The sequence below is a fragment of the Eulemur rufifrons genome, chromosome 18, assembly GCF_041146395.1.
Source record: "Eulemur rufifrons isolate Redbay chromosome 18, OSU_ERuf_1, whole genome shotgun sequence".
In the NCBI taxonomy this organism is placed as follows: domain Eukaryota; kingdom Metazoa; phylum Chordata; class Mammalia; order Primates; family Lemuridae; genus Eulemur; species Eulemur rufifrons.
Genome location: NC_091000.1, coordinates 27,977,439 through 28,049,527, shown reverse-complemented (window position 1 = coordinate 28,049,527; position 72,089 = coordinate 27,977,439). Strand labels below are relative to the sequence as shown.

The 72,089-nt window shown below is 42.9% G+C and overlaps 1 protein-coding gene and 1 non-coding gene across 2 annotated transcripts; one reads left to right on the top strand and one right to left on the bottom strand.

Annotated features, from left to right (window-relative positions):
• The first annotated feature begins 13,648 nt into the window (after positions 1-13,648).
• On the top strand, positions 13,649-52,299 carry SETD7 (SET domain containing 7, histone lysine methyltransferase). The gene is made up of 8 exons (XM_069493321.1): positions 13,649-13,719; positions 22,594-22,723; positions 34,553-34,754; positions 38,700-38,889; positions 42,286-42,367; positions 44,716-44,833; positions 47,347-47,504; positions 51,773-52,299. Exons 1-8 carry the CDS (start codon positions 13,680-13,682, stop codon positions 51,951-51,953), a joined length of 1,101 nt encoding a protein of 366 aa, XP_069349422.1. The 5' UTR covers positions 13,649-13,679; the 3' UTR covers positions 51,954-52,299.
• On the bottom strand, positions 46,956-47,061 carry LOC138399205 (U6 spliceosomal RNA). The gene has a single exon (XR_011236104.1). It is a non-coding gene; the product is annotated as a U6 spliceosomal RNA (small nuclear RNA).
• Positions 52,300-72,089: the final 19,790 nt, after the last annotated feature.

Here is a 72,089-nt window from a genome sequence, read left to right as displayed (position 1 = left end):
TTAAGATCCCTTAGGTCATACACATGTGTAACATGAGCTATTAAGCCAGCACCAATGTCACCATCAAGGCCAATTGGACCACTTCAGCCCTTGGCTTGTTCCTCTGACTTTGGGGGCGTAGAGGGAGGTAGGGGGTGGATTTTCCTGATTCTCTCTTACCCGATGGTTAGCCTGATCAAAATTTTGAACACAAAATAGAGGCACAAAGGCTAACAAATGAAGGGTGCCTATGGAGAAACTAGGCAGGATTTTATTTAATCAAAGGGCACAGGTTGCAATTCTGTCACCTCCTGGACAGTCTCTCTCCCAGCACTAGCCCTTCCAAGAGGTCTTGTGGTCTGCGCCCACCTTGACAGCCCTTTCAGAACCAAGTCCTTTCTTCGTTATGATATTCCTTCCTGCATTCTGGGTGCTCAAAGGTGTTTGTTGAATGAATGATAAAAGAGACTAGATTAATTCTTTCCCTTTGAGGGAGTGCTCAATGCACATTTTAGCCTACTTTCACCTGCTTTCACAGCTGAGTGAACACTGCCCTGTGCTAATCCCCACCTTGGACGCCTGGGGCCATTTCTTCTTATAAGGTGCCTTAGTTCTTTCCTTACAACCTTCTTTTACACAGCAAACCAAAGCTCAGAGAGAAGGAATGATCTGGATCCATACTTGCCTAGAAAATTCATTGTTAATATATTAAGTCATTGAGTAGTAATAACTATATCAAAGAACTTAGAAACCTTCAGAAGCAAATAATGGATTTGGGATATAGATAGCACCTGGGCATTGTCTTGGAGGGATGAAGAGCATACTCGAGCACAATTCAGCATTTACCCCTCTGTTACTATAACTCAACCAATTCAACTGCACTCACAAAGGGGAAAAGAGAAAACTTTTGAAAGTAGGGCTGCTGCAATGTGGCTCCCACAGACCTGCCTAAGACCCTTCCAGGGTTGCAGACCACCCCTTCCACAGCTTCAGGCGAGAGGGAATGTGCCCTCAAGGGTCTCTTAATATGTCCCTCGAGGAGTACAACCAGGACTTTTCTGGTTGCTCTTGAGCCATTGCTTACTTGTTCCATCAATTTATAAGGGTGGCTTTGGGTTTTGCCCATCTTAGAGATGAAAAAGCTGGTGCTTGGAGGGGAGCATCCTGCCTGCGTGGACCAGTCATAATTAGGGAAGAAATTCAAAGCTAAAATTAAGTCCACCCAGCTAGGTGGGCCTGGGCAGAATTCCAGGACGCAGGAGGCTGTCCTGTCTACATCTGCCCTTCCTCTGTCCTACTCGCCCTGCTTCCTTTGCAGAGGCTGTCTCCTCACCCTCATGCCTGCCCCAGCACCCCGGTGTCTAGGGCTTCCCTCTCCAGCCTGACACCAGGGTCCTCTCCAGACCCGTCTCTGCCTTTGCACCCCAGGCCCTCCACTCGACCTTCTCTCCCAACTGACACTTGCTCCTCCTGCATTGATCTTGTTTGTGGGGGGAAAAAAAGGCTTGCTATTTCAGATCCACCAATGGTAGATCTGAAAGAGGGTTAGCTGGCCAGAGACAACACCTCCCTCTTTGATAGTAAAGTGACATTTCTGGCTGTTCAAGCTTTGGAGCGACATTTAAGTCATACCTGTTACTCTGCTAGCATGGGTGCAGACCCATTGTTCTATCCTTGGAAGGATATATACAGGCCTCAAATACGTGAAAGATAACAGTCTCCAAAACCCCCAAAACATTATTCTTTCATGATAAAAGCACCACCATTTGAAGACTAACTGCCAGGCATTATGCACTCCAAGTCTCACCACAAGCCCTTGAATGTTACAGATGCCTCAGCACAGAGATATTAGTGACTGGCTGTTGGTGATAGAGCTTGACTCTGAATCCGGGTCTGCTTGACTTCAACACATGAAGCAGGGACATTGCTCTCTATTGCACGCTAGAAACCATGAGGATGAATGCTGATGACCAGTTGAAATCAAGACCCAGTGAGGGGCTTGGCTGCCTGCAAGAGGAGATTGAGGGTTTGGCTCATGCTTGTTTGGATAGAAGGCATTGAACAGTTCACTGGAAACAGACAATTTGTAACATGTTCTTGATAGAGTCTTACTGGAAAAAATGCCTCCCTATTTAAACAAAGCAAATTCCTTGCTTTCGAATTTATCGACAAGCAAAACCAACTTGAGTTTACATTTTTATATCTGAATATTCTCGATAGCAACAAACTCTGTGATGATAGCATCTTGCAGGAAAGAGACTTTTTTTTTTTATTGTTTTTGAGACGGAGTCTCACTCTGTTGCCCTGAGTAGAGTGCCATGGGGTCAGCCCAGCTCACAGCAACCTCAAACTCCTGGGCTCAAGTGATCCTCCTGCCTCAGCCTCCCGAGTAGCTGGGACTATAGGCACAGACCACGACGCCTGGCTAATTTTTATATTTTCAGTAGAGACAGGGTCTCAAACTCCTGTCTCAAGCAATCCTCCTGCCGCGGCCTCCCAGAGTGCTAGGATTACAGGCCTGAGTCACCACGCCTAGCCAAGAGTCTCTGGGATTATCCAGACCCTGCTTCTGACTATTAGTATAATAATACAAAATGTAAGTACCAAAGCATATTACTAAGTAAAATGTAAAATGGTTTTAAATTAATAGTCTTTTTTTTTTTAAGACAGAGTCTGGCTCTGTCGCCTGGGCTACAGTGCCATGGCGTCAGCCTGACCATTAGTATAATAGTACAAAATGTAAGTACCAAAGTATATTACTAAGTAGAATGTAAATTGTACTTAATCAATATTATTAATCAATAATTGAGTCTGTATATTTACAATAGATAAAAAAGTTATGTAAGAAGTATAACTGTATATGTAAGAAGTATTCCATTGTTTACAGTTGATGAAACTGAGACCACAAAGAGAAAATTGACTTGCCCAGAGAACATGACTACAACAGTAAATCCAGAACAAGAGCCTGAATCTTATCTTTTTGCTCTTAGTCCAGTATGCTCTGCCTCCATTAGAAGCAAACTTGTATGAATGTATTCCACAGATGACTGAATACAAAGAGAGGACATATAAAATGTGATCTCTATTTTTCCAGTGAGACTGCCAGCCCCTAATTAGCCTAATTGGACATAGAAAGTATTAGGGATATAGAGTCAAATATCTGCAATATTTAATATATTAATTTAGTTGTACATATTTATATTATTTTTAATTGATGCATAATTGTACATATTTATGGGGTACAGAGTGATATTTCAATATATGTACACAATGTGGAATGATCAATGCAGTGTAGTTAGCACATCCATCACTCAAACATTTATCATTTTTTTGTGTTGGGAACATTCAAAGTCTGCTTTTCTAGCTATTTGAAAATATATAATCAATTGTTGTTAACTGTAGTCACTCTATAGTGCTACAGAACCCTAGAACTTAGTCCTCCTATTTAGCTGTAATTTTGTATCTGTTAACCAACTTCTATCTTCCCCTCCCCCTACCATTCCCACTGTATTAATAGTAACCACTATTCTACTCTCAACTTCTATGAGATCAACTTTTTTAGCTCCCACATAGTAGTAAGAATATGCAGTATTTATTTTTCTGTGGCCGCACATATATTTAAATCACATGTTAGATAAAATAATATCTTAATATAAAATGTAGCTGTTTTCAATCTCACATCTCATGAAATAATCTTATTCAAACTCTTCACATATGTCTTTGACATTAATGTCTTCATCATCTCTGGAGACCTTTTGGGACTCATCTAACACAGTTTTCCATAGCATATTCTTTTTCCTGCCTAAGCACTTAAAATTCCTTATAAGACACTATTGCTGGAAATGTTACCCCATTTTTGTATTTGTCCTCTAAATTTAGATTCATCATTACAACAAGTATGACTATTTACCACTATTGCTTTTAGGTGATCTTTAAGAGTTCGTTTACATCAACAGGAAACACTTAACAATTGTGAGGTGCTCTTTGCAGGAACACTTCTATGTTCAAGTTCTTTGCTTCCTTTTTTACCAGTTCTACTGGGGGACCCTGTCTACAAACATTCGCAATTAGAGTTGATTTCAGGTTAATGGGTCTTTCCCAAATAGAACACTTTCTTGCTCAAAATATGAGAGACTTTGAAATCTAAAAAAAAACATGGGAAATTTTATAAGATCTCCCACAGTGGAAGATCCCCCTCCTTCCTGAGGGCTATCCCCGGCAATAAAAGCTTTTGCCTCAAAGTCCCAGCACAAAGATCAGATATAAGGGGGAAAAAATGCCTAAAATGACCTTGTGCTAAATGTTGATGAAATCAAAACTGAATCTGTTATTTTTTAAGGTGTGTTATCATGTTTATCCTCAGGCAGAAATTCCCTGAGGAAGCTGATGAACCACCTGTATTACATGCTCAAATCTCCCTTTTCCGGAAGAATTCTCACATGTTGATTCTACCCTCTAGAATTCAATGGGTGGAAGTGTTGGTGTCAGCCCTGGCCTGCCCTCTGTTGCATGTGGATCTGCGGGAACGTTCCCTCCCAGAGGCTCAGACCTGCCCAGGCCCCAGCTCCTCCACACAAGGCACAGCTTTTGCCCCCGCAGCCTGGGCCGGACCTACACGGGATCTTGGCTTGACTGTGCCAGCTGGGCTTCCTTCCATTCCATTCTCTGAATCCTCCACACCTCCATCCTTCCTGCCTCACTCGCCTGTGCTGGAAGCTGCTTTTCCTCAAGCACTAGTATCAAGGCGGACATTTAAATTATACTTCTTATTCATTTTCCCCGTTGTGTTTCCTAGAATTTCAACGTGGTTTTTTTCTACTTAACATTGTGGGTTAAATAGGCTTTTGTGGGCTAGTCTGGGAACATTGTTTCCAGTGAAAAATGCATTCTGTGCTGGAAACAAACAACATACACAAAGAAACTTTGGGAACACGACTTCTTTGTAGAGTGGGGACTGCCCTTCCAGCCTCATGTATCGAGGTTAAAGCCTGCAACGGTTCTCTTTTTCTCTTTTCAAATCTGGACAGGTTTAAAAAGCCATAAATATGCTTTTGTGGTTTTGTCACCTTGTATGGCACCATGAAAACTGATGTTGAGCTTCTTCAAGAACTCCTTTACTTGACTATCTTCTAGAATTATTTTTCTATAATTGTCCTATTATTTCCCTTTCTTGTGTATGTGTCTCTTCATGGTTTAGACAGCTATGGCTCCAATCCCACTCTTAAGAGTTATGTGACTCTAGACAAGTTATTTAAACTTGGAGTCTCAGGTTTCCTCATCTATAAATGCAGATGTACTCTGTAAGTTCATTGTCAGGATTAAATGAAATCACATGAATTAAGCTCCTGTCTCTAAATGCCATTCTCTTCTCCCTTCTTTCCTGCCCTCCTATGCCCACCCTCTGTAGGGTCTCATTGCTCTGCATGAGGTGTGAGGTGAGGCTGAAGACCCAGTGGGTCTTGATTAGAGCCTCATTTGGCCACATTTTAGTTGTGGAATCCCCAGTAAGTCTTTAAACCCCTCTGGTCTTGGGGATTGATTACTGTGATGTGCAAATGAGAACAAAGAGGCCAAATTACTTTCTATGCAGGATAAACCTCTCCAAATACTTGAAAAGAGTATGGAAGCAATAAAAATTGTCCTTTGGATGCAAATGAGCCTATAAATAAAATGAATCCACTGTATGACCCACAAATTCTCAATACACGTTTTCATAAGGACTATTTTGAAATATTAAGGAAAGTTAGTTGCAGATAACCCAAATCTTACAGGATTGGCAGGAGGGGAAAGATAATTGACTTTCCCCTTCTCTTATCTACAACTAAGAATTAACTTAGCCTGGTTCAAATCACAACCTTTGCCACGCCTGCATAGGTAAAGAATCCTCAGGTGAGAGCACCAAGGGGGAAACACAGGCGACGTGGAAGAGGTGCCCGGACTTCGCAGCCAAGCAATAACTAGGCTTTTACACTGGGCTTGCGCCTTTCCACAGATGCCAGGTTGGGAAGAGCTGTCTTGGTTTGCAGAAGACCGAATCCCACAGCAGGGTTGCTCAGCTGGCATTTTTCTTTAAGGAGACAGTGCAGGGCCTGCCACAGGGCTGCTTTCTTTGTGTTCCTCTGTCTTGAGCACAGGAGCATTTGAACTGGGCCCTTTAAATTTGTCTGAAAGACATTCCAAAAGGCTGGCCACGGCATCTTTTCCTGGGAATTGATCTATGGACTCAGCAAGGAGGATCAATAGGACCTTAAATGACCTGGAAGAGCCGGGTGGGCAATTTTGTTCTGGGTTCTTGGTGTGCTCTTGGCGGAAGAATGACCAGACACACCAAGAGCAAGGTAAGCATGAAACAAAGTTTGTTGAGGAAGGGCAAGACAGGTTTACACAGCAAGAGCAAGATATGTTTGCCACAATGAATGGGACCTGTCATAACAAGAGGCTCTGGTTGTGGTCTGGGGTCCTGCTTTATACTGTCCTGATTGGGCCCTCCACGGGGGTTCAGATGTCACCATGGAACCACTTTGATGGACAGTTAATGACATGATAAATATAATTAGCCTTAGGTTACTCTAAGTCACTTTCCAGATCCTACCATGCCAGGGCTGCCTGGCCCAGGGGGCGAGGGAATTCCCTGCATTATTTTGTGTATCAGCAGGGCATTCCTCCTTCTGACAGTTGCTTGGGGCAAGATCAAGGTGGGGCAGCACCAAGCAGGGCTGGGGAAGGGGGGACAGACCAAGGGGAGGAGCCCCCCTTTGTCCCTAGGATAGCTGTAGGTCCCTTGCTATCTGCCTAACAGAAGGACACCCCAGATTCAAAGAAGCTGCAAGACAGGTCCCCAGTAGAGTACATCTGGGGAAGGGATGCCTTAAGCTGCCTGTGGATTGAGGGTGCCTTTTTAACGGCAAGGGTTTCAGAAACACTTCACCAACCTGTTATTTTTTGTGACTGAGTTAATAAGACCATGTGGATATTTTCATTTCTGAATATTGAGTTCAAAATCAGAGAGTCCCATTTGGACAATGAAGAGGACACTTTGTCCTCCACCTATGCTATAGTAGATGGCATCTGCATCCCCAAAGTGACATTTCACTGCCTAAGTCATCATAGCAAAGGGCCAACATCTACACTCCTGCACAGGAGGCAAAATATCTTTGAGCTGGGTACCCAGGAAAACACAGACAACTCTATCCCAGGACAGTCCACTCGGGTCTTAATATGTCTGGTCTATTTGTCTAAAATCCATGGCAGCCTAAGGAACATTAAGCCACTGTTGGTGGCCCATGAAGCAGGAATGGGGTGCTCCCCCAAGAACTTGGGAACCATGTTCTCCTCAGAAAGAACTAGCAAAATCTGTACACCCAGTGGATTTGGCTAGAATTCAGTGGGAGTAAACCAAGACAGTGACTGAAGAATTTGGAGGATACCTCAAATTCCTGTTAAAGTGATTTGACTGTAATGTCAGCAAGATAGAAAGAGAATGTGATTATGACTTTGAAAGTATAAATCTGCCTAGTTGGCTATATAGGATACTGTGTGGAGAAATTGGTTTGAAGAAACTAAAGCATGGAGAAAAGAAGCTTGTCTCAGAAGATGACAGGGCTACTTAAGAGGGGTGGGCCAGATGGGTAGGTAGCCTCATTCTTTCAGAACATTGTGGCAGGAGTATTTCTCTTGTAAACCACATAACTAATGTCATTTATTCTAACTCCATGCTAACTAAACAAACTTCTAAATGGAATTTGTCTTCTGAAGTGCATTTATCTACAAAGAGAAACTGTGCTTGCCATGATAACGTGAGTATTTTGGTCTGTCTGTCATAATTTAGGTTTGTACATCAGTCACTGAGGTCTGGTTAATGTGAATCCACCTGAAGAAGGTCAGGAGCTGGGCCTTGATGAATGTTGTGACATTTGTGGTAAACATATCACCTGGAGATACCCTTCTATTCATCCTGTGTACACTATTGTCAAAAGAGTATATACTGTACTCACTCTCTGCAGTGTTTGTATTTGCACAGAACCAATCGTAGGACCCAATAATCTTAATTATAGCCCAGTAAAATAATTTTTCAAAAGCAATAAAACAAAATAATATTTAAGACAACACATTTGATTTTGTTGGTGGTTATATTTGTTTTTCAAATTTCTGCATCCTATTGATTTTTCTGAGGTAATTTCTTTTTATTTTTTAAACATGGTCTCACTCAGTCACAGGGGCTAGAGTGCAGTGCTGTGATCATAGCTCACTGCAACCTCCAACTCCTAGGCTCAAGGGATCCTCCTACCTCAGCCTCCTGAGTAGCTGGGACTACAGACGTGCACCAACATGCCCGGCTAATTTTTTCTGTTTTTAGTAGAGATGGGGTTGGGTTTCTTGCTCGGGTTGGTTTCGATCTCCTCACCTCCTCCCGCCTCAGCCTCCCAGCATGCTGGGATTACAGGCGTGAGCCACCTCACCCAGCCTGAAGTAATTTCTAAAGCAGTTAGTTGCCTCTCTGAAAACTGTTTCCAATGTTTCATTTTTTTTTTTCAAGTTATGTTACTCAGCAGCTTCACCACGCTCAAATCCGAGAAGGATTTTTTTCATGTCTCATAATACAAAGAGCAAAAAAAAAAAACCAAAAAACCAAGCACTCTGTGGAGGCAGAATATTGGCCCAGAGTCGACCCAAACAGGGAGATCTGGGTTGCATCTTCCCTTCCCCCATGGCCCAGAAAGTCTAAATTTAGTTTGCTGGATAACTGCAATGACATTAGCATGTTGCAAGAACAAGAATCAAGCAAAAGAGAAAGAAGCAGCTTAATATGGCATGAGGTATTTTAATGCCATGGCAGCAACTGTGGTGTCTTCTCTATTATTTAATTCCCTTCCTCAAGTCGGGTTATTCTGCCCTCTCCCTCCTGCACTTCCTGTTGCTGTAATCAAATCAGGTCACCCTGAATCCGCGAGTCCTCTTCCTGACTGCAGTCATGTCTATTTCCAGCAGAATGAATTTTCTCCATCTTTTTCTTTGCTCCCCAGACCTTTATGTGGTGCCCTTGAAGTCCTTTCTCTTCCCTGTGCTCCCCAGGCTGCAAAGGCTTCCCTTTCATCCCATCTCCCCCCACGTCTCTGTCTCAGGCTTGCCGCTCTCCCGCCCCTCCCGCCAGCTTCCGCAGTTACCACTAACAGTGAGCCACTTGATGCGTGACTCAGTGATTCAGAACCCAAGAACCGTGGTTCTCCTGAAACTTCCACGCCTCCCTCCCTACGGTCAAGATAAAGGTCCTGCCCTCATGCCATAGCTCAGCACCATTAGGTGGGATGACCTGGGACTTGAATATTCAGTTTGCTAGAGTGGCCCTGGCTTCTTCCGCTTCCTTATTCTGTGCCTGTCCCTGGGGCTCTTCATGCTCTATTTAGCTTTTCCCCAGGTAAGGTGGACGGGGCAGGTTTGAGCTTAGAATTTATGTAGCCCAACTCCTCATTTACAGATGGGAAAACTAAGGTCCAGAGAGCTTAATTGCCCAGTTGCCAGGCTGGTTCTTGACGGAACCAAAACAAACAAAGAGAAAACTCAATCAAACTGGTGAATTTGGTCAGAAGAATCTTGTTAAGGATTGAGTAGCGCCAAAATGAGACTTGAGGATTAAGACTTCATTCATTCTATCCATCTCCCTGCCAGCAGCATGAACAAGTGGTGGGAACCAGAGCCAGGGCACCAACCATAAATCCACCGGGGCACCTGGAGGGGCTCTGCAGAGACTCCCTAATGTAGGTCTTCGAGGCACCTGCCCCCTAAGAACATGGAGACCCAGAAGGCTGCTTGGGCCCCCCATGCCCTTCCAGCAGGGCAGGATGAGGAGTCAGTAACAGCCAACAGTAATGATGAATCCCACACACGTTCCACATTCAGTACTTTTTTCACAATTTGCTTAGCATGCATAGCGGCAAATTGACAGAATTGTTTCCCCTAAATGTAGGAAGGTGCGTAAAATACAAGAAGCTTGTAAAAATATATTTATTGCAAAAGTTGTATCAGTCTTGTAAGTAAGCACCAGCCTTCTCCGGGAAAGACATGGGTGGGAAAATGAATAAAATTAACTCAGTATTTTGACTGCTTGCTGCAGTGGAAAAGGCACTTATGTTTCCCAAGCTGAGTATGAAGAGAAGGGACAAATCTTTGGAGGCGATGAAAGCTAAGCCAGAGCAGCTTAGAAAAGTCACTCCTTGGTGGCGTGAGCTTGGAAGCAATTTCCACCCCTGGCCTCGATGTTGGATGTCCTGTGCAGTCCCCGGCTGGGCTTGTTCTGGCGCATTGGGTCTGCCAAGTTAGGAGCTGAGCCACGCTGCTGCTGCTCTTGCAGCTACCACTGCTGCTGCACATCGTTTGTGATTAAGAGCTTTATTGATTTTCTAGCCCACGACCGCATTGGTGGGGATGGAGTATGACAGGGGAAACTGGTGGGAAGCCAAGTGGAAAGGGGCTTTATGAAATAAGCTCTCAATGAAGAGAACTGTGGGAAAGAATGTGATGGAGACAGATTTGGGGCCAGTCAATCTGGGAAAGTAGAACAATTCAAAAGTGCTCTTTAGAATTGAACTGAAACAAAGCACTCTGCCAAAACACAGGAAGAGAATCCAGTCTGTGAGAAAGACTCAGCACTGTTCGCATAAGACAGAATATTCCTATCTGCAGAATCATCATTGACAATGCTTAACCCACATTCTGTACCAGGCACTGTGCTGGGTTCTGGGCCTATAAATAAGAATCGGTCTAGAGAAGGAGACTCAAAATATACACAAACTGGTTTGTAAAGATACAAGTGTATTTTACAGGAGTCATAAAAACATTTTGCCTAAACTCTGGGCCCAGAGCCAGCGGGAATGAAAGTGGGGGGAAGAGACATGGGACCATGTCCCTGCTGCTGCCTGTCTCTTGTGCAGATCTAGGGAAGGTTCTCAGGTATTCACTCCTGTCACTATCGACCCTGCCAGGAAGACCCTGGTGGCTTCCCACCCGCATCCCCTGTAGGTCCAGAGGAGACCTGCCTTTGGGATGGGGGTGTGTGTGCACGGTTTCAGGTGTTTTCAAGGCAGCAGGTGGAAAGGAAGCACCTGACAGTGTGGGTTTGCAGTACAGGCTGGGAAAACCCTGCAGCACCAAGGGGACAGTTGGACATCTTCCTCTGATCCTAAAGATAAGGCAGGACACTTCAGACTTGATTCCTCTCCTGCACCCCACCCACCCACCCACCGTGAATTTGAGTCTCCTATGTGTTTTTTTTTTTTTTATTTTATTTTAGAATATTATGGGGGTACAAATGTTTTGGTTACACAGATGGCTTTTGTACTGCTTGAGTCAAAGTCTCTTATGTTTTGAGGGGAGGTTTCTTCCAACCCACCCTCCCCTTAACCCCTTTGAATAAAGGAATAACTTATCTTTACTGCTTCCTTTAACTTTCAGCATCTTTTTGCCCCTGAAAATAAACTGGAAACTGGGAAAGATGAGTATCTGGTGCATTTTTGTACATCAGGATGATATGTAAGGGAGGAGGTGATATGTAAAAAGGGGAAATAAGAAAAAATATCATTTAAAACCAGTAACTGATCATGCTCAGTAAATGATGGCTTAAAAAAAATCAGAAATAAAATCCTGTTTCTGTGGTTCATATTTGAAAATGATGTAACCTAAAGTGGCTCTTTCATCTTCCACTGCAGGAACGCCTTCTCTGTTTAGCCTTGGGGCCCAGGCATCTGCACTGAAGGACTTTAAGGAGGTCAAACCTAAGCCAGAGACTTCAGAGAGGTTTAGACTAAGCTGGAGGACCTCAGTATGGTCTAGCCTGAGCCAGAGGACCTCAGGGCCGTCTAGCCTAGGCTGCAGGACCTTCCAGCGATCTAGCTTAATCCGCAGGAACCTTGTATCAGTGTAGCCTAAGCCTCTGAACTCCTGGAGGAGGAATTCAGGCCGGTAGGGAAGTTCTCCCAGGACACCTCTGCAGGTGAGCCGCACCAGGACCCAAGTCTCCTAATTCTTGGTCCAGGGCCCTCCCTTGCCTTTCTAAAACAGTCAAAAGGGGCTGAAATTCCTGGAAGCGTATGGGGCTAATATCCCTAGCATTGTTCTCTATTTCACACAGGAAAAACTAAATTTCAAAAGCAAGCTGGCAATACTCGATTAAAAAAAAAAAAATACCTGGCATTTTAAGCAGAGAGTCAAAAGCAAGGAGTAGTCAGTCTCCCGGGTGCTGGAAGTACTTTGAAATCCCCAGCCTCATTCATTGTTCAGAAAACAAAATGGAACAACTTTCTTCGCTCCCCGCCCCACCCTCTCCCCCGGTGCAGTAGCTGTTCTTGGCAGGTGCCCAGAGCGGCACCCGGTGATTCCACGGTACATTGTGTACATTTGCATCTGTTTAAGCGGCTATTTACGGCCGCCCTTTACCGCCACCTGTAAGAGGCAGCGCCATAATGACACGAAGTGTCTGGGCCGGCAGCCGGGTGCCCAGTGGTTTTCTCCACTTGAAGACGCCGGAATCTGTGAAGTGGCTGGCACTCGGAGAAACAGGGAGACAGCTGGGGACACCACACGTAGAGGGCGGGAGGCGCGAGAAGGAGGCGCGCCAGACGGAGGGTCCTTCCTTTCTCGTTAGCTCCGCTCGGTGGCTCCTTTTCCATTCCCACAGCCGCGAGGAGGAACCTGCCGAGCCTTTGGTGCGGCTTGTTTCCTGCCTGATAAAGAGCCCGCTGCCATTTGGATTCGACGGATTTCTGAATCACTCGAGGGCCTGGCGATCCGCAGGAGGGTGGGGACCGGGGGCTCTGGGGTGGGACCCGCAGTCCGGCGACATCCGACCCGCGTAACACCCCCTCGAGTCTGGGAACCCCGCCTGCGGATGTGATGCGGAGCCGCGAAGACACCTGCGCTCCGGTGCGTGCCGCACTCGTGCAGCTCCGGGTGGCGAACGGGGTGAAGTGGGGGCGAGGGCGAGAGGAAGTCGAGGCGCCGGAGCGTCAGGAACGCTTCCTTAGCTTCCCCTGCACTTTGGAGGCTGTCCCGAGGGAGGCCAGCGGGCGGTGCACGGCGGGCTTCCAGTTTCTCCTGGCACAGCTGGAAGTCGGGAGCTCTGCGCCCCCCAAGGGCGGGTACCCGGCGGTCCCAAGTGCCCGCGAGAGGCCCGCGGCGCCCAGGACCGCGTGGCGCACTCGGAGCGCGCCAAGTCGCGCACCGGCAAAGAGAAACGCTGACGGGCCCGGGGGCTGCTCGGCTGGGGCGAAGAGGAAACGCGGCCCCGGAGCGCCTTTCGTTTTAAGGAGGCTTACTTCTGGAAAGGGACAGGGAACTGTCAATCAGCGAGGGAGGGAGCGCACCGGCGCTGGGTGATGTCAGCGGATCAGCTGCTCGATAACAAAGAGGGGGTATTACAGGAGAAAGTTGCAGCGGCGGCAGCGGCCACGGCGGCACCTCGGAGCCTCGGAGGCGAGGGGCAAGTGGGCGAAGGGAGGGGGGACGGCTGTTGCCGCAGCAGCTGAAGGCCAAGGAATTGAAAGGGCTGTAGGGGGAGGCAGTGCGAGCCAACCCCGACTGCTCCTCCTCTTCCTCCTCCTCCTTCAAACTCGCAGGGCTCAGCCCCAGCGCTCGCTCAGCCGCCGGGAGCACCCGGAGGGACGGGAGGTAGCCGCGCGGCCCGGAGCTGGGCAGGGTCCCCAGCCGCCATGGATAGCGACGACGAGATGGTGGAGGAGGCGGTGGAAGGTACAAGCCTTTCTCCAGGGTCGGGGGAGGAGGCGCCGAGGGCCCGGAGCGCGGAAGGAGTGGCGGGCTGCGACCGGCGCGGCGCCGGGCCCCGCGGCCGCTACTGTCCCCTACGTGGGTGGCCGGCTGCCCGGCTCCGGCGGGGGCCGGACAGCCACCGTCACGCCGCCGGGAGAGCGCACTGCGCGGCGGGGCGCAGGCCGGGAGTGGGGTTCCGCCAAGCCCGGGGCCCCGAGAAAGCACGGCTGGCTGCTCCATCCCGCCCGGCCACAGCCTGCATCCGCCCTCGGAGTTGCGAAACCTGCCCCGCACTCTGGCCTTTCCCCTTTCGGGGATGGAGGGTGGGTGTGCTCAGCTGGGCAGCCCCTTGGGGCTGGCGATCTCTGCGGAGCAATCCCCCAGCCCAGAATTGGCAACCCCGACCCCCTCTCCGGCTGCCAGCCCTATCCTTCCGCTCGCCGCCGCTGCGCCCCGCGGCGACCGCCGCTGCGTCCGGGTTGGTCCCCCGGCGCAGCGCTCGGGGCTGAACCAGGCACGTGGCAGCCGCGGCCCGGGCGGCCGCTCCTCCGAAAGGATGAAATCATTGCAGGGCAGTGGACATCGCTGCCGAGCCGGGGCTCGAACGCGCACGGTCCCGGAGGCGGGTGGCCCCCCCACTCCTGCCCCCGAGCCAACTCAGTCAAACCGTCCCCTCCCCCTTCCTGCTCCCGAGCCGGGGTGCCGCCGCCGCCACGCTGTGCAGTCGCGCCGCAAGCCCGCACCGAAATTGCTGGGTGACACTTAACTTTCTGAATTCCATGCAGTTGGCTGTGGGTGATATCACCGCCTTGGTGTCGTGTTTCTCCGCCCCTTCTCTTCTAGCGCCCCTCCCCCGACTTTTCTCGCCACTTTGTTTTGCTGAGTTTCTCCACCTCTTTTTTGCTAGTTCTAAAAAAACGATGCAGGGACGTTATACAATCTCGTTGTTTGTATCATGAGACGTTATGATTTTGTAACAGTGAATATTGAAAAATACTCTTTAGCGTATTTATTTATTTGGTTCTGCCACATACAGTACATCGTGATGTTTTGCAATGCTGTGTGGTATTATTCCAGAATGTTTTAAACCAAGCATGTAAGTAAATAATTTTTAGCCGTTGGTTGAATCTGGTTTCCATCCAATTTGTAAAAACAAGTTCTCACAAACGATAAAGAAAAAGTGGCAACACTATACAAATGCATGAGGATACCTAGTTATTGTTACATCGGGAGAAATCAATTTTAATGTTTTCGTAAACATAACTCCTTTTGCAGTGCTCCTGAAGTCCTAGGGTGAGATTAAACAGAATTAGTTCTGAAATCTCTAAAAGGTATACAATCTAATGTAAATATTAAAATTTATTATTTCTTCATGTATCTTCAAAGCCGATTAAAAAGTGTGTCAGGTGTTTTTTTAACTTCAGAAAATTTTCACAATGTTGTGTACTCACCGAGCTTTTTGTCTCTCTAATAAATAAAGCCAATGTTGGGGCTTATTGGGCCCCAAAGACATTAATCGAGTTGATCCACAGGAAGCCTTAGAATTTAAAAGTAATTAATTTCTTATGCCCCCATGTTATGAAAGATAAAGGAAAAATGCTCTTCCCAAATGGTTAGAGCTTGCTCTCATTCTTCAAAGTTTACTTTTACTTGTAAAAATTTAATATAAACCCTTGATCTCGGGTAGTACTGTCCATGTTGGACCACCTTCCCCTTTGAAGCTGTTTAAAAACATAAGGTCCAATTGTCCATGGTCCACAGGCTCCTTTGCAGAATGTGAACAAGAAATATATCAGTGTTGTTTGTGAGACTGCCCACTGGCTTAGAAACAGGGGAGTTTCTTTATATAAACAGGGAAGGTTTTGTTGTATAGGGTGACCATATACATTATTGTCCAAAATCAGAACCCCCTTGAGGATTAGAGGGGGTACTATTAATAATCATGCTGGGACAACTGGCTTAAGACTTGAAAGTCTGGAGCAATCTGGGACACATGGTCACTCAGTTGTACCTAGCAGTAAACAATTGGAGTCACACAGAATCTTTGAAAGCCCCTGGAAGCATCTCAGGCTCTAACTTGCACAGTGCCTGGAGCATGTTCTGAACATGCAGTAAACTGCACTGAAGCATGGGCTTTTCCCCAGCCATTCTTGGCCTTCTTAGTGCTGTTTGCAACAGTCTTCACTTAACATCTAACACTTCCATGGGGACTGCTATAAACTGCTTACGATCTTTCCCCAAAGGGAAGCAAGTCTGAGTATTGTGGTGTTTCAGTACCAACTAATCTACCTCTCTCCATAAACAGAGCCTCTGTTCTCAGTAGTTTCATTGTCATAGCTATTATTGCCATTGCTGTAATTGCATAGTTCTTATTATGTGCAGGCTCTGTGCTAAGTGTTTCACAGACATTATTCATTGACTTATGAGGCGGGTTACTAATATTATCCTAATTTTACAGAGACAGGAATTTAGGCATAGAGAGGTTAAGAACTAATCCAAGGATTCTCAGTGACGTGGAAAGACAGGCTTGAACTTAGAGAACCTCCCTCCAACATACCAAACTGTCTCCCTGTATATTTCTTTTTAATGAGTCAAGTATGTAACATACTTGGTAACTGAGTTTGGAAGTAACAGTTAAATATTATGTCAATAACATTATCAGTGTAACTCATTAGAAGTTTGTTCTGAAAGAGTTCAGTGACTTTCAGAAACATGAATTTGGGGAAAGAGAATTTAACTTACAGCCTCTGCAACAGACATGCTTTTTCCTCTTTTTCTTCCTCCTTAGAAATTTACTCTGGGGAAGAAATTGTTCTCTTTAGGATTTGAGTTTAAATGTCTTGTACATCGTATACATTTTGGTTCTCTGTCAGGGTGGAACTGGAGCTGGAGTGAAGTTCTGAACTCGGGGTGGATGAATCCCAGAGGGGGAGTGGGTGGTGGAGGGTGTGTCTGCCCGGAGTGTTCTGTGTACAGTGTCTGCCGTGCTCGGAAGGCAGCAGGCCCGGGGCCTCGGAGGGCCTCAGAGCTCCACCTGAGCTCTGCTGTGGCTTTTGAAAAACACTTTGAGGCCCATTGATTCAGTGCAGAGTGATGTTTACCTTTCCGATGTTTTTCTTCAGGGCCTTCGGAAATAGAAACATTTATTACTGTATCTATTTCTTTGTCTACCTGTAGATACAAAGATGAATATGATGTGGTCCCTGATATAATTTCAAATAAATACATCATATATACACAGATGGATTGTGGTGCTTGAGAGGAAGTAAAAATTACTTCCAGCTTGGAGAAGTCCACGGGGAAAGATTTCCCAGAAGAGGTGGCATCGAGTTGAGTGGAGTTGAGATGGGAGCTTTGTGAGTAGAGACGTAGAGGTGTGCAATTATGCAGGCCCACCCAGGGAATAATCATGCGGTTCTACGGCAACACAGGGTTTGGGAGCAGAAAAGTGGGGGTCAGACAGGGAAAGGCGGCCGGGTCACAGGCTGAGCGCGTGGACTGTATACTGGCAGCCACAGAAGCTGTGGCAGCTCTTTCAAGCAGGAAATGACAGGGGCAGAGCTCTGCTCTGGCCAGATGAACAGGCAGTGGTGAGCAGGGCAGGCAGAGGGGCTGAAAGAGCAGGTGAGGTGGTCACCTCAAAGGCCCTTTGCAATAGTTCAGATGTGCGGATGTGAGGGCATAAAAAAACAGAAAGGCCTGGAAACGTGTAGGAGACACTGAGGAAGAATGCTCGAGAAGGGGAAATATCAGAATCCCCAGAACATGGGCCCAGACTGAAACCAGCAGCTCAGTGTTCCACTCTCTCAACCCCCTCAAAATATTAAAAATACTTTTTTATTAACAGTCCCCCTAATATCATATCCTGCCTAAGTGTCCTGGTAGCACCCTTTCTGTGTGGGCCACACATTAAAATTATGACCCTCACAACTAACAGTTGAGCTCTTGCAAAGAATTAATCTTAAAAATCAAATTATGTTTTTAACAGGCAGTATAAATGCATCATCATGAGGGCATATTCTTTGCATTAAACGGAATAAGCTTGCCTTTTATTATTATTATTATTTTTTGGCAGTGTTCTAGTCTACAAAACCAGCTGCGCGTGTAAGGGTCTCTGGTTTATGAGGGAAACACGCACACCCCACTCTCAGATCTCTTGTGAGTAAGCCCGAGGCAGTTAGCTGCTGAGTGTCTGATCCGGAAGGAATTTACTTTGCTGAGACAGACATCGCTGGCTGCACAGGATACAGGCCTGGCTCTTATCAGGTTAAGGAAAAAGCTAGCTCAGAAGTAACCACAGGGGAAAAATTTAAATTTCTATCTGTTTAGTAAATAATGGTCTTTAGAACAAAGTAAAAAAGTAGACTTGTGAACTGATACTTTTTTTTCCCCCTTTCTCTAACTTGTATAAATATTTTAAATCATGCTGCAGACAGATACATGGTACATTGGCTGGAACAGTATTATAAACACAGAGCAGTCATTCAAGTGAATTTTCCCTGTTGTCTGGGCCTGGTGTTCACCCTCTGTTTAGTGGAGACTCGCCCGGAAGGCTGTTGGCTGACTTGGCGCATCTTACAGATTGACCTCAAGGGAGCAAAGAGGACTGATGTTTCTCTTGGAGTTAGGTAACACTTGGGAGGGGTAGGAATTTGCAACCAGGATATGCTGTTGAAAATCTTGGTGGTTCTATGAGAGTTATCTTAACGACAAAGTTTTCCTCCACTTCTCTACCAGGAGCCTGGGGATTTCTACCTTTTTTAGAGGTTACCTTCTTCCACCATGCACAAGGAAGGAAAGGTGTTCAGCAAGTTTGACCTTATTGAGAAAGGGAATTAAAGGATCGGGGGAAGGGGCTTTGGTTAATGTGTCTCTTGGGCAAATCACTGGCGTCCTCATCTGTAAGATGAGAGTATGGGAGACTGTTTCGAGCTTGAAATTTGATAACAGGAAAGCACATACCCAGTGTCCGATGCATAGTAGGTTGGTAAATGTTTTTTTCTTCTCTATATAGTAGTACCCTCTGCATTGAATTGACTATTACTGACATGACAGAATATTACATGGTTTAATTGTTCAAGTATTGTACGATCTTATTGGCATTTGAAAAAGAGTTGTGCCAGAATCTCTTTTAATGCTAATGTTGAAAGATGTGAGAACCGAGCACCCCAATCTCTCTCTCTCTCCTTCGGTTCTGGTTCTTTGTTTGGAAAGTCTCTTTGTTGTTACTGCTTTGGTTGTGGCTGTTGTTTTACACACAAAGTTCTGCTAGAAGAACTACTCCGGGCTGTGAAATAGGCAGGGTTGAAGTCTTGAATGATCAAAACCCTTAATTTCTGGTTCCTTTAGTTGATCCTAAGGATGCAAAGAAAACAAAAGGAGCCAAGAAGGGGATCCTGAAGCTTTCTGAACTCTCTCTTGACAAACAACCTAAAAACCTTTAGAATGGCAGGGAGGGGTCACATGTCCAAGCACCTCCATCTAACCTCACGAGGTCACCTGAGGAAGGGCATCATTTAGTACCTCTCTTCTGTCTCTGCCTCCCCCAAGTGATTAAGAAGATGCTGGGCCTCCTCTTCGTTGTTGAAAAAGGCATCAAAACAAGTATCCTTTGTGGAGTGGGGTTGACATTTTTGTTGTCATCTCAATTGGGATCAGTACTGTCCTCCTAGTGCTTCTAGTGTATTATGTGACACTTTGAATTTTCTCTCTCTCTCTTTTTTTTTTTTTTTATGAAGTGGTGGGGTTAGTGAGGAGGGGAGTTTAATTTCCTTCTTTTTTTGAGACAAAGTCTCACTCTGTCGCCCCAGGTAGAGCGCAGTGGCATCATGATAGCTCACTGCAACCTCTAATTCCTGGGTTCCAGCAATTTTCCTGCCTCAGCCTCCTGAGTAGCTGGGACGACAGGTGTGCACCACGACACTTGGCTAATTTTTCTATTTTTAGTAGGGGGCGGTGCACTCTTGCTCAGGCTGGTCTTGAACTCCTGAGCTCAAGCAATCCTCTTGCCTCGGCCTTCCAGAGTGCTAGGATTACAGGCCTGAGCCATCTCGCCCAGCCTCAATTTTCTCTAATATCTAAATTCCATTGCTGAGGTTGCACCTTCATGGTTTTATTCAGAAATAGGACAGGGCTGAAGAAGGTGGAAATTAATTTACACTGGAAGTTTTTTTCCTTAGTGTTCAGGTTTGTTGTAATTTCCCTTGATCTAAAGTGGAATAACAAATTTTATCAACATTAATTTTTTAATGTCTGAAGTACGTGAACTGTTTTCTATGAGGAAAGCATTTTCAACAAATTAATAAATACTTTAGTATGAGGCTAAAGTGATTATTCAGATATTTATATCTAAATCAAAAGTAGGACACTAAATTCATAGGAATGTTAATTGCTAATTTTAACTTGAGCTCAACATTTCATAAAAGAAAGCTTTTAACTATACACTGAGTGGTTTTTTAATGAAAATAAAGTAAATTTAATTGATTTCAATGAGAGAAATGTCATCCGATATCTGGAAAATAATTGTCCAAATTATTTCATATTACTTGTGTCATTGAATTATGTCATATACAGTTGGTTTTTGAATGAGAAGAAAGAAATTATGGTCTAGTTCCCTCCTGACCAATAATTTTCTGAACCTAGTAGAAAAAGTTAATGTTAAAAGGAAGGGACCGGCCAGCCACTGGGGCTCACGCCTGTAATCCTGTACTTTGGGAGGCTGAGGAGGGTGGATTGCTTGAAGTCAGGAGTTCTAGACCAGCCTGAGCAAGAGCGAGACCCTGTCTCTACAAAAAGTAGAAAAATTAGCCAGTGTGGTGTCACACACCTATAGTCCAGCTACTAGGGAGGCTGAGGCAGGATCATTTGAGCCCAGGAGTTTGAGGTTGCAGTCAGCCATGAAGACACCACTGCACTCTAGTCAGGGTGACAGAGCGAGACCCTGTCTTACAAAACAAAACAAAACAAAACAAAACACCAAGCAAAAGAGGAAGGGACCTATATTGATTATGATGTACTTAAGTAGCCGTTTTAAGTAACTGTTCCGTGGCCTGTTAGGAATCGGGCTGCACAGGAGGTGATTGGAGGGTTAGCTTCATCTGTATTTATAGCCACACCTCGTTGCTCGCATCACTGCATAAGCTCTGCCTTCTGTCAGATCACGGGGGCATTAGATTCTCATAGGAGTGCGAATCCTACTGTAAACAGAGCTTGCCAGGGATCTAGGTTGTGCACTCCTTATGAAAATCTAATGCCTAATGATCTGAAATGGAGTTGAGGTGGTGATGCTAGTGCTGGGGAGCAGCTGCAAATACAGATTGTCATTAGCAGAGAAGTTTGACTGCACAATAAGTGGAATGGGCTTGAATCATCCAAAAACTATCTCCACCTGTCATTCCCCCAATCCATGGAAAAATTGTCTTCCATGAAACCAGTCGCTGGTGCCAAAAATGTTGGGGATCGCTGTTCTAGGTGACCCATTCTATACAGAGCCAGATGTAGCAATAAAACATTGTATCTGTTTGCTATTCTTTTATGTTTATGTAATTAATAATGCAAATAAAGAGCATATTTATTCTTTATAAGAGTGCTTATCTACCATCTCTTTCAAGGGCTAACATTCTTTTATTTTGCTGGAAGAAATCATTTTAGGAGACTAAAGCTTTCATTGCGGTGGTATGTTTTGTGTTTTCTTTTATGTCTGTGAGCCATCTGGAAGCCACATGTCAGTGTTTAATGTCTCTGCATTGGACACAGTGTTTAGTGTTTTCATACCTTTTCATCCATGACCCAGGTTGTTAACCCAGGAAAAAGCCAGTAGAATAACTACTGCCTTCACTTTCACCCACCTCTGCAAAACCACTTCCCCAGAATGACTGGGGAGACACCAATGAGGTGATTCCGGGGTTTTGTGAAATGTGTAGATAGTAATAAAGAATTTAAACATTGACTATAAACATAGATATTAGAATATACTAGTCTGTGACCCAGGAAGAACCAGTGATTTAAAGATCAGTGTGATAACTGCTACTGGTGTTCAGAATCACTACTTACATGGCCATGTGGATACTTCTGACTCCATTTAAAATACAAGCCTTCTGACACACAGTGGTAGAGGGCATATGATAAGGGGACTGGTAAACATTCAAAGCTGAAAGATTTTTTAAGGTATAGCAGTAAGTTTAAGGTTAAGCTTAAATTTAAGCTAAGAAGGACTCCGAGTTTATGTGTTTGTACAATGAGTTGTATAAATATTAGGACAGTTTTAGAGATATGGCTATGCCTCTCGTTGTTTGAGTGTCACAGATAACTGTGGGGTTTTCAGACTGGCTAGCAGGCTCCCACATCATACCATAGAATGATATACAAAATCATATTGCACACTTAGTGTTCTAGAATTAGACAATTTATGGCAAAGACAGTGTATCTGGCAACAGACTATAAAACAGTGGGATCTCAATAACATTTCAGTTAAGCGTGAGAGATGGGGGCATCCATTCCAAATATGAGAAGGACTGTGTGGGGAAGAACTTGGTAAATTGTCACATGCACTGCAGATGACAATACTGATAATAACTCTCAGTCCTGGGTAAAATGCAAGCTTATTTACAGCTCGTATTCTGAAATGTGCCTAAGTCCCTCTGTTGTGGACTGGTCAGCTCACAAAGTGTACATAGCAGTCAAGCTGATACTGCCGACGCAGGTGAGGTGAGAAACCTGGCATCTTTGCTGTCCTCTCATGCAGGGGACGGGACGCTTGGCAGCTCTGGGGGACTTGCCTGCAAGCATCTGAGAGCTGACGTGTCGGTGGGGAGCCCTGATGATGTTAAGGCTTGCCTTGTGGTCCCCTTTCTCCAGGGCACCTGGATGACGACGGATTGCCGCACGGGCTCTGCACGGTCACCTACTCCTCCACAGACAGATTTGAGGGCAACTTTGTTCATGGAGAAAAGAACGGACGGGGGAAGTTCTTCTTCTTTGATGGCAGGTAGCACTCACAGTTTTGTTTTGTTCTTTGCGGGTCCCAAATTATCTTATGTGAAGGAATGAAACAAGTGAAAGAATTTAAGTGGAAGTTTTTGTACAACTTACATACAAAAGGTAAAATTAACTCCAACCGATGTGCATTGCTTTGGTGACTGGGGAAGTCACCCCATGGCTGTCCCCACAGCCTAAGGCTTAGCTCTCGTCATCACTGTTTCCCAGGGTGTGCCTGTCCGAGAGATACTCTGCCATGCCCCAACTTGCGTAAGGTGACTACATGGTCGCCCAATTGTTTGATGGATTTCACCTGTTCATTCAGTTCATTCGGGTAATGCATCTCAATGAAGTCACACAAGTGGAGATAGATTTTGTCGGTGGCCAGTTTGTGCAGTTTTGGTAGTGACTGATTCACGCTTTTTTCCAAGTGTAACGCATACCCCATCGCATTCAGCCTGCTCTCCCAGTCAGCACGGTCTGCTTTCTTGATATCCTCAAGGAAGATTCAGTCACTTTGTTGGTTCGTCAGTTTCATCAGTTTCTCAGCATGTTCCCTCTCCTCATGAGACTGATGAAGAAAATATTTGGCAAAGTCCTTCAAAGCCACTTTAAATAGTAAGACATGCACAAGTAGACATAGGAGGATAGTGCTCTAGACTCACAGTTTTTTAAATGCTTGTCTTTGGGATAATTGGTCTCTCTCTTTTTTTTTTTTTTTTTTTTTCTTTTGAGACAGAGTCTCACTCTGTCTCCCAGGCTGGAGTGCAGTGGCACAATCGTAGCTCACTGCAGCCCTGAACTCCTGGGCTCAAGCGATCCACCCACCTCAACCTACAGAATAGTTGGGACTACAGGCATGTGTCACCCCACCTGGCTAATTAGAAAAAATTTTTTTATTTGTAGAGATGAGGTCTCCCTATGTTGCCCAGGCTGGTCTCGAACTCCTGGCCTCAAATGATCCTCCCCCCTCAGTCTCCCAAAGTGCTAGGATTACAGGCATGAGCCACTGTGCCTGGGCTTTTTGTGTGGCACCTTAACACTGAGGTCAGGACTAGTATCTTTCGTGATCCACCTCTAGTTAAAATATTTTTCACATCACGGTTCCTTTTACTTTGCTTTCGCCTCCTGTCTGAGAACGATGCTGTGAGGCAGTGACTCCTTGCCCTTGTGATGGGTAGGAATGACTCTAGGGTTGTTTTCTTTCAAGAAGAGATAGGCATGCACTGGCCCAGCTCGCCAACAATGACTTTGAAACCATGTCGGTTTCAGAAGCAAAGAGTGACCATGGGGATTTGTTAAGTCTTTAGAGGAACTCAGAGCCGTGGAAGAACCAGCTGTTTTCAGACCAGTTGATTGGATAATACAGAAACAGACTTCGCTACAGCAGGTTATAGGATTCTGTGGGATATAGCACCCCTTACTAAACCCCTGACATTGGTAATAGGCCAAAGCTTCCTAGACCTGGGAATTCCTTTGGGAAAGGAAAGGTCTAAGCTGGCAGCTGACAGGTGATTGCAGGGACTGGCGTGTGACCCACAATTCCTTTCCTGTAGGCAAAGTTTTTAAAGATGGTAACAGTTCCTCGGGCTCTCAATTATCTGATGTGAAGAGGGCTAAGGAAAGCAATAAAAACTCATCGTAGAATTTTTGTAAATTTGTAAATTTTCATTTTAATTATAATGCTAACTTTCTCTTTCCCACTGGCCCCGACCCCTCACCACAGTAAAGCAGAGCTTTACTTACAAACTGTAAATCTTAAATTGTCAGATATTTGACTTCCTTTCTTTTGCCCTGCTGGGTACTGAGTCCCCGCGTCCCAGCCTCTTCCCGGGTGGTGGAGGTGCTTTTCTCACTCATGGTCCCTTTACCTTTCCAGAGAGAAACTTTTTCTGCCCCATTTCCATGGCAGTTTTTTTATAGCTCTTTTTCTGGAAGCTGTCACTTTTGTCACTTTTTACCTCATGCTGCAATTATTCTTTTATTCATTCAACAAATACCTATTTATGTAAATATCTCGTGTCTCCTTCATCCCCAAGGACAGAGGTTTCCTTGAGGGCAGAATCTGTTTTAATTACTTATTTTATGCCTCATAGCACTTTCCCTTAATTTGATACTTAAAAAAAAAGTCCTTGCTGAGTGGGATTGGGAGCTGCAAGAGAGGGTAGAATTCACCCAGAGCACCCCACTCCCCCACTTGTTCATGCTTTAAACCCTGAAGATGATAGCCAGTAATGGATAGGCTATTTGGGGAAACGGTCCAGCAGATCTGGTTGAGTTTGGTGTTGGGAACCTGCTTGCTTCACAGACCCGATACACAGAATATTGATGGGTAGACTGGGCTTCTGAACCAGAGTGCCAAGGATGAGCTACATGTCAGCCCAGGACACCCATCCCCTCAGGCCTAGCGGTAGGGTAGCCGAGCGGGCTCTGAGACTTCCTCAGCACCTCCCTTCCCATGTCAGGCTAGTCACTTTGAGCCCCAAGCAGCTTCATCCACTTACCCAAGTGTGTCATACAAATGCAGTCATTTGCATGTGTGTCCTGACATGAAAACGCTAAAGCACCAGGTCAGGCTGAAGTACCGGCCTTAGAACTATCTTTAGGCTAGAAATAAATTCATTAACTTTTTTTCCCCCTTTGGAGGCATGAATTCACTAATTTTTATACCTACCACTCAAACACCTGTACAGACATCAGTCAAAGGGTAGGATCAAAGAATGACAATGTTAGTGAGGACCTCAAGAGATCATGTTGGTTAGTCTTCAGATGGGTGGGGGCTAGTACCTCGAGAGGAGAACGTCAGTGTCATTGCTTTAATGCAGTGAGGAAGCAGTATGGTGACAGGATCTCAAAAGTCGTCGTCACCTTTCTTGAGCCCAATAGTCACCATGTTATGAGACATCTGCTAAAGGGATTTGCTGTAAAAATTAGTGAGACAGTCTTAGGACTGAAAAAAGGCTGGAGAATCCATTAAATGTTTCTAAAGGAAGTGTGGGTTTGGTTATGGAGAAGTTGGTTGTTTCCCGGTGAAGCACCCTTTATTTATATTTGTCCATTAATTTTTCTCCCTGTTACCACCCCCCAGTTTTTAGGGTCTGATGTGTTAGGTAAATTAAGTGGGAACGCTTTGCCTTTCCTGCCTGTCAGGAACCTTTGGTCTGGAAAAATTCCACCCCACCCCCCAAGGTTTTGAAATAACAGGTGAGGAAACAAAAACTTTCTGTTAAAGAAAGTTGTTCAAACCTGTACTGCTGGTTTATGTCCCCATGGAAGGGTTCCAGTTCATTTGCAATTAGAGTTTAGAAAGAGAGAAGGAAAATCACAAAGTGTAGTAACAGAAGATTTGGCCTGGTGCATTCTAATCTTATATGAAATCTGAACCCAGGCATATGTTTTATGAGAAGGATTCAAACGAATGTGAACTGCTATCAAGAAAATTCTGGAATCAGTTTTTCTTTTGACATAGAAAATGATAAACCTGAGTAAGAATTTCAAATATCCAGATTACCAGGAGAAATGGCTCTGTTAAATTTTTAACCGATTTCCTAGATAGAAGCAGAATATTTGATTTTATTTTTAAATTGCAAATATAGCAAATGCTTGGTGGAATGAAAAACTTCAAGAAATACAGCAATGTAAAAAGTGAAAGTGCTCCTTTTTTTATAACCCTCACCCCATGTTGTAGAAGTAACCACTGTCGGCAGAGAATTTGAGCATCTTAATTAAATACATTCAAGGTAAAACACAGAGATAGCTATCTATTTCTACATTTTCTTTTGTTTTTAATTGACACATAGTAATTGTACATATTTATGGGGTACAGTGTGATGTTTCTATACATATATACCTTGTGCAATGATCAAATTAGTGTAATTAGCATATTCATCACCTCAAACACTTGATATTTCTTTGGGGTGACAACATTTAAAATCCTCTCTTCTAGCTACTTTGAAATATATAGTATATTATTGTTGACTTTACTCACCCCACTAGGCAATAGAACACCAGGACTTCTTCCTCTTGTATAACTGTAACGTTGTACCCATTGACCAACCTCTCCCATCCTCCCCTCCCCTCCCCTCTCTCCCCAGCCTCTGGTAATTCTACTCTCTACTTCTAGGAGATCAACTTTTAAGATTCCACATATGAGTGAGATCGTGTGGTATTTGTCCTTCTGTGTTTGGCTTCTTTCACTTAACATAATGTCCTCTGGGTCCATTCACGTTGTCACAAACGACAGGATTTTTTTTTTTTATGTTGAATAGTATTCCACTTTGTGTATATATATCACATTTGCTTTATCCATCTGTTAATGGACCCTTAAGTTGATTCCATATCTTGACTATTGTGAATGGTGCTGCAGTAAACGGAGTGCAGATATCTCTTCAATGTACTGAAGAAATAGCTCTGTTTGTAAGTCAGTTTAAATAGTGTTGTTTACCTGTTTTTTTCTCTCTCAGATTTGGAATGTTTGCTAGTTTTGAGATCATAATCAAGACTTAGTCTTTCCTTCAGTATGTGGCAAAATATAGAACAGAAAAGCTAAGTTACTACAACTGGCTCGTTAAGTTGGAAACCTAAAGTCAGACCACTCATCCTTAACCAGACGGTTTATCCCACAAATGAGGAATGAATGGGAAAATTGACTGTTATTTGTTTAAATGATCTTTTCAAACAGCTATTATTTTCCAATTTTCCCCCTTTTTAGGAGGGAGGAAGAAAATTGTCCTAGGATTAAGCAATTGAAACTCCTTACCATCTCCTGTGGTCCTCGGGAATTTATGCAGGGAGGTGAGAGGAATCTTGGGGCTTCGTTCCTGTGGATCTGGAGTCTGTCTGGCACCAGTAGATTTGCTGGAGTACTGTGGAGTATTACAAAAATGTTTAGCATTCAGAATACTTTGATACACACATTTCTAATTTTTGTACTAATCCTCAATTCTAGATGTTATTTTAATGTATCTTTCCTTAATTGTTCACATTTCGATCATGATCTATGAGCCTAAAGGCAGGACTTTTCGAGAGCCTAGAATGGTAATGAGAAAGAGGTATTTCAGTGCAGATTGGCTTTTGGGGGGCTGTGGAGTATTAGGGAATCGTGGTTTTTAGCCTGATTATGAGCTAGAGATGAGGTAATTCATTTGGTTTTTTTTCTTTGTTTTTCATTGCTAATGCTTCTCCTTGACATGCCAGTTAGATTTCAAAGTATTTACTACTCCGTGACTCATTGCTCTGTGCCCAAGTTGTTTTCTGATGTTGATTTGCTACATTAATGTTTCCAGCTAACAGGGCTCTTTGCAGTTTATCACTGGTTAAATAACCTAAGCCAGGCCACCCTCCGATGAACCACCAAGAAAGGCTGATATTTTCCAGGTGTCAGGTCCATGCAGGATTTCTTGTGTTTAGTTTTTAGAAAGTGCTTGGTCACATTTCAGAAAAATTACAGTTGGAATGGACTTCTGTAGTCATGTATTCCAACCTCCCACACAAGGCAAAAGTCCCTTCTATGTCCCTGACAGTCATCCAGCTTTTGTTGGAACCAGGCTCAGCAAATATATTCATCTGTATTCTAACAAACAGTTCTGATTAAGGCAAAAAAAAAAAAAAAAAAAAAAAATTTGTGACATGCAAGAAGAAAGGGGGTGGAAAAGAAATGGGTAATGTTGAGTATCTACCATTTTTTCAACACTGGACCCATTGCCTTCATACCAATCTGTGAAGTAGGTTTTATATTCCATTTACATGTGAGGAAACTAAGGCACAGAATGGCTGAATAACTTGCCCAAGGTCACCCAGTTAATAAGGGTTGGAGCTGAGATTCAAGCCACGGTGAGTTCAATTCTAAATCCACTTACCCTCTTCCAACTAGAAGCAAGGAAATAGCTGTGATCCTGACTGCTTTTTTCCCATGCTTTAACTTTACTTAAGGTCACTCATTAGCTATCATTGTGAAATGTTAAAAGGAGTCCTGGCGTTAATTCAGTTACTTTCTTGCAGAATCTTTAACAATTTGGTAGGAGCTTGGCAGTTTGATGGACGGTTTTCCTGAGGAATCAATTCAGAAGATTTCTGTTCCAGCTTGTTGGCTTCTTTGAACTTCTGTTTTCTTATTTGTAAAATGGAGATAATTATACCTGCTTCTCAGAGTTGTTGTAATTGAACGAGAAAACCTGTAAAGACCTTGTAGCGTGTAGGGCACCTAATAGGCACTCAGGGGAAAGGATGGATCATTATCTTTTGTCATTATTGTTACCATTATTATTAGTTGATAATGACTAAGAGAGTGTCTTGGTCAATTTGGGCTGCTATAACAAATTCCATAGACTGGGTGGCTTAAACAACAAACAGTTATTTCTTATAGTTCTGGAGGCTAGGAAGTCCAAGATTAAGGCACCCGCAGATTTGGTGTATGTTGAGGGCCCACTTCCTAGTGTGCACATGGCTGTCTTTTGTTGTAACCTACATGGCAGTGAGCAGAGGGAGAGAAAGCAAGCTCTTTGATGTCTGAAAGGGCACTAATCCCATTCAAGAGGTCCCATTCAAGAGGGTTCTGCCCTCATGACTGAATTTCCTCCCAAATGCCCCACCTCTTACTACCGTCACATTGGGGGTTAGGATTTCCACATATGAATTTGGGAAGACATAAACATTCAGTCCATAGCAGAGAGTTTTCTTAGGGCTTGTTTTTAAAGAATAAAATTAAATTTTACTAATTGTGCTTCAAATATTTTAGTATTATTTTGAGACTTTCTAATTGGATCCTATAGACTCATAGATCTTCTCTTAACGGATAAAAAAATCAACTTTGAAGATAGCACAATGTATTACATGGAAGCATTACAGTGCTCCACTCAACTTGCTCATCACACCTGGGAAGAAGTTGAAGTTTCAGGTAGGAAATAGCTCTAGCAGATGGGTGGGGTCTTCTTCTTTGCTTAGTTTGCAGTAGTTTAAGACATAATATATATTGTTGTATAAAACAGTTCCTAAAACAATGTTTTAACACTCAAAGTCACAATTTAATTTGGTTAGAGATGGAAATTTAAAGTAGAATTATGATTCATTTTTAAATTTCCCTGTTGCTTCTTATATTGCTATAGCTGACAACAGAAAGGCAACACAGTGGAAGAAGGGAATAGAATTTAGGCCCCATCAGGCCCCCAAAACCTTCTAGACCCTAAATCCATGAAGAAGAGCCAAAACCATTAAATCCCTAAGAATGCTTTTGTGTATTGAGATACTAAAGGGAATTTTTAAATGAAAATGTAGCAACATTTGAATAAAAGGCAGATGTGTCAATCTAAGTGAACAATTGTAAAATTTCTTCATATCTTTATAAGTTAGATTTCCCAATTTAATTGATTACTGGAACTTTAAGTGCAAGAGCTTTGATAAAATGGGTAAAAATGGTCTGTGTATGTGCAGAGAAAGAAATTTAATTAAAACAGATGTTTTAATTTCCTCTACATTTTCCAGTTGTTTGATGCAGATGCTGATGCCAGAAAAATCAAACAATTAAAAGACCACTTTTATAATTTCTTAATGTAAGAATCTGCCAAGATGTTGAAAAGAACTTTAAGAGAATACAAGTTCAGAACACCGTGTAAAGTATTATTCCATTTTTGTTAAAATAATGAAAACAAAAAGTAAGAAAATGCATGATATGTATTAATAAATGAAAAAAGCCTTAAATGCTATATGCCAAATTGGGTAAGAGTACTGGGAGTTTCTACCTTCTGCTTCTTAGTAGTGCTTAATTTGTTTTTTATTTGCTTGTTTTACAATAAACACCTATCACTTTTTTAACTAAAGAGGCATTTATTCCGTCCTTCCCCCATTCATTTGGATTACTCATAAATTTTTGCAAAGAGGAATCATTTTTGCTTGTTTTTTTAAAATAGATTTCAAGCAGTTTTGTAAATTTGTTTGATTATTCCAGTGTCTCATAACTGACGATGATGCTTTGAAACTGTTTCTCAGTAGAAAGCTTGCCATCATATACATGAATGTGCATGCTTAATAATAATAGCTACTATTTATTTAAGCAATCACTATGTCAGACCATGTGCTGTGCATTTGATATATATTCACCCATTTATTCTTATAACAAACCTTAGTAGCTCCAGTTTACAAATAAAGAAATGAAACAGAGTTTAAGAAACTTTCCTAACTCATAGACTGTATGCATAACTAATTCATGTAAAGAATACTCGCAGCACTTGAATAACAGGTTCTCTCTCAATAGGTTCCCTCTCAATCTTATCTTCTCAAAGCAAAATTATCCCAGTTTTCATATTTACTCTTTTGCTTAGGAAATATTGCCGGAAGATATGCTATGTTTCTGTGTTGGGGGAGGGATACATGGATGCGTATTTTTACATTTGTTCCCATGGAGGACTTACAATCTAGTTAGAGAAATAGGACATAAATTTAACATCAAGAAAGACATGCAATGTTCTGTTATAGTACATGACCAGGCTCCAGTGAGACATGTGGGCTGGGGGCTGCAGAGGTCAGGATAGACTTTGCGGAAAGGTAGGGCTCCCCACAGAAGACGACAGGCTCTGTTTGGGACAGTGACAGGCAGACTTGCTCCAAAACACAACTCTCAACCTAGTTTCAGCAAGAAAGATTAGAAAGCTACTTCTATGTACTCACTTTCCCAATATGACCAGACATGAACATTTTAGTGGCTACACAATAATGTCATTTTCTCATAGTTTCTTTCTTTTTTGAATAGAAAAAATGTCAGAGGTTTGAGAATATTTATTATTATCCTAAGGTTATTTTTGTTTTCAATGAAACAGAAGAAAAAGAAGAAAAGAAAGAAAGAAAATATGACCCATAACTTTAAATCTTCAGGGATTTAAAAAGTTTGCTCACATATGTTTTAAGGGAAGCAAGGAAAAATGTAATATGGAAGCCAAGATACGTACAGGTCAGTGAGTAAACTAATGTAGGCAGAGGATTCTAGAGCAGGAGTCAGCGAACTTTTCCTGTACAGGGTGAGATGGTAAAAATTAGGCTTTGTGGGCCACATACAGTGTTTGCTGCAACTATTCAGTTCTTGCATTATAATATGAAAACAACCCTAAAAGATACAGAAAGGAATGTGCATGGCTATGTTCCAATAAAACTTCATTTACCAAAACAGGCATCCGGAGGTTTCCCAGCCTCCTCTGGAAGAAAAAGTTAGAAAGAAAGGTAGCACTTTGAATGCCAGTCTAAGCATCTTATATCTTATCCCCTCAGTGACAGAGGATTTCAAAGACATCATTATTATTGCCCTGGAGAACCCGGTTGTGTGTATAACATGCCCCCTTTGTCATCAGATTCCATCCAAGTTACCATAAAAAGTTGCCAAGAAAAGCTGTGTCCTCACACAGATGCCAATAAAATAATGTGGTCAGATTTGCTCTCCAGTGCCTTAAGAGTTTGCATTTGTATACCTTAAGTCCGTTGGGCTAAGAGGGAATAGCAGTTTGTTCTTAGCGTTCTGATAGAGGTATGTGAAGATGGGCCCCCTTGATAAAAGAGGTTGGGACAAACTACTGAAGTATGTGCAAGCTCATGTGATTTTTTAACGGATTTGCAAGACCTGTGTTTTGTAGATTTGATCATAAACCTGAGAAATTTGGCAGACTGGACTGTCAGGGGATAATTCTACCCAAACACACACAGGAACGTTTTGAATGCTGCTGAGATTCCAAAGTCAATAGGATTGCCAGGATTAGGTAATAAAAATCCAGGACACCCAGTTAAGTTTGAATTTCAGATAAACAACAAATAATTTTTTAGTGTAAGTATGTCCCAAATATTGAGTGGGAAATGATTATACTTAAATTTTTTGTTGTTTGTCTGAAATTCAAACTTAACTGCACATCCTGCATTTTGTCTGGTGATCCTAAAAATGAAGATAAATGAATAGTTTTTTGCACTACATATAGCATCATTGTATCACTTGATTAGTTATCCTTCACCAAGGTTGTTATTTTTTAAATTGTGGGAGTCCAATGACAGTTGAATCTCATTCATTCCGACCTCACTGCTTTAGAATTTTGATTATTTATGCAAGGGCTATGCTAAAGTGCACTTTATTCTCTTCATGAATCTAGTAAGCCTATTTGTCATTGATAGTACAAACAAAACTGAAAGAAAACTATTTATCTCCTTGGAACACAACACATAGTGTAATTACAATGTAATCAGAAGCTGTCGTTACTTCGGCTGTGCGTTTCATTTAATAATTATAGATCATACTCAGTCATTCACTGAAACAAGACAAGACTTTGCCAGGCAGAGTCAGGTGCAGCCACCTAAGTCCCCATTGCCCGATTGGAGTCCTGCCCGCTCCAGTACACTGTGTGTCTTGCCAGCTCTCCTCTGTGACTGCGCTTGTTTTGTTCATCATACCCCCTAGAGCCTTGCGCGATGCTCGCTACTCAGAAGGTGCACTATAAATGTAGACTACTTGAATTAACGGATGAATGCTGTCTACATATCCTAAAATGATTAAGCTGTCTTTGTTTCTAAATTTCTTACATTTTAAATTTTAAAAATAATTTGGAGCCAGGCACAGTAGCTCATGCCTGTAATCCTAGCACTCTGGGAGTGCTAGGGAGGATTGCTAGAGGCCAGGAGTTCGAGCCCAGTCTGAGCAAAAGTCAGATCCCTGTCTCTACAAAAAAATTGAAAAATTAGCCGGGCATGGACTACATCTGTAGTCCCACCTACTGAGGAGGCTGAGGCAGGAGGATCACTTGAGCCCAGGAGTTTGAGGTTGGTGTGAGCTATGATGACACAAGCCACTGCATTCTAGTCCAGGTGACAGAGTGAGATCCTGTCTCAAAATAAACAAACAAAAAAACTTGACTGGTCTTTCTCTTATTCCAAATTTTAGTACATAAAGGTACATAAAGGGAATATTTGGTAAAGTTACTATAGTTTCATTGCATAAGGGCCTTTGAGAGGCTAACACTGAAAACATATTTCTGAACTCCCAAATGTGTTTTATGAGGAGAGAGAAAGAGGGGTGCTGGTAAAATCACCATGAGCATTCCTGTGAGCTTTCTTTGGGCAGGACCATGGGTCTCAAACTATTGGGGTGCTAATAACGTCAGCAGGGTTGAGCTTGCAACCCTGAAGTCTTTCTTACTCGCCCCTACTGGCCATGATCATGATCATGTATGTGTATATGTAGGTATATTTGTACACACACACACACAATTATATACATATACTTAAACAAATCCCTATATATCTTCCAAAGAGATGCAAAGGGATTCTTTTGACTAGATACCAATTATGGCTGTCACTGATAAATAATACATTGGTGACTTGAAACAAATATGTAGACATTTACACATTCTAAACCCCATTCGTGTTATTAGAGATCACGGTTTACAAGCCATCTGACAGATCCTTGAGAACTACCAATGAATTCTGGACCGCTCTTGAGGGAAATTAAACACGAGTGGTTTATATGTGGAGAGGGCAACATCAGAGTTTCTATTGCCTGGAACAGGTTGGCATCTAGCCTTGGAAACATATTCAGGTGAGGCTTGTTCACAATTTCCACCTGTGGCTTTTTTCCTCTCTGCTTCCTCCAGCAGAGAAAAAAGGATTAATAGGAACCAGGAGATTAGGTTTTAAATCTCCCTCTTTCTTCCTAATCTCACCTGTATCTCTGAAGTATTTTTCCTAGCAGTCTGAGAATATGGGAGGACACACTGAACACAGGTCAGGGTTGAGACAGAGCTGAGCGTGCAGTTGTGATCCTTTGAAGAGAGTTGAGTCACGGTCTGACCATTCCTTTTTGTTCTCTCTTCTCTCGCAGCACCCTGGAGGGGTATTACGTGGATGATGCCCTGCAGGGCCAGGGAGTTTACACTTACGAGGACGGAGGAGTTCTCCAGGGCACGTATGTAGATGGAGAGCTGAATGGTCCAGCCCAGGAGTACGACACGGATGGGAGACTGATCTTCAAGGGGCAGTATAAAGATAACATTCGGCATGGAGTGTGCTGGATATACTACCCAGTAAGCCTTATGACTGCTCGCTTGGCTGAAAGTAACATATTTTAAGAAAATGCTTTGACTCTTCACAATGAAGAGGAAAATGTATTCCCTGTGTTAGAACCTGTGAAGCTGTGAAACCTAGAGTCACAATAGCTGCAGCCAAGAGCGCGTGAGGCAGGCCCTCTCACTGTTCTTCACTATTGACTTCGATGGTTGGTCCTTGAATCTACTTTTAGTTATTTCTCAGTTGTTTTGGGAAAGAATGATCCATCATGATTGAAACAAATTGGGACAAATTGGTTTTCTTGTACCACTAATAAAGGCAAAATATATTGCTTTTAATTCTTTTGGCATGTAGAAAAAGATAGTGGAATATTTCATTGTAGCTATTTTATTCTCTGTTTCTCATATGTAAGAACTAATCCAGCAATTTCCAATCTTTTGAGGCATACTACACTGTTGTTGCTTGATTTTACAATTCCACTTACTGCTTTTTAAGGTGCTTTATGGCTTATATTGCGTAAATTAAGGCAATTAAAATTAACTTGCCTTTGAGTATTCAATAGCATTTTATGATATTTCTGAATTTTATTAGAACAAAAAGATATGGCAAAACCCATGGTTGGGAATTAACGCTCTAATTTTTGTTTGCATTTCAAATATCCCATCTGTTGTTAGTGAATTTCCAAAAAATGTTTCAGAAAATAGACCTTAGGAAATATTTCATTTAATATTTTATCTTGTTCAGAACTTAAGTCAAAAGACATTTTTTACTCTGAAACCTATCTTCTTATGATTAAAAAGCATTAATACAATAAATGATTAATTACATGTTTAATAAGAAAAGTTGCCCCACCTAAATCTCCTTACACATTATTGTTCTTAAAAAATAAGCCATACTCTAGGAAAAAAGGGCATAAGAGAAAAATGTTGTAAATAGAACATTTTCCAAGAATTACTAAAGCATTTACCTATCGTCTTAGTAGGGTCTGTGATTGATAGATCAAAAGTTATAGCATTTACTGCTTGGGAGAAGGCAAGCAGAAGGACAGGAAGTGGTAGAGGTACGTCCCAGCCTAGGAAGACTGAGACTTTGCTTCATGAGCTGCCAGGTTGGGTATCTTGCTGCCCAGTGCTGCTGTGACAGTACATCTGCAAGTCAGGGAAGGTGGAACTCCCTACATGGGGAGGGGTATAGGAAAAAGGCGAAGTATGGATTACCGCATTCTCCCACTCCCTGTCATTTCACTTGTGACTATGATCAATTAAAGCCCCTAGATGAGATCAAAGATGCACGAAGATTGGTGAATGGCTTTGCCTCACTCAACACAGTTGCATTTTGAGACCTAGAAATGCAGCTACATGTTAGCCTTTAGCCCTAATTATCTTATTAAATACAAGAGAAGACTGCCTTAGGAAGGAAGGCTTGGTGAGCTAAGTAGCAGCCTTTGTCCTATTAACCCCCACCAATAGGGAGATGGGTGTCCGTAGATGTCAGATCCTGCCTTCTCACCAGTCAAATGAATTGATTCAAATAATTCCTCCTCCCGTGAGGCGGAGCCAGTGAGCAGAGGAGAGGAAGCTGCAGCTTCTTCCCCAGTGTTCTCTGATACCGCAAGGACATGTCTGTGACATGGAGCCAAAGCAGGAGCAAGGGGTGGAAAAAAATAATGATTTTCCCTATAGTACGTATTTATAAGTTCACTCTAAGGACAGTTTGTTGCTTTCAAAAATTTACCTTGGAACCATGATAAAACTTTTTGTTTTGTTTTGTTTGTTTTAGTTTTTGTTTTCTGCCAGTCAAATTTAGCAGTAGGGGGTTGTATACCAACTTTAGTGACACTAATGTTAAGTTCTGATAACCCACTACCATCGGATCAGCCAATGATATAAAGTTGTTAATTAAAAATTTACAACTCCTTTTGGAAATAAAAGAATTTCTCCTTTATCATTCTAGACAAATAAGTCCACTTCCTCCAAAACCAGAAATTCACAGCATTTAAGGGAAAAAGATGTGAGACCCTACAAAGACTTCTGTTTTAAATAAACAGTAATGTTGATGGCCTATATTAGTTACAGCATATAAGAAGTACAAATACTCTAACATGCTTCAGCTCAATAAAAATTAGCCTGAAGGCAGCCTGAAAGCCTGAGGGCAGATATTGAAGAATGTATCATCTTTATTTATGCTTGGTTATTAAGAATTAACTCGGGGAGGAGAAAAGCAATAAATACATTCCTCATGCATTTTCTATCCATGAAAAAATGCTTCTAAGTATTTTTCTTTCTATGGAAGTACAGTGATTCCTTTTAAAACCTTTTTCCTCCAAGAGCCATTAGACTATGGTGAGCTGTAAAAATCATCTACCCAATCTTATTTATCCCTACTGTCTCTCTTTTTTTTGAGACAGTGTCTTACTCTGTCACCCCAGAAGTGTCGTGGCGTCATTGTAGCTCACTGCAACCTAAAACTCCTGGGCTCAAGCGATCCTCCTGCTTCAGCCTCCCTCATAGCTGGGACTACAGGAGTACACCACCATGCATGGCTAATTTTTTCTAATTTTGGTAGAGATGGAGTTTGGCTCTTGCTCAGGCTGGTCTCGAACTCCTGAGCTCAAGCGATCCTCCTGCATCGGCCTCCCAGAGTGCCAGGATTACAGCTGTGAGCCACCACACCCAGCCTCCTACTATCTCTTAATAAGCAGCATTGGAGAGCTCTCAAAACTCATCCTACATCACTGACTTTGAATAGCTGTTTCTAGATTTTTGAGCTGGGGAAATTAACCAAGCTTTTAGAAGATGTCATGACATTACTATTATTATATCAAACCCAAAGGTCTTAGATTTTCCAAGTTATACCACAAGGACCTTCTGGATATGGAAGGAAAAAAAAAACCTCTCTAACACCCTAGATTAAATTATTCATTGCTTTTTGGTCTCCCAGCTCAATTCAAAAAGTATTTAATGAACCACCTATTGTGTCCCTAGCACTTACCAGGGTAAAGAATTATGCAATGGCCTCTGCCCTGAAGTTCTCAATGACTCCTAGGAATAAAATAAATGAAAGAGTTAAGCAAGAAGCTCCTCGGCTGGAGAGCAAGAGGGAACTGTAAATAAAGAGTGGGAAGAAAGAAGTGATGCAGAAGGGAGTAGAATTTAGTTGATCTTTTTTCAGTTTTCCTTCTGACTGCAAAAATGGTGATGGTATAGGATGCTCAGAAAGATGGACAGTGTCCAGAAGTCCTTCTGTTTATCTCTTAGAACATGCAGACAACTCTATCTTTACTCATGTACGCTACATTTATTCTTAAGTACACTTGAACTAACAATTTTCTTAGTAGACTGCAAATCCAAAATTTAACATTAGGAAGTGAAATATGAGTATGGGTAAGATTGTCTCACTATGTATGGATCCTCATCACATTTGATACTGACCAAAAGTAACACTTAGATCTATTTCCTTTGAATGTCTGTAACTAATGTTATGAGTGTAAAATATTTGTTTTTTATATAACAAACCAAGGTAGAGTATCAATAACAAGTTCCGGGTTACAAAGTGCAACTCAGTCTCCCGCTCTCTAAATCAGGCGTGCGTATGTCTTGCTAGCAGTATGTTTGTATGTGGCTGATTGAAGATGTAGGCATATGTTTTTCTCACTCATGTGAAAAGCTCTGGGTTCTTAAACTGTTAATATCCATATTGGTGCTTTTTTTTTTTTTTTTTTTTGAGACAGAGTCTTACTCTGTCACCCTGGCAGAGTGCAGTGGCGTCATCATAGCTCAAACTGCTGGGCTCAAGCGATCCTCCCACCTCGGCCTCCCAGAGTGCTGGGATTACAGGTGTGAGCCACCACGCCCGGCCCATATTGGTGCTTTTAACAATGGCAGTTCAGACGAGACATTTCTTGAACTTGTGTCCTATAAATACTATATATAATATTTCTGGTTTTTGGTTTCTCCCATCAGGATGGAGGCAGCCTTGTAGGAGAAGTAAATGAAGATGGGGAGATGACTGGGGAGAAGATAGCCTATGTGTACCCTGATGAGAGGACTGCGCTGTATGGGAAATTCATTGATGGAGAGATGATAGAAGGAAAGCTGGCCACCCTCATGTCCACCGAAGAAGGGAGGCCTCACTTTGAACTGATGCCTGGAAGTAAGTTGAATCTGCTTCAGATGGGTTGCTCTAATTCCAAAGCAGGTTGTTAGGACTTATTTGAGAAGATTTTCTTTTCTTCTCTGTATAGTAACTTTAATAGTGTATTTGTCATGCTTTGCTGCCTAACAGCAACCAGCCAGCACCCCAGTGGCCCACAACAGCACACACAGGTCCGCTGCCTGGCTACACTCCGGCTGGCTGAGGCTGGGTGTGGTGGGCCAGGCTGGACTTGAGGCTTCTGGTCAGGTTTGAGTCTGTCATATATGTGTTAATTCTGGGCCCAGTCCGAAAGGACAATAGTGACCTTAGGCAAGATTTTCTCACGGGAGATCATAGAAGTCAGAGCCCAGGCAGACACCTATGATGCCTCTTAAAGCTTCACCTTGGAACTGACACAATGTTACTTTCACCCACTTTGCATTGTTCAAAGCAAGTCACATGGCCAAGCCAGACATCAGTGAGGCAGGGAAATTATACCACACACATGAGTGGAGATACTGAGAAGTCACATGACAAAGTACATAGATATGTAGTTCTAATTCAGGGAAGGTGTAAAGAAATGACAGCAGTAATTCAATCAATTTCAAATGGTTTCATCTCCAGAAAAACTCAATTATGGTGTAATGTCATTAAAAAACCCAATCAGGTAGATCTCCAAATTGGTGCAAACGGTAAAGTTGATTCAGCCTGAGGTGACTGGAAAATATAAATGTATATTGGCCTCTCCAACCCTCTTCAGAGCCTAGCACCCCGCATGGAGCACATACTCAATATATGAGTGAATCCAGAGAATCCATATTAGAAAAAATCTTATTTCCTTTTAGAAGTGCAACATGCACCATTTTTTCTGAGTATAAAATTATTTATTGTAGAAAATCTGGAAAATACAGGAAAATACGCAAAGAAAATCAAAGTTTTGCATTTGGGGTGGCACAGCATAAGAAAGCTATCTGAATTGGTCTGAATCTTTGAAAACAATATATGCATGTGTTTCTGATCCAAGTTAGGTTACAAGGAGAAAAAAGTAGAAAAGATAATAAATTTAAGCATTAATGGGCTTAAATAATATTTAGTTATTTGGGATTTGAAGAAGAATCTCCAAAGGAAAGTTGTCCAAAAGTGGGAAATACAGCATTTATATTTAGGTCCAATTTGGGTTGCTTTAAATGTCTTTTTTTGGGCTTTTTTTTTTTTTTTTTTTTAAGTTAAAAATTGAGGCAGTCTAAATGCAATTTTGGATTCTGGATTGGATCCTGGAACAGAAAGAGGACATTAGTGGAAAAACTGTTGAAATCTAAATAAAGTCTACAGTTTAGTTCATAGTAATGTATCTATGTTGGTTTCTTAATTTTGACAAATGTACCCATGTAATGTAAGAAGTTAACATTAGGAGAAACAGTGAAAACTCTGTAGTATCTTTGGGACTTTTCTGTATACAATCATGGGCTACATAATAGTGGTAATCCCATAATATTATACCATATTTTTACTGTACTTTTCCTTTTTTTTTTTTTTTTTTAGTTTCTACACACAGCATTAATACTGTACCTTTTGTATGTGGTACGTTTGCCTAAAGTTTTCAGTACAGTTACGTGCTGTACAGGTTTGTGGCCTAGGAGCAATAGGCTGTACCACAGAGCCTAGGTGTGCTGTAGGCTACACCATCTGTGTTTGGTTTTTTTTGTTTGTTTGTTTTGTTTTTGTTTTTTGAGACAGAGTCTCGCTGTGTTGCCCAGGCTAGAGTGCCACAGCGTCAGCCTAACTCAAAGCAACCTCAAACTCCTGGCTCAAGCCATCCTTCTGCCTCAGCCTCCCAAGTAGCTGGGACTACAGGCATGCGCCACTATGCCCGGCTAATTTTTTTTTATTTTTAGTAGAGATGGGATTCTTGCTCTTGCTCAGGCTGCTCTCGAACTCCTGACCTCAAACTATCCTCCCTGCCTTGGGCTCCCAGAGTGCTAGGATTACAAGTGTGAGCCACAACACCCGGCCAAAAGTGTTTTTTTAAAACTCTTTTCATAGATTATATGGTGGCCCATCACCACTTTGCTCTCAGCTCCAATCCATCCCTTGTTCTTTCACTGCCTGCTTTTATTGCAGAGCGGTCTCCCCCTTGCACACTGCATTTCCAGGCTCCTGTGTACCCGACTTCTGTCTGGGTTTGGCCAAAGGGAGGCGACTGGCTGGGGACAAAGTGGGAGGGAACAGAGCAGGAGGAAGCCCACTCTTGTGTCTAGCAGTGGCCCCATCACCTGATTCCATGTCCCATAGGAAGGCCAACCCTAGTTCCAGCCACCCCAACTCTGAGCTCCAGGAACCACCTTCTCTGTCCTTCTGGCTTAGGGTGGCAGCGTCCTGCTCGTCCAGATTCTGGGCTCCTCACGGCTCCCTGTTTGGCTTGTCAGCTCCTCCATCCCCTCTACAACCAAGTCCCCGAATTAAATCCTCTTTGAAATACTCAAATAATCTGTTTCTGAGTTAGACACAGGCTTATTTGGATTGTTTTCTAACTTTTAGTTTGAGGCATTAATTCAGGTTTTGGTTGTACCAAAAACAACAACAACAATAAAAAGCCGAAAGAAGACCTGGACACCATTGGTAACCACTAAGGAATTGTTTAATGGGATTATGAGTTATACCTTTGTGCATAAAGTAGTTTACTTTGCAGGAGTCAGCCCTGCAGTTCCAATTCTTGTTCCCTTACTCATTAGCCTTCAGAGCATCTTATGTCTTCATTGTGCTCTGTGAGGGTTCTCTAAAGCTTATCCTTGCAGAGAGCCAACGTTAATTCTTCGGCTATTGTGTATCTTAATTTCTGGAATAAATTATTAATTGGCTTCCGAACCACCTTAATAGAAATAAGATGATGTTGTTAATGCTTTGTCAAAAGCACCACTGTTCTGCCTGATTGTGGTGCGGCACAATGTTGATGCTTAGTGAAGGGGATGACTGCCAGGGCTCAGTTGTTGAATTCTGGAGACTGTATCTGATATAAAGAAAGCCAGAAGAAAAATGTAAAACCAGAGAGATCTCAAAATTTCATGGCAAAGCATTTTGCTGAGTAAAAATTTTAAGTCCCCAAGCATCTTTTAAATCATTTGAATAAAGAAAATTCACGATCAAATAGGGATTGTTAAGAGATATATCTGATGGCTGTTCCTGAAGACCTAAAACTAAAACTGAAGAGTAAATCTCAAAACTATCCACTTAAATGGAAGAATGTCATTCTAGTTGGTATAACTTGAATAACATGTTTAGTTATTTAACTCTTCCTTGTCCCACGGGTAGAGAGCAATTTTTTTTAACTTACATGTATTTCTAATCTAGAGAAAAATGTTTTAAATGTTCTTCTCCAATTCTGTACCTGTACTGATATTTTTGTTTGCTTTTTAGATTCAGTGTACCATTTTGATAAGTCAACTTCATCTTGCATTTCTACCGATGCTCTTCTTCCAGATCCTTATGAATCAGAAAGGTAATTTTTTCCTTGTGGTTTTAATTGCGCTGTTTATGTGAGGTTAAATAACCCTAGTGGTGGGAACTAATGTGCCTTTGTGGCTCTCTGCCCAGGCTGGGTTTCTGCTCAGACTAAGCTTCTCATTAAAGTGTCCTTTCCCTTTGCAAATCCTCCAGATAAATATTTCTATATTCTGAGGAAGAGTGTTTTCATTCTCATGTAGAGTCTGTTTCTGTAAGAGAGTTTCTTCACCCATGAAGCACAGGACAGCCTGGGTGTCAGTCCTGGAATGAAACCTCTAGGCAGACGGAGCAGGTGGGCCAGGCAGCCAGCCCTGCCCCGCCCAAGCGTCCCCTGTTTAGTGTTTGTGCTGCAGTCACGTGCTGTCCCTCTAGGGGAGTATTTCACACTCTTCAAAGCTCTACACACAATAGCCCAGCTGAGGGGTTCTGGAACATAAGACAATTTCTTTTCTCGCTAAGGGAGGACAAGAAGGAAATAAAGAACATGTAAGAGGCATAAACAACAGCTTATAAATGACAAGTTTCTGATTCTACAAGCTCACTCCCAGCGGCTCAACTTCATTCCATTTCATATCTTATCTGGAAGAGTTGCTATGCTTTTCTGCTGGTATTGGGGAAAAACAAAAAAAGAATGGCTAAGTGCTAGCTCTCAATTCTTCGTATGGTTTTCTCTGGTGCCCTCTCTGGGATTTTTCTTATTCCCCGGCAACAGGTTTCTGAGTAAGGGTATATCTGAAATTAGTTTTCTCTACGCCTCACTCTTTGTAAGCATGGCTTGCCTCTCATTCAGTTTTTATTCCCCATTAACAGACAGAGCTGACCCCACGATGTCACAGTGAATGAATGGCCTCTTTTTTGACATGAGGTTCTGGCCCAGTTATAAAGGGAAGGCTGTGGTCTCTTTGTTAGCTCCAAAACACAATGGGAACATAACTGTATGTATCAGTCTTTTCTGTTATTACTTTTGTGATAATGCCACATAACAATACTTTTGAAACTACCCATGGTTCACAAAAGCAAACATTTTCTTTTACAACCATGGTTCTGTAGGTGGACTGAGGTTCAGCTGCTCTTGACTGGAATCAGCTAAGCTCAGCCAGCGTAGGCGGGACGCTAGGTCTTAAGTTGGGTTCAGGTCTGTTTCACATGTCTTCATTCCAGGAGAACAGCCCCTGGGGCATATTCTTCTCATGGAGACAGTGGAAACTATGGAGCGGGCCAGCAGAAACTTGCCTCTTAGCACCTGACACCTAGCGTGTGGTCACTTCCGCCCAAGTTGTCCTAGCCAAGCAGGTCACAGGGCCAAGCACAAAGTCAGCAGGGCGGGCATGAAGCCTCCACCCACTCCGAGGGAGGTACTTCAAGGCCACGTGGCACAGTGGCAGGATGTATAATTCTATCAGGGAGGGAGTGAAGAGTCAGAAGCAATAGTTCAGTCTTCCCATCCATGCATAAGCATGAGACCCACACAACAAAAATGACAGCTGACCAGTTCCTGCAGGGTTATTACGTCGCAGCATCTGAAGAACTGAAACAGTTGTTGATGGAACTCATACTGTCTTATTAAATCCAGTTCCATAATCACGAGTGCTGTTTTCTCTTCTTATAACAAATGGTTGGCAAACTTTTTCTATAAAGAGCCATGTGGTAAGTACTTTCGACTTTGCAAGCTATATGATCTCAATTACAACTACTCAACTCTGCCTTTATAGCAGTAAAGTGGTCAAAAACAATGCTAAGCAAATAGGTGTGGCTGTGTGCCAATAAAATTTTATTTACAAAAATGAGCAACAGCCATATTTGATGCTCAGGCCATTATTAGCTGACCCCTGGATTAAACCCTTTTGTTGGGAAGTGCTTATTGGATATATCTTATTAACTGTTTGTTACTCTTTCATGTAAAATATTCATCCTGGAGCTTAACTTAACAGTTTTCCCCTCCTATCTGGTATTGACAAACTTAGGTATAGCTTTAAATAACTTTGGAAAATGTTTTACTTGTCCAGTAAGACAAGTGAAAATTGTCATGAACTAAAAATATAAAATTCTACCTAAAAAACACTTCATATCAAGCATCAAGTAGCTTTATGAATATATAACAATAATCCCCTTATTAGAAAGCAAATTTTAAACACTACTCTTAAAAGAGACATAACTACCATTTCTTCAATTTCTAATGCCAAAATATTGTGGTTTAACTTTTTCTTCCTCCCTTCCTTCTTTGTAGGATTATTTGAGCTGACTTTTTGGATTCAGTAGCTGTAATGATACTTTGGCGGTTGCTATAGGGAGGGACATATCAAACTTAAAAGGTCATTATTTGACTCTTTTTTTCCATTTTAGGGTCTTTGTTGCTGAATCTCTCATTTCCAGTGCTGGAGAAGGACTGTTTTCAAAGGTAGCAGTGGGACCTAATACTGTTATGTCTTTTTATAATGGAGTCCGAATTACGCACCAGGAGGTGAGTGGTGTAGACATGGAAAATCAGCTCGATTGGTTAGAGGGCTTTGTTTCAAACAAAGTCCCTGTACTTTAGTATTCACTAGAAATACAAAGGAACAAACAGATTTGCTTTTTTGTAAAAACAAAAACAAAAACAAAATGGGGTGGTGCGATCAATATAGTCAAAGTAATTGCTTTGTACTAGACTATCCTCGATGTGTGAAAAATTGAGATCCAGTTGGACTCTGGAATCCAGAGTGAATAATTAATTGGTGACCTTGGGTAAGGTGCTTTGGAGGAAGGCCCCTACATCGGTTTGGCAAAAGCCATACATTAGCCTACATCTTGTCAGGAAGGGTTCTAGTCCCCAAAAAATTAAAACTAAAACGTTAAAGACTCGAATCACCTCTTGCCTTTAAGACACGATCTTTGATATATTTCTAAAGATTTTACATATGTTTTTTATTTTTGTTTCTTCACTTCACAATTAACTTCCCTAAATGTCTGCTTAAGGGCAAAAGTTCGGTGTTTTTAGCACAGCTGGTGAGCTCTATCCTTGTCTCACTTGCATTAAATGTGTGGGACTTAAGCTTATGGCTGATAGCCCGCACGCATTCCTTCAGTTTTCCACTTATTCCTACAGAACGACAAGGGGGGAAGTGCCATGAAATATAATGGTAAAGTTATTACACATTCAAAGCAGTCACACAGGCCATAGATGGTAACGTATTCAGACTGAGCTATGGTCTGGCAGACATTGTCCCCATGCAATAGCCAGACCTCTACCAGCAATCCAGAAAGGGCAAGAAATGCAGCATATGAAAGGTGACTCCAAAATATTGATATATTTTTGTTTGTTTGTTTGAGATGGGGTCTTGCTGTATCGCCCAGGCTGGTCTGGAACTCCGGAGCTCAAAAGATCCTCCCGCCTCAGCCTCCCCAAGTAGCTGGGATTATAGATGCGAGCTACTATCTCCAGCAACTTTGGGATATTGATGTATTATTTACTTATTCAAACATTGTACAGATAAGGGAACTGAACCCTAGAGAGATAAGCAACTTTCCCAAGGTCTCAAATACAGTAGATAGCAGAGTTTAAGTAGGGTGGCTCTGTGCTGAAACTCACTGTGTTACATTGCATAAATGCATGAGACACCCTCCTTGTGTTCATGAAGTTTAGATTCTTTTGGGGACATAAGAAAGATACACAACCAATGGCAACATAAGGTAGATGGTACCAAGTGCCTATATCAGTATCACATGACAGGTTCTGGAATAGTAAGATCCATGAGGATTTTTTTTCACTTTTGATCACTGTTGTGTCTCCTGTACCTACAACAGTACCTGGCACATGGTAGACACTCAGTAAATATCTGTTGAGTGAATATCACATACACATAAAAATGCAATTATAATTTAGTGGTGGGAGAAATGGGATACCTTTGAGAGTCAACAGTTTTGTATGAAATTGTGATCCTGTTGGCTCCAAAAGGCTGTTTGTTCTTCTGGCATCAGTAGATCCTGGGCTGTGTCGGTTGGGAGTGCTTTGGTGAGGGGAATCTGGTGATTGCACTGTAGACAGTGATCCCTGCTGTGGATAAGAAAGCATGTTGGGGATCAGTGTCTACCTGCTGACCACACTGATCCTGATCGCCCACCTGTAGCAAAGATGTGCATTTTTGCATCCCTCATATTTCTGATTCCATCTGATGTTCTCACTTTGTTTTTCTTTTGCTTCATCTTCCTCATCTGTTTTTTTTTTTTTTTTTTTTTGAGACAGGGTCTTGCTCTGTCGCCGGGGCTAGAGTGCAGTGGCATCATCATAGCTCACTGCAGCCCTGAGCTCCTGGGCTCAAGTGATCCTCCTGCCTCAGCCTCCCAAGTAGCTGGGATCACAGGTGTACACCACCACGCCTGGATAATTTTTCTATTTTCTGTAGAGACAGGGTCTTGCTCTTGCTCAGGCTGATCTCAAACTCCTGGCCCCAAGCAATCCTCCTGCCTCGGCCTCCCAGAGTGCTAGGGTTACAGATGTGAGCCACCGCAGCCTTCATCTGCTTTTTTTTTTTTTTAATTTTTAGTTTGAATTTATTTATTTGTTTTTTTGTTTATTTATTTCAGAATATTATGGGAGTACAAACAAAAATATGGAATGCTTGATGAATTTGCATGTCATATTGTGCAGGGGCCATGATAATCTTCTCTGTATTATTCCAATTTTAGTATATGTGCTGCCGAAGCGAGTACCTTCATCTGCTTGTAATTGAAGTTATCTAGTTATATTTTGTGTATCTTTGTAAGGGACCTTAAATCCTTTTTTTGTATAAAATAAAGAAAAATCAATAAGTAGTGAGTTGAGCTGCTTGGTGCTGCCCAGAGATGTCGTTGGTACCGTCAGAGAGATGCCTTGGGTTTTTTCCATGTTCCTAGCACTCAAACCACGTTTAAGGATAAATGAGTTAATATCACTGACGCCCTCTGCACTTTGCGGGGAAAGATCCTCTCCAGTGCCCCCTTTCTTGTTTTCTGCAGGTTGACAGCAGGGACTGGGCCCTTAATGGGAACACCCTCTCCCTCGATGAGGAAACGGTCATTGATGTGCCTGAGCCCTATAACCACGTATCCAAGTACTGTGCCTCCTTGGGACACAAGGCTAATCACTCCTTCACTCCAAACTGCATCTATGACATGTAAGTATCACACCAAGCTGCTGGGGTGGATCTATTCCTCAGGGATTGAGGGGGTCGTGTAAAAGGTGTTATCCTGCCCCAGATAAAGGCTGCTCCATCCAGATAACCGTGGGTCCTCTGCCATTGGCTTCAGGGTTATGACTTCAAACTCAAAATCTAAACAGTCCCGCTCCCTGGCCCTGACAAGCTAAGAAGTGGAAAAGTGCCTTGAAGATAGAAATGCTGTGGAAACAGTGTACCTAGGGTTGCTGTTTTTCTGCTGCTTTTTTTTTGTCCTTCAATTTTCTCATTCTGGAAAATTAAGGATGGTGTTATTTGAAATAATAGTAAAAAGTGAAATTACTCTGCATAATGGAGAAGACTAGTTAATCCTTTTATCATGTGAAGGAAAGAAGAAGATAAAATCCTAAGGCCAGGACCTGAGGTCTCAGTGTTGGAGGAGACCTATAAAATCAAAAAGTCCTTATTATTTGATAATAAAAAGGAATTAAGGGCTAATGTATGGTACACTGTGGATGAGAATTTAAAACATTATGCTAAGTGAAAGAATCCAGTCTCAAAAGACCACATATGGCATGATTCCATTTATATGAAATGTCCAAAAAATAGGAAATCTGTAGAGACAGAAAGTAGATTAGTAGTTACGTAGGGCCGGGGTGGGGGGCTAAGGAGTGTCTACTAATGGGTATGGGTTTCATTTTGGGGTGATTAAGATGTTCTAAAATAGATATTCTAAAATTAGATAGTGGTGATGATTGCACAACTTTGTGAATATATCAAAAAAAACCACTGAATTGTCTATTTTGAAAGGGTGAATTTTATGGTGTGTGAATTATATCTTAACAAAGCTGTTGTTTTTTAAAAAATCAAATAATCCTACCCCTTCTTGGGGTTTGAACCTTCCCTTCATCTGCTCATTGAACCTCTTCTTGCAAACTTCCATTAGTGGAGAGTTGACTATTATCCACAAAGGCAGCTGCCGGGACAAATGAAACAGATATTATGAAATCAGCTTTTGGGGTCTGGTGACTAGAAATTTCTTTATATTGAGCCCAAATGGGTTTTCCTGTAACATCCAGCCCTTGGCCCTAATTCTCTCCCTCTCTTTCTTGCGTACTGTGTCAATCTCTCTTCTACAGGTAGCCCTACAGATATTTTCATGTGCCCCCAAATGTTCTCTCCACAAAGCCACACATCTCTGGCTATTCTCTCAAGGATACAATTGGGATTCTTTGTACCATCATCATTGCTGTCCTTAGCTTGGCTTGGGAGCCAGTGAGCTGCGTGCAGCCCTTTATGCGAGTCAGAGCCTGCAGTCCCTCAGTCGTCGAGCTCGTTAGCATAAGCAGGGTCAGATCATGTGGATTTAATCTGCAGGAAAATCACCGGGATTTGGAGGTTCCTCAAGAATGTCTCTTCCTGCATCCATGAGATGGCTTAAAATTTTTCCTGGCAGTGACTTGCTCTCCTTGGCAGCCATTAACAAGCACTGAAACTACAACTTCTATTTAAAGGGAGGGTGGAAATGGCAGAGGACGTGTCATGTGAAATGCAACTGACACCACTATTAACTCCAAGGCTTTCATGGCCAGTGTGATTACGCCAAATCACCATTCCAAGCTGCACACAGCTTAACAACAACCCTTTAAAGCAGTGGTAACTGACGTGCATAAATGCTACCTAGATTACTCCTTTAAAACAAACTAGTTCTTTCATTTCATTGCAAGGGCATGATTTTTCTCACCAAAGAGAAGAAAGCACAGGAGATAAGAGAAGGTGCCATTTGGGCTAAATCAAGTCCGTGTACTTTGCAGGTTTTCATTTTGTTTGTTTGTTGTCATTGTTGTTTGTTTGTAAGCCCAATGTGACTTAATCTTAGTTATTTGAGGTAATGGGAAGACTACTTGAATAATAATCAAATATAAAATTCAGATACCAATTCATGGCATTGATTTGTTTCAAAAATCATTGGTGTTGTCGTGCATGCTTTAAAATAAACAAAACAACACTTCTGTAAGCTGTTTTAGCCGCAGTCTGATACAAAATGCCAAACAGACAAATAGACGAGAACCACTTTCCTAGCTGTAAATATAGGTAACATGTGGACGAGGAGCTACACCAATTGGCACAGAGGTTGGCACTGCTGATCATGCAGCTACATTCACTGAGCACCCACTCTAGGTCGATGCTGTGCCAAACGCTTTTCGAGCATCATCTCATTCAATCCTCCCAGTAACTCAGTGAGGCCACTGCATCTCTGTCCCAGATTACAGATGAGGAAACGCAGGTCTCGTAGATGTCGTGGTTAAGTGCTCTGAACCACTGTGCCTTAGTGTCACCCTCAAGAATCAACACCTAGCCAGGCACAGTGGCTCACACCTGGAATCCCAGCACTTTGGGAAACTGAGGCAGGAGAATCACTTGAGCCTAGATCCTAAGAGGTGAGGATCGCTTGAGCCCAGGAATTTGACGTTACAGTGAGCTATGATGGCGCCATTGCACTCCAGCCTGGGCAACAGAGCAAGACCCTGTCTCAAAAAAAAAAAAATCAACACCTGAAATTAAATTCTTTCTTTTCAGTCTGTCCATTGTCTACTCTCTGAAAATAATGATAATGGGCGGGGAAATGAAAATAAAAGAGAAGTCTGAGGCCCAGAAATACAACACAACATAGGACTTTTTAAAATTTTACCAGAGGTTAACCAGAGCTCCATTTCAGGAATATTATTCTTTCAATGAAATATATTAATTTAAACAAAGAGTTGTGATTTTAATAAACAATTGCCGAGTCTGTGGTCCAGGCACCTACTCTGTGATGGAGAACCATCTGATAGTCCTGGGCACTTGCATGCTCACACACACACACACACACACTCACACACATGTGCTCACACACACAGAGTTAGTTGAGTCCTCACTTTGTGCCAGGCACTATAAGAAGTGCTTTCTTTATGTGACTCCATGTTGTCACCACAAACAAACACCTTGTAAAATAAGTATTACTAGTATTATCACAATTTTACAGTTGGGGAAAGTGAGATTCAGAGATAGGAGGTGGGCTTTCCAAGAGGGCACAGTAATAATGTGCAGAACCGAGACTCACACCAAAGTCTAGTGACTCTGAGTGAAGCATCCTTTCCATGAAGCATGCTACCCAAGCAGGTGGATATAGAGGCCCCTTTGGTGTGGGGCTGTTCCTTGTACTCCACATACAAGATGTCCCAAAATCACAGACACACTCATTCCTCCACCACTGCTAGAGAGAGCCAGCCAAGCACTTACTATTATCCCCATGTGCCAATCTAACTTAGGGCCTGGAACCTTCTCTTTGGGTGTCTCACCTGCCCTTTGTTCAAAACATAACTGTAAATGAATGAGATTGACTTGATAGGGTGAATATAAAGATAAAGCTGATTTCTTTCTGGCCATGCCTTCCATATCTCCGTTTCAGCAGCTGTTGGGTAGACCATTCATTACTTACTTCTCTGCCTGTTCTGCAGGGAGTCGTGCAGGTGATCAGGGTTGGGAGCTTTTGGCAAACACACAGTCATAGCATTAACATCACTTCTGGTTCTGAGAAGACCTGTTACAGGCATGAGATGCTGCTCCCTTCACAGAATGCTCCACAGGGAAATATTAAAGAAGCTAGTTGACAGAAAGGCCTAGATTTCCTTCTTGGAAAGAAATCATCTACTTTCATGCTAGAAAATAATACTTCCTCTATATGTATAGGGTGGAATACAGAGTTTTTTGCTTTCAAAATCCTCAGGACTCTTTCCTGTATCTCCAAAAGCACTATGGTAGGGCCTTCTCCCCAAGGTACAGCCAGGTAATCTGATACTTCTGGCCAGATTAGCTGAAATGCTGACAGGTGGCACTGGATCTGATTCCTCATTAAGGACAGATTTTTGTTGTTGATCATGCTTGTTGGTTTATAAATACAAAGTGCCAAATATGCTCAAAAAAAAAAAAAAAACAAAAAGAAAACAAAAAAGAGCAGTGCTTTTCAAACTTTAATATGCCAATGAATCACCTGGGGATGTTATTAAACTACAGATTCCAATCCAGCAGGTTGGGGTGGGGCGGAGATGCTCCGCATCTAGCAGGCTCCCAGGTGAAGCTGATGCTGGTGGATCTGTGGACCACACTTTGAGGAGCGATGCCGGGGAAGAGCACACAGGGGCGATTCCTGCATCAGCCCCTCGCCAGCCTTTGCTCCTGACCTTCTGGTCTGACCCGGGAATGACTGTGTGCATCTTGATGTTTAGGTTTGTCCACCCCCGTTTTGGACCCATCAAGTGCATCCGCACCCTGCGAGCTGTGGAGGCCGATGAGGAGCTCACCGTTGCCTATGGCTATGACCACAGCCCCCCGGGGAAGAGTGGGCCCGAAGCCCCCGAGTGGTACCAGGTGGAGCTGAAGGCTTTCCAGGCCACCCAGCAAAAGTGAACAGCCTGGCTCTGGGGTTCAGAGACCTGGAATAGAAACTTGGATCTATGCACTACGTTTATCCGACAACCAGGGACTGCTCGTGCTGTGACATCACATCCTCTCACCCTGAGTTAGCAACGACTTTCTCGCATACTAACTAGGTTTGACTGTATTACTCATACCAGATTTAAAATTAGCTAGCCTTGCAACAACGTCCTACTGAGAGGTATTGTCGAGCATTTGACATAAGACAGCGTGATGTTCTTTGGTGGTTCAAATCTAAATCTGTACCGCATTCAGAGATGCCAAATGATTAGACTGAAAAAGGGAAATGGGGTTTTTCAGTCATTTTTAGAAAGTGGTTTTTCCATGATGTTTTTTCCTATGGCCAATGCAAATTGTGTTATCACACTTGCATATGTGCCATATTGAGGGTAGAGAATTACTACATCTTTATTCTCTAAATGTAGTATAATTTGCCTTTTAACCTTTGATCTGTATCTTGCAATAGAATGGCTTTGTTTTTTTCCTAGTGAATAGAAGCCCACTTTTTGAGTCATTTTACCCCTTAGTCCTATTCTCTCTTAGATGTCCTTTACAAAGAAAACTTCCAAATGGATTTTGTATCAGTAGCAGTGTGTAGATCTCTCTGGTTCTTTCTATATCATTATTTCATTATTATGTCCTAATATAAAGTACTGGCTCTTAGGGCCGGGGTATTATTATAGAATATTATTCTCGCATGTAAACAAAGATATCTTTGCTTTAAGATGTGAGAAGAAATGAATTTACTTTGTTTGAATTAAGTTATGGAAGAGTTGTAATATATACTTTAAGAAAGAAGAGAAGAAAATTAGAATTTCTAAGCGGTAACGGTGGCAATTTTGCAATATCTTCAATAGCGCTAGTAATTTTTTTCTCCTTGGGTACACATTAAATGTACATAACACAGCGCAGTCTGGCTTGTGGCACAGTGCATTGAATTCAAAAGTCAAATAGCAAACTTGAATTCTAACTGAATTCAAAAAAATTTTTTTTTAAATCAATACTGTTAAGGCAGACATACTGATCACTAGGTACAAATCAAACCTTAATGCTAAAACTCTTCATTGTGATTTCAAAGCACTTACCTGCTTCAAAGCATTGTAAACTAAGAGTTAACACCTGTATAGTTTAAAAGCAGCAATCTCCAATAGCATTTCAGCCATTTTGCCAGCCATGTGTAATCACAACTGCAGAAATAAGGAGAAAACCCCTGTTTTTTAGTTTAGCTAATTAGGTCTGTAACATAACTGGGATTGCTCTGAATGAATTCTGGGAGTTTTGGTTTTTTATAAGCACCCTCACCGCATGCCATCACCATGTTTTCTGTAGAGGCCCTGATGAGGCAGCTGGAAGGATTGGAGAGCAGGGAGTGCTCCTACCTGCACCTGTCGACAGTGGCTCCTGTCACCCGAGTCCGTGTGGTCTGGAAAGCTCGAGCCCGCCACGCTGTAGCAGACAGCAAGCGCTGGCTGGTTAGAGGCTTGCCGGGAGTGGAAGGAGAGGAAGGAAGTTTGCTGTTTCTTGTCGGCTACACACTGCTTTATGAAGACTTTAACGGAAGTGCTTGATCCAGGGCTGCCCACAGTGTTCAGTTCAGGCGGCCCCTGGGCACAGCATTCAGCCCTCAAGAACATGGCAGAGTTGCCCTTTCCTTCTTTGGAAGGCCGGCGTTCCTGCAGCGCCTGGCTGCAGGCTTTGCAGCTAGGTGGCGGTGGCTTCAGGAAGATCCAGTTGGATCCCTGTGTGAAAGCTTAAGCTGATGAGAGGAAGTTGTCAGGGCTTCTAGAAAGATCTTCCACAAGAGGAATCCAATAGTGTTTTTAGATTAAAAGGCACCAGGATAGGATCGCTTCTATTCTGTAGAAAGAGACCATGCTGTAAACAGTGACAGATGGAGGAAGTCTCTGGACCTGTATTCTGATGGGTGCTTTAAGTATGTCCCAGAGTGAGTGACTGTCTTCAGGAGAAAGAGGGCTGTTGTGAGCCCGCCGGTGCGTGGCAGAGCCAGGCGGGGGCAGGCAGGGCGAGGGCCTTGCAGGTTACTCCTCCCAGGCAGCTGTGCTCAATGATTTCATCCCTGAGGGCGAGGTCGGTCTGGTCAGGGCTGCCTGGGGTATTTCTGCCCTCAGGGGCTACTCTAATTATCCCATTCAAATGGAATTTTTTAAAAATTTGGATAAAAGGAATTGAAGAGTTGTGAGTAGTGGTTAACCTGCTGATCAGTTCTTCAAATTAGATGTTGAATGATAACACTCTAAGCTGAAAACCCAGCAGTGTGTCTGTGACCTGCAGACAAATCAGAGGAAACCGTACACCCAAGGGACACCTCGCCCTGTCTTTCTCCTTGACTCTCCTCCCTCTCTCTTCACAGGTGAGAAAGCCTGGGGGTCCCCATGTAGCCACAGCCCCAGCCGACAGCCCCCCCCCGCCCCCCCCCCCCATTCTAAGTCCTCTGTGCTCTGAGCTCCCCTCTCGCTTGAGTCTCTCTCCAGCTCTCTGAGTGGTCTTTTCACACCCCCGTCCATGTCTTTCCCCTGTGCGTACCTCTCTCCACTTGCCTGTGTCCCTGGCTCTGTCCCCACTGCTGTCCCCCAACCCCTCACACACATTCCCAAATGTAAGTCACAGGTGGAAATCGGAGCAGGGCTTGAAAGTCATTGAGTTCTGTAGGTAGGGAAAGAAGTCGAGGGGGTCAGGGTTCCCTAAAGAATGTAACTGTTGAGGAAGTAAGGGTTTGTTCCTTGATTGAGCCAAAATGTGAGTGGAAAAGCCTCAGGATGTATTTTTCTACTTTACATCCGCTGCGGAAGGAAATGTGTCAGGAAGCCTCCGAATCCGGTCATTGCATCAGCATCATGCAGACAGGAATATGGAAGATTCCATGTGGTGAGGAATAAAGAACTAGAACTTCACGCTCTCCCAAAAAACGGTGGGACCTGTGCATGGTGGCACTGTGGTCTCAAGGACGTTCACTCAGAGCTGTCTCAGTCCGACTCCTGCATGATGAGATCTTTCCTTAGCATCTTTTCTATGATGAAATATTACCTGTGTTAGAGTTAGGAATAGGAACTAATCTGTAGGAGCATGTCCCTAAATGGACATTTGAATGGACTAACAAAAACTGTAAGGATTGAGTTTCTGACACAAAGGAATGATGAGATTAAAAGGCAACAGATGAGGACTTGAGTCGTGTAGTACCTATTCTTATTTTTAACCTGCTTCATCCCGGGTCTTACTGAGAAACCAAGAAGGAAATTAGTTTTTCAAGACCTCTTGGAACCTGTCTGGGGCTGTAGTTAAACCGATTTACCCTCTGGGGGTTCTTCCAACTTGAGAAACTATTTTCTTATCACCAACAACCCAGAAAGGCCAGTGAGGCCAAATGTAACCATTTTCAACATTTAATTGTAGCTCTTAAAATTGCATTAATTGTGAACAGTGAATTAAAGGGTTGTCTTCTCAGTGAGACAGTATGTGGCACTTTTAGTAACTTTCATTTAATATATACAAATTTAAGTCACTCACTGCAAAATGCACTTAAAATCTTCCAAGAGGGTAGAAGTATAGCTTTCTGTTTTCCTTTGTTTTAAAACAGTTGCCTCAAGTTTCTGTCTTAAGAGTAGTGATTTAGAATCCAGACATCTTTTGTTTTAGAAAAACAAGCAAAATTATGTTGCAAGACTGACAGTTGTTAATGTTTATTTGCCACAGATCAAAGGTTCACAAAATATATTAAATTTACATCTACTTGAGGTACCCTGATAGATTGTTTTTTTTCTTTGATCTTTTCCCTTCAGGAATTTGGAATCTCGGTATCATTTTTTTTCTTTTAAAAATACTAAATTTTACTAGTTTTCTTTTGCCAAATGTGTGCATATATATTCAAAGCAATGAGACTATTTCAAGCCATACAACCACAGGGGTGGAAACCCTTTTCACAAATTTTAATGTGTTTGTATGTAAATAGATGTTTGTATGAAATATTTTCATGGTAGAATGAATATATTTAAAATGAAGTTGAATTATTCCAGTGCTATTTAAACACATTACAAAAATTTTGGTGAGAATTATCGAGTCTATTGAGATGTAATGCAGATCAATTTTGATTTTTAAAAATCAAAAGCCTACAAATAACTCTGACTCACAGCAACTTCCTTGGCGTGGTTGCATCTGATGGGGAGAGAGCTCGTAGGCTTCCCCAGTGCCTCAGCCGCTTCCTGGTGGTAAGTTAGGTGCTAATGGAGGTGTGTTCACCTTTTAGTGACATCACTACAGGCCTTCGTAGGGGCCTGAGAGTGAATCAGAGGCATTAGAGACACCGGTGCGTTATCCGGAGCACAATTTCTTTGCAGGGCAGCAGAATCAGAAGCCAGACTCGGCCGTGGGAACCTCAGAACTGGGTCTCCTGGCCGCCACCCACCGCCACCCTTACTGCCTAGTCACACACATGTCAGGGAGGCTGCCCTCAGTGGAGTTGGGGCCCAGGCCCCAGGGTGGGACTTCACGGTTTTGCCAGCGATCGTTGCCTTCTGACTTCCACCTCGCAGAGAGGAAGGAGAAGGGAGCAGCTGGCAAGGGGCCCATTTCTCAGCACAGTCCACTTCCTGTCTCAGCTCTGGAAGACTGTGCACCTAAGCACCAAACTTCCGACCAGAGAGAGAGACGTCCTCGGATAACTGAAATCCTTGCTTCCTCTGTCTGTGACTTTACACACAGTTGTTAGAAGTCGTTTTAATATCAAAACCAATCCCATCCCTAGGACATACCTCCCAACTCTCCTGACTCTTACGTTACTGGAAAAAAAAACTCCTTTATATTGATACTCAACTTGAGTGGTTTTTTTTTTTTTTTTCACTTTGGTCCTAGATATAATGAAATGATAAATATTATGACAAATTTTCACTGTGTATAGTAGCAATATGAACACACATGCCAATGTATCTTAACATATCCACTTGGTTACATTTTGGGTTACTATAATTAATCTTGATTTATGTATTGGGGCACTACAGGGATCACATGATGCCTGCTTACTATATGAGAAAGTTATGTCCACGATTCTGCACTCCCCACTTCAAAAGTTGTTCCTCCTAGGTTTTCTATGTTCTCTTTTTATCCTGAAATGCATTTATTAGGTTACAAGGTATGTTTAAGGAGTAGAAGCCAAGGGTATGCTTTCAGCATTTATTGCAACCAAAAATTAACCCCCATCACAGTTAAAGAGCATCTTTGGTCTTGTGTGGAATTTGAACTAAATCTATGAGCCTTATTCAATATCTATAATTCTATGATTTTTTTTAATTATGGGAAATTAATGAAAGATGTTTACATGAATAATGTCTGCCCTTACCGTGTTATGAATGAGTTTTTTGTAGTGTGTCTGGGTGCATGTGCAAGAGAGTAGGAAAAATGTTTCTGAAACAAAACTTGACAAATATTTGTAATGAAAAGTAAATTTAAAGATTGCTATAATTGTGCTATAGAAACAATGCAAGTATTAAACAAAATATACAATCATCTGTCCTTGTCTTCCCTTGGTCATCTAAGGCAGAAAAGCAATGTTTTTCTTATAATGTGTCTACCTGTATATTTAAATTACTAAGTGAACTTTACATTGTCAACTGCTTAAAAATATTATTAGCCATTTACCCTTTCCAGACCATTCTAGAAAGAGCTGAGGAGGAGTGTGGAGAGCTTAGGAGCTTGCTATATGGCGGGCATCACTCCCGTACACCGTGGATCCAGAATGATTAGCCACATCAACAGAAAGTATCTGATTGAATACATAAATGTTAAGGGCATTGAACATAAATAAGATGATCAGGGAAAATATCTGAAAGACAGGAAATTTCAACTCATGGTTTAATGAAGACACAGAAACTTTGTTAGACGGTGTGGTACATTTTGGCGTTGTCAGCATGCGTTTGAGCTGAGGGACACAGGAACCCATTATTCTTGCCCGAATCACAGTCAACATTTCCAAGGCACAAAAGCCAACGACAAAGGGAGTCATGATAGTACTTCACTATTAGCTAGGCCTTCTGCCCAGGACCCCAAAGCAGCTAACTCTGGTACCTTTGGCCGGGCTGCGGGAGGCACAGTCAGGCCTCGAACCGAAGCAGCACCGTGGGAGCTCCCACTTTATTTCACCTCCCTCAGTTGCCCAATCCTTCCTTGGAAGGAAGGAGACAAACAAGTGAGATGATTGAGTCCAAACTGGTGTTGGATCAGCTTTTCCACTTGCACAAAGACACATCCACATGATAGATCTCTAAGGAAGGGTTTCACCCACTAACACATATGGGTCAAATCGCAATGTTAATATTCTTCTTCCTTGTTGGAGGAAGGATTTAATACAAACTGAGGTAAGCCTAGGAAGCTGACCCCGAAGGACCAGGCAACTTTCACGGGTTAGGATGGTCGACGTGGGCCCAAGGATTGCAGAACAGGGTAATGTGAAGAGAAGATCAAGACCGAATTATGTTAGTCTCAGTCAGCATCCCACGTACATTTCTTACTAATACCTGCTTTGGGGGTTAAATGTTCTGAATCATTCAGCCTGCTGGTTCGTATAAAATGGGAAATTATTTCAGCGGTCATCTCTAGAACTAGGTAACAACCATTAAGAAGGACTTTATGCTGCAGTAGACATTTAGTTTCCTCAGCATCTGACTGATCTGGGGTTGTTCAATAAGAAGGGTCTGCCCCGAAAGTATTTCAGAAAATGACTATTACCTTGCATTAAAAAAAAAAAAAGATAATGCTAACTCTCCTGCAACATGTTGGTATGCTCGGTCAATGTGTTTGTCCTAAAGTTTTCTTTGTGAAAACCAGGGTTTTGAATTTAGAGCTTCACTTCTTATAGTGCACATCGAAGAGGATTAATGGATCTATCTTGATTGCTACCAAATTTTTACTTCTGTAAGTATCAGAATGCTTCCAGCTTTAAGAAACATAAAAACTCAACTCAGTGTGGCTTAAGTTAAGAAAGTTTAGTATCTCATATAACAGGAAGTGTTGAGGGACCTTAGAGTTAGTCCTTTATATCTTTCTGCTCTGCAAGTCTCAGCTTGCCAGTTTTGCCCTCAGGAGCCAGCTGACCTCACAGCCACAGTATGGCTGCCCCAGTTCCAGACATCACAGCCAGATCTGGCGGCATCCACTGGGTGAAAAGGGAAGTCTCTTCTATGGCCTCTGTTACTTAGGAAACCTAATCAATCACTGACAAGGGTTGCAGGGCATCATGATTATCTGAGTGAAGCAGACGGCTGTGTGGAGAAGAGTGAATGGCCTGAGCCAAGTTGGGGTTCTCCTAGCAAGGAATAAAGGGGAAATGATCATTGGGCTGACCACCCCCAGGGGCTGCCTCATTGCATCATGGGTTCTGTTTTCTTATTTTCTTCAGAGAAGAGAGGTTAGTCTCATCAAATAAATTAAATAAATAGATTTTTTAATTAATTCAAGTCAGTTTAGAGAATATACTAGTGGGGACTGTGGACGAGGGTCTACACAGATACATTTATCTAGCATTTACATGGCAATTTTAAATGTTTTAGATTATTCATTTAATCTTCTCAAAATCCTATGATATAGGTGTTTTTACCACTCCATTTTACAGAAAAAAAAACCGAGGATAGAGATGTTAAGTAACTTGCAGTTAGGTAACAGGGGCACAGAACTACGAAGTGGTGGAGGCAGGGAATGAAGCGGGTGGCTGGCTCCAGCCTGCTCTCCTAACCATCTTGCCAGCCACTCCTGCTCCCCACAGGTCAAGGTCACCTTTAACATCCTTAGTCTTCCTTTTCCCTGCTCGTCTGCTTAGGCAGCCAATCCACTGATCTCCCTGACCGGGCCCTCCTTGGTGCCATCCGTGCAACACGCGGACCAGCTTCCTGTAATTCAATTGTCAGCCATTTCCACCCTGATCCAGAACTTCCACCCCCTCTGCCTGGGCTTCAGCCCTACCTCCATCCTGTCTTGTTCTCACTCCTTGCCTCCAACTCCCAAAACATCCTCAGTGATGAGGTTTTGCTCTTCCTGCCTCTCTGCAGTGGAAAGGACTTGGGATCTGGAGTCGGACTGGTTTTGCTCAGCTGTGCCACTGTCTCCGTGACACTGGGTTTAGACTGCTCTCTAGCAAACGTGGATACAACCTGCTGCACAGGGTTGCTTGGGGGTTTCGGGGATGAGTGTTTGGCACGTCCTTCTCCCTCCCTCCCTTCTGCTCCGGCCACACCTGCTCCCTTGTCCTCAGAAGGGGAGGCTTGCTCCCCTCTCAGTGCCTAGGGGTGTCTTTCTCCCAGAGCCACACGGCTCCCTCCCTTACTCCCTTCAAGTCTCCAGGACTTCATCGACCACCCTACTTAAATCGCAACACTCTCGCCCCAGCATCCCCAAACCGCTTCGCCCTCCTTTATTTTTCACCATGCCACTCATTCTAACATACCATGGAATGTATGGTTAATTGGCTTTCTCCTCTGTCTAAAAGGGACGGGGATTTTAGTGTGTTCATTCACTAATATATCCTTACCATCTGGCACACAGCAAGCATGCAGGAAATACTTGTAGGATGGATGAATGAATGAATGGGAGTCAGTGGATCGTAATGGTTAAGAGAATTTTGGTAATCATTTTAGGTGAAAATCCCAGCTTTGTATTTTCTAACTGTGTGACACAACTTCTTTGTGCCTCAGTTTCCTTATTTCTAAAATTAAACGAATAGTGGTAACTAGGGGGAAGAAAACGTTGAGTGCTTGATGCATGGAGTGAGCTCATTAACTTTGCCCCGTCTGCCCTGAGATGCCACCTTTCTGGGCGTGGCCAAAGCTGTCTCCTTCCAAGAAGCCCCCAGTGAGGAGCCACTGCCCCAGGAAGCCTGGCCTGACGCTTCAGGACCTGCCCTCACTGGTCCCTTTGCTGGGACGAACACCAACAGCCCATGCCAGGCCGCATACTGTGTGTTCTCGGTTGTCTGATGAGTGAAGCATCTAGCTGGCCCCTCCTTAGGTGACAGGCGTTTGGGGACCAGCAAGCGCATCTTAGTGGATGCACACAAAGCTGTCTCTAAGTATCGGATGTGGAATGACTGAGTTAGAGTACTGCTTTTTAAAAAATCACCTTCTCAGTTTGTTCATCCATTCAACATGTACTTCTTAAACGTCACCGTAGAGCGGTCCCTCTTCTAGGCCATTAACAAGTCAGCAGTGAATGAAAACAAAGTCCTTGCCCTTGTGGAGCTTACGTTTTAGTGGGAGAAACTGACAGTAAACAGGCAAGTACGTGACTGTACGTGCCAGGGTAAGTGGTGTGGGACAAATTGAGGGGATAAGGACCGTGGGAAGAGGGGTGCAGGGGCAGGAGGGGTGCTATTTCTTTCTAGAAGGTCAGGGAAGACCTCACTTCCTGAGGGACAGAACAAATCCTGGGGAAGGACCCCAGGCTGGGGAAGGTCAGCCAGGAGCCCAGGCCTGAAGTGGGACCGAGCAGGGAACGGTGGGAGGCGAGGGCGGCTGACGGGGAGGGAGGAGAGCCGGGAACCAAATGCTACAGGGACCCTGAGAGCCATTTTATGGACTTTGCTTTGAACCCAGAGGGAGATGGGAAAAGCCAACAATGACATAAAAATACTTTTGTTTGTTTTTAAGAACAAACCAGCTTTGCTCTACTTAGTTTACTGCAGGTTCCAAAAATGCTTGTGGAATTTTAATTGCTATTAGCCCTTTAATTGGACGGATCTGGACGGAAGAGTGACAAGACTTTCCTCACCTGTGTGGCAGGATCTCTCTGGCTGCTGCTGGAGCGTAGATGGGAGTGGGAGGGGGACCCAGGTGCGAGCAGGGGCCCAAGATGAGGGGTGGTGGTGGGTGGGACAAAGGGGGCCGTGGTGATGAGAAGTGATTGAATTGGGTGTCTCATAAGGCAGAGACGACAGAATTCGCTGAGACAGACATGAGGTTAGGCATTTCAGAGGGGAGGTTTTTATGGATTTTTTTTTTTTTTTTTTTTTTTGAGACTGAGTCTCACTCTGTTGCCCGGGCTAGAGTGAGTGCCGTGGCGTCAGCCTAGCTCACAGCAACCTCAAACTCCTGGGCTCAAGCAATCCTCCTGCCTCAGCCTCCCGAGTAGCTGGGACTACAGGCATGCGCCACCATGCCCGGCTAAGTTTTTCTATATATATTTTTAGCTGTCCATATAATTTCTTTCTATTTTTAGTAGAGACAGGGTCTCGCTCTTGCTCAGGCTCGTCTCAAACTCCTGAGCTCAAACAATCCGCCCGCCTCGGCCTCCCAGAGTGCTAGGATTACAGGTGTGAGCCACCGCGCCTGGCCCAGTTTTTATTATTCTTCAGGTATGGTGAGGCCAACAGATCAGAGGATGAGCGCCCTTGAAGAGAGAGTTTGTTACTCACAGTTCCCAAGAAGTGGGGGTACGCCATGTTAGGAGCTCACTCGGGAAGCACCGGCGTCCATCGTGGATAGAAGGAGCGAGGAGAAAACGTGGGCAAGAGGCCAGGTGTGGTGGCTCAAGCCTGTAATCCTAGCACTTTGGGAGGATGAGGTGGGAGGAATGCTTGAGCTCAGAAGTTTGAGACCAGCCTGGGCAATGTAGTGAGGCCCAGTCTCTATGAAATACAGAAAAATTAACTGGGAATGGTGGCACATGCCTGTAGTCCCAGCTACTCGGGAGGCTGAGGCAGGAGGATCCCTTGAGCCCAGGAGTTTGAGGTTGCAGTGAGCTATGATCATACCACTGCACTCTAGCCTGGGTGGCAGAGTGAGACTCTGTCTCAAAACAAAACAAACAAACAAACAAACGTGGGCAAGAGCCTTTATTGTGGTATAGGGTTGGCCAGCTTGAGTAGTTTCAAAGGGGGCAGGCTGTCTTTAGGTGCCCTGGGGTGACAGTGGCACAGAGCATAAGAGGCCCGTAAAGGACAAGCTTGCAGGTACAGACTCTGGAGGGTGGCTTGTACCTGAAGGGCACCAGTCCTTTGCTCTCTCCAGGAATTAGCCAGCCCTGGGAGGGGCAGTCCCTCCGGAGTCAGCAAGGCCCCAGATGTCAAAGCATCAGAATAAAAAGACATGCTTAATACAATAGGAAGTAAGGAATCAGGATGAACCCCACGATTTTTGATCTGAGAAACTAAGAATGTAGTAATCACTTAGTGAAAATAACTGTCACCACTGCTAATACAGAGGGTCTTACCCTAAATCACCTGCACTTTCCCAGTTTTTATTTCTCTTTCCAAAACAACCCATTAATTTCTTCATGGTCTAGCTCCCTCTTGTGGTAAGGATTTATTCTCTTACTGCTTCTGACATGAAGATAAGAAACAAAGAACTTCAGGGAAAGGGTAACTTAATACATTTTAAAAACAAACGTGAAAACTCAGCTGATGTTCTTTCTTGTCATCAGATTAAACTTTGAATAGCTAAATGAAGACACCATTTCTGAGGATTTTTTTATTTTATATTTTTATTTTTATTTTAATTTTTGAGACAGGGTCTTGCTCTCTTGCCCGGACTATAGTGCAGTGGCATCATCATAGCTCACTGCATCCTCAAACTCCTGAGCTCAAGCCATCCTCCTGGCTTAGCCCCCCAAGTAGCTGGGATTACAGGTGTGTGCCACCATTCCCAGCTAATTTTTCTATATTTTGTAGAGACTGGGTCTCACTACATTGCCCAGGCTGGTCTCGAACTCCTGGCCTCAAGTAATTCTCTCTCCTGGGCCTCCCAAAGTGCTAGGATTATAGGCGTGAGACACAGTCCCTGGCCTATTTTTTAAATAAGCTCAAATTTCAAAAGGGCTGATAGCATTTTGGAGGCTGTAGTAAACTAAGTTGAACAAAGCTAGTTTATCTTTTAAAACAAAAAGCATAATTTTTTCTGTCATATAGATCTTTAAACTCTTTCTCTGGCTAGAGCACAGTTGTCTGCAAAACATGGGTTATGAGTTCATTAGCCCTAAATTAATCTAATTATGTGCTCTGACCTATCATATTTTTTTTAATGAGTCAACCATGGTGTGGGAAAGAGACAAGTTTCCCCAGGGGAAATTACATTCTGGTTAATAATATGCACAAACTATACAGAATTAAATCAAGTGTGTGGATACCTTCACCTACCAGCAGCTTCCTGAGTTTCAAACTCTTGACCTCAAGCGATCCTCCTGCCTCGGCCTTCCAAAGTGCTAGGATTACAGGTGTGAGCCACCTCCCCTGGCCTGTTTCTTCTAGACTCTAGAATCTAGCTCCTATCTAGGGTAGAGAGATAAAGTTTTTCCAAAACAAAGAAGTCTTAAATATCTTAAAACAGAGCTTGAAAGAAAAAAACGGGCCGGGCGTGGTGGCTCACGCCTGTAATCCTAGCACTCTGGGAGGCCGAGGTGGGCGGATCGTTTGAGCTCAGGAGTTCGAGACCAGCCTGAGCAAGAGCGAGACCCCACCTCTACTAAAAATAGAAAGAAATTATATGGACAGCTAAAAATATATATTGAAAAAATTAGCCGGGCATGGTGGCGCATGCCTGTAGTCCCAGCTACTCGGGAGGCTGAGACAGGAGGATCGCTTGAGCTCAGGAGTTTGAGGTTGCTGTGAGCTAGGCTGACGCCACGGCACTCACTCTAGCCCGGGCAACAGAGTGAGACTCTGTCTCAAAAAAAAATAAAAATAAAAAAAAATAAAATAAAAAAAAAAAAAAAAAAAAAGAAAAAAACGGAGTCATATTCAAGCTTACCATGTGAGTGGGACATATACTGGGGGAGTTGTGTCCATACCATGCAGACTGAAATCGATCCCTAAAAGGATACTAACTTATTCCATAGAATGGAAGTAAAAAAATTTCTTGATATTTCCTTACATATTAGAACTGCTATAGCACTTGTCCTCTGTGTGTGTGCACACGTGTACACATGTGTGTACAGGAACACCACTTATCTAGGTAAAACTTCAGCTCCCACAGCTTTGTGGAACTCAGCCAGAGACCTGAAAGTGACTGCCGAGCAGAAGCTATTTCAAAGTTCATGCACTTTTATTCTGTAGAAGAACAGCCATGACTCAGTCTTTGTGGAACATCAGATTCCAGGCTCAGAGCCTCTGACCCAGTGGGAAGTGAGAGCTAGCAAGAGAGAGAGGAGGGAGAAGCATTTGAAAAAGTCTCCCTTCCAGTTTTTCAACACTGTGGCTTGAGACCTAGGTACATTAATAATCTCTGAAAATGTTCTCTGCCAGTTGCTTCTCCAATTTCAGCAGACAGAACAATCACCTGGAAGTTTGTTAAATATGCAGATTCTCGGACCCCTCTCCCAGACGTCCTACATCTGGATCAAGCTGCTTCCTGCCCCACGGAACATAAACAACCTGGCATTCTGGCTTTCCAGTGCTGTCCAACAGTTGATGCTCATAATGATGTTCCTGAGAAATTAAAAAAAGATAAAAATGTGCTCTGCCTAATGACAATAGCACTTGTTGTCAGAACATAGGCCTCCCCTAAGAACTCAAAAATCCCTCTTTGGGAGCCATTTTAAGGTCAGAGCAGAGTTATCTAAAGTCACCAGAGAAAAACAAATAGTCACCAGAGGGGGGAAAAAATGACTCTGAAACTAGCAGGACTTCCTGATTAGATAAAATATTTTTAAAAACAATCAAGACGTTTGGAATTTTCTTCAAAGTAACTGGGGAGGTGGGGGAAGAGGTTGGGGTGTAGGTAGAACCAGCCTGGCTATGTATGGATAATGGGCGAGCTTGGTACAGGGGAGCTCATTATCTTATACTGCGTATTCTTATATGTTTTTAAATCTCCATGTAAAATGTTACCAAAAATTTTTTTTTAAAACCAGAAGGTTGGTAGCTATAAACATATCAAAAAACAGTGTCACGGGGCAAACATTACCTATCCTAATTCTGTCCAAGCAATCGCTTTCCTTGAGTTTCCTGGCCCCATTGGCAACTAATCCCTATTGTAAATGGATATGTCAGATATCATTAAACATTACACTTATATGAGTGAAAACTCCCCCTCGTTCTGATTTTCTACTCACCAAGCAATTCTCTGAATGTCAATCTGCTTTCAGGGAGACAACATTCCTCAATCCACGTGACCGTCATACTCTTCATTATTTGTAACTACACTGGGATTCTGGTTTTGATTTTGTTTTTTGAGACAGGGTCTCATCTATCGCCCAGGCTAGAGTACAGTGGTGTGATCATAGCTCACTGCAGCCCCGAACTTCTGGGCTCAAGCCTCCCAAGCAGCCCAAGTAGCTGGGACTACCGGCCTGCGCCACCACGGCTGGCTGGATTCTGGTTTCGTGCATTGGTCTTATGAATTTAGTTAATAAGTCTGTCCTAAAAAGTGAAGCTATTCATAGTGTGTTGACAAAATATCCAGGCTCTGAAACTTTAAAGACCAAGGAAAGGACTAAGCCAAGGAAAATTTTCCCAGGCAATGAATGTCTCCTGATGTAACCTCTAGGAAGAAGCCAGCCAGGTGAACGAACACCCATCCAGCTGTGATCATTGAATTTCTGGAGGAACAATAGCTATAACTTATTCAGTGCTTACTGTGCAGCAAGTATAGTGCTGGGTACTTGTCAATTATCCCCTTTAATTTTCATAGTAGAAAACATTATGGTATGTAATTACTTGGAAAGATTTCCATCCAAACTGCTCAAAAGAAAAAAAGCACAGAAGAATGAATGAAAGAGATTATGCATTAATCTGGAAAAATCCATCTGTGTTGACTACTTACTGCTTACAATCTATAATGCCAGATTCTGGCTACAGTGTCGTGTCACAAACTGTCACATTATTAACCATTGTTTTTCTAAGTAGAATTTCATTGACATTCCCCGTCTCCTTACAAAGAATGATGAAGAGTTTGCCATTTAAGATAATATTATAGTAAATGCCCTAACCAGGCTCTTTGTAATCCTGTATTATCATAATCCACCAAAAGTAAGTAAATAGTGAGGATATTGCTGTTAACCACCCCACACTATAGAATCAGGACACTTGCATTCCACAGGTGTAAGGCATGTGTCTGTCTGACAGCCAGGGTCAACTCACGTATTAAATATTACTCATCTTTAGCCACACAAACACAGAAGTCTAATACTTTTCCCACACCCCAGTGGAATGTCATTCATATCCCCTGGGGTACATGCTCTTTACTTTATCATTGTGTTTTGTGGAACATTTCCTAGTGTAACAGAACACACTATTTATTGTTTTATTTTTTCTTCCCATTTTTTAGAAGGCTTCTGTCCATTCCAAAATCAGGTCCACTAACCTAGCATCCCTCCCAGTGCCTGTTCAGCCATGGAAGTTGCTCAGGCGTGCTGGGAGTTGAGCGCGGATTTGGAAGGATGGTTCACCAGTAGACATGCCAGGACACATGTGTCCAGCATCAGCCCTTTGCAGGGCCCAGAGAAAGGTCGCGAGAGAGTGCATTCAATTTGAGGTGCAAAGATCTGGACTCAGCCCTTGCTGAGTCACCTATGAACTTTGTGCTCTGTAAGACGTTTCCTCTTTTCTAAATGAATTGAGGAAAAATTGCCCCACCAATTTCACAGGCTAGTTTTAGGTACAATGCAGATGACCCTAGTGGCAAGACACTGTGGATTGGCTACCCCAAAGACATTCAGAAGTCATCTTCCCCCGTGCCTTAACTATTTACCTTCCAACAATCTCCTGCAGCTAGGGCTGGCCACCACACCCAGCTCTGGCGAATGACAGGCAGGGGAGTGGGCAGTAACTGCATGAACCTCCAGAAAAGCTATGTGCAAGCAGTATACTCCATTGGCATGCTGTATCTCTTACCATCTACTCTGCAATCCACTTTTTATACAGCAACCAAGTGATCTCATGAAACAGTGAAGCACATCATGCCACTGCCCTGCTGAGCCCCTTCAATGGCTTTCCACTGCAGTTAGAATAAAATCCAAACTGTTTGCAATGGACTGGCTGTTTCCACCTCTGCAGGGTCACTCAGTCCGCTCTCCCCCACTCACGGTACTCCAGCCAGACCTTCTGCTCCTCCAACTTGCCAGGCATTTTCCTGGCTCCAGGCCTGTGCACCTGCTGATTGCTCTGCCCGCTGGTCTCCGTCGCATGGCTCTTTGCACGGCTTCTCGCTCTCCACTCACGCGGTCCTCACTGGAGATGCCTTCCCTGACCATCGCGGCTTGGGAGCCTCCCTCCGCTTTACCCTCCGTCTTAGCACCCAGTTTGTCTGTTATCCCCTATCCGAATCCACAGTTATTTTATTTGTCTACTTGTTAGTTGTCTGTCTTCTGCCACTAGGGGTACAGCCTTTGTCCATCTTCTTTATTGCTAAATTCTTAGTCCCTTGCATGGAGCCTGAAACACAGGGGATACTCATTTAATATTTGTTGAACAAGTCTTCCCTATGACTCTCCATCTTCTATTGATTACTCTTCATCCAAGGACATGTGAGGCTACACACGCGTGTGTAATGGGCATAGCAAATGTTAACATAGGATATGCATGATGGTTGGATGACCTCCAGGAAGAAGGAATCGAGGTGGGGGACAACTTGTTGGCCAAAAAAAAAGCAGGGGAACAATTGTGATTGGATGAGAGGAGACTGTGAACGTAGTGGAAAATGCTGTGTTATCACCATCAGCCAAGAGCTATTTGGATTCTCACAGCTATAGACAGCTCAGGAGGTCTTGGAAGAAGACATTTGGAGGAGAAGGTGGCCCAGTCAAGGTGAAATGCCTGCTTCCTGCAAATTTAACGTCGCATGCCAGGTGGCTCTCGCTGTCTATTTAATTCCCATTCCTTTTCACTTCCCCTGTTTACCTGTCTCCTCTATTCTGTCACCAACTGCTCCGATCCATCTCCTTTAGGGTTCCCTGTGTTGGATAAATTTTAACTGAAGGATAAAGGAGCAAAGATTCCTGGGAAGAGTAGGGGCTGCAAAGTTACAGATGCCTTTAATCATTGCTCTATTCCTTCTAGCAATATTATGGAAAAGCTACTTAACTTCTCTAAGAGAAACAATAACACCTGCCTCATAAGGGCCATTGTAAAGACTCAAGGAGATAATATATAAAACACCTGGCCAAGTATGGAGCAGAGTAAATTTATAACTTCAAAACAAGCAGGGTGAGGCTGGGGGAAATTTAATTTAATTTTAAAAAGGAACAAAAACAGTATTTATGAAAAACTTACAGCAGACATCATGTTTAATGATGAAATGTCAAAAGCATTCCATTTTAGATCAAGAACAAGATATGGATGTCAGCTGCTAACTCTCCTATTTAATAATATTATATTGGACATCTTGCCCAGTGGAGGGGAAAAAAAGGTAAGTGTTAAAAATGTATAGAAATTGGAAAGAATGAAAAAAAAGTTTCTATTTGTAGATGATATGATTATTTACATAGAACACCAAAAATAATCTACAAGTAAATAATTAGAATTCATGTGTTTCATTTGCTTCCTTGATACAAAATCAATATATAAAAATCAGTTGTATTTTAATACATCAGCAACAAGCAATGAGAAAATGAAAAATTTTATAGATGCCTCTAAAAAGCAACAAAAGGCCGGGCGTGATGGCTCAGGCCTGTAATCCTAGCACTCTGGGAGGCCGAGGCTGGCGCATTGTCTGAGCTCAGGAGTTCGAGACCAGCCTGAGCAAGAGCGAGACCCCATCTCTGCTAAAAATAGAAAGAAATTATATGGACAACTAAAAATATATATATAAAATTAGCCAGGCATGGTGGTACATGCCTGTAGTCCCAGCTACTAGGGAGGCTGAGGCAGTAGGATCGCTTGAGCCTAGGAGTTTGAGGTTGCTGTGAGCTGGGCTGACCCCACGGCACTCTAGCCTGGGGAACAGAGTGAGACAGAGTGAGACTCTGTCTCAAAAAAAAAAAAAAAAAAAAAGCTGCTTTGATGAGACACCACCTTTCTGCCCACGCAGCTTTAATGGATCACCTGTGACAGAAACAGTCTTTGAGAAGGTAAGAGAACGTAATCTAAGCAAGCCTCTCTGCACCCATCAGAAATGGGTGCAGATTGAGGTACACAGTTTGGAGAATTTGTTGGCTTTTTGTTTTGTTTTGTTTCCGCTGAGGAGTATATCTGAAATCAAGAGTATCTAACTTGAAGTCAGTTCACAAGGTCATAAAAGATTCTGGCTGCGGTAAATTTGGGGATGATGGGAGACAAGACGAAACACAATGGAAAGCAGAGAAGTTTGTATTAGATAGAAACCGGTTTGTCAGTTACAGAAGAATGAAGTCCTATTTATGTTTCTAAGAGGATTTAATTAGTATAAGTCAATCTAACACTAAATTAGTGCCTTAAGGGTTAAAAGAGTGCAGGTATTATTATTGTCCCCACTTTATAGGTGGGAAAACTGAGGCTGAGAGAGTTGTGATGTAGTTTGCAGTAGGTTTGCTTAGCTACTGCTGGCAGGACTGGATCTTGCCATCATGACATAAGAGAAAAAGGTGAGGAATTCAGTATTTTAAGTTCATTGTCTTTTTAAAGTTCAGAAATGCAGCTCTGTTTTGTTAAGCTTAGCAGAGACGTTAAAAGCAGAGTGACTTTATTTTTACTATCATGTAACAAAACTCTCAGAGGACACATGTTCTCGGCAAAGTCTCAGTGCAGTTTTGCCATAGCATCACGCTGGGCATAAATTGCTCATTTTCGCGAAGCGTGACTCAACCGTCATGTTAGGAGTATTTTCCTCTTGTAAAGCCCTTGGAGCCAAACTCTTAAGGATTCAAGAGGAATCACTTCAGGATATGAGTGATTTTCAAATGGCAAACACTTTGGGGAAGAGGATGATTGTGTAGGAAGCAAATGACATTCAAATACAAGATACTGACCGCAAAGATGTGGAGACTATTAAACCTAATCAAGGCCGCTATGAACAGAATTAATGAGACTAGTTGCTCCTCCTCCCACCATGATACCCTGGGGAGGGATGGAGCAAAGGGAAGCTGCTTAGTACCCATCCTCAGGCAGCGGCTCCCGGCTTGCCTCTTCCCACACAGCACAAAGGGACCTGGCCACAAAGCCCTCCGCAAAGGCTGTTTTATAGACCACCGAAAAAGTGTTTATGTTCACAGTCTTCCAGCTCTTTAGATCACATACCCTTGTTAGAAAAAGTGTCTGAGCAAGCCCTCCCAACGCATGCTTATTGGTTCACCTAAAACTACAATCACAAACTGTGTTAACCACATTAAGTATAATAGATTAAGAAACATTTGCAAAATAGAAATTTAAAAGGATGGGATGAAATAAAGAAGTTTTATAATAATTTTTATTTTATTTCTTTTCACTTAACACTTCTAAAAAAAACCTGTTTATTAACACACACGCGCTTGCGTGTACACACACACCACCAGCCTATTGTGTTGATAATGTTTTTCAAAGTCATGGGAGTAGATATGCTTCATTATTTTGAAAGTTTTGATTTAACACCTCATGACAAGGCAAGGTGAAGATCTGTTTCTAAATGTAGTTTATGTTGATGTTTGCATTTAATGACTGTCAGAGGTGGGGGGAGATGACCTTACAAAGATCCTTAGACCCAAACATAGGAGTAGCATCATTGGCCACGCCTGTTAAACCCTATAAATTTTCAATTCCATCTACCAGCTATGCAAAGGTTTTTAATGGAATTCACTTACTAGATTACCATCTCACTAAATTATTATTATTATTTTTTTTTTTTTGAGACAGAGTCTGACTCTGTTGCCCAGGCTAGAGTGCCATGGCACAACCTAGCTCACAGCAACCTCAAACTCCTGGGCTCAAGCAATCCTCCTGCCTCAGCCTCCCGAGTAGCTGGGACTACAGGCATGCGCCACCATGCCCGGCTAATTTTTTATATATATATTTTTAGTTGTCCATATAATTTCTTTCTATTTTTAGTAGAGACAGGGTCTTGCTCTTGCTCAGGCTGGTCTTGAACTCCTGAGCTCAAGTGATCCTCCCGCCTCAGCCTCCCAGAGTGCTAGGATTCCAGGCTGAGCCACCGTGCCCGGCCAAGGTAGAAGTCTTCTACTTGATACTTACTGGTCCAGGCATAGCTGTCTGGAGCTATGATGGCAGCTGCACAG

Excerpts from the sequence above, each read along its gene's own strand:
- SETD7 (XM_069493321.1), top strand. The coding sequence starts at position 13,680 with ATGGATAGCGACGACGAGATGGTGGAGGAGGCGGTGGAAG. Across the intron at positions 22,724-34,552 it reads TTCTTCTTCTTTGATGGCAG|CACCCTGGAGGGGTATTACG; the intron begins GTAGCACTCACA and ends CTTCTCTCGCAG. Across the intron at positions 38,890-42,285 it reads CTTTGAACTGATGCCTGGAA|ATTCAGTGTACCATTTTGAT; the intron begins GTAAGTTGAATC and ends TTTGCTTTTTAG.